The 63,324-nt window shown below is 38.8% G+C and overlaps 13 protein-coding genes and 1 pseudogene across 16 annotated transcripts; 2 read left to right on the forward strand and 12 right to left on the reverse strand.

Moving 5' to 3' along the window:
• Positions 1-4,449: 4,449 nt before the first annotated feature.
• On the reverse strand, positions 4,450-5,242 carry LOC139352321 (transcription initiation factor TFIID subunit 9B-like). Its single transcript, XM_070994422.1, has 2 exons — positions 5,036-5,242; positions 4,450-4,985 (listed from the first exon to the last, which is right to left on the reverse strand). Exons 1-2 carry the CDS (start codon positions 5,175-5,177, stop codon positions 4,549-4,551), a joined length of 579 nt encoding a protein of 192 aa, XP_070850523.1. The 5' UTR covers positions 5,178-5,242; the 3' UTR covers positions 4,450-4,548.
• A 478-nt stretch (positions 5,243-5,720) lies between these two features.
• LOC136117734 (uncharacterized) lies at positions 5,721-7,216 on the reverse strand. The gene is made up of 2 exons (XM_065868702.2): positions 6,503-7,216; positions 5,721-6,440 (listed from the first exon to the last, which is right to left on the reverse strand). Exons 1-2 carry the CDS (start codon positions 7,188-7,190, stop codon positions 6,106-6,108), a joined length of 1,023 nt encoding a protein of 340 aa, XP_065724774.2. The 5' UTR covers positions 7,191-7,216; the 3' UTR covers positions 5,721-6,105.
• A 4,774-nt stretch (positions 7,217-11,990) lies between these two features.
• Positions 11,991-12,824, reverse strand: LOC136117819 (transcription initiation factor TFIID subunit 9B-like). The gene is made up of 2 exons (XM_065868843.2): positions 12,629-12,824; positions 11,991-12,577 (listed from the first exon to the last, which is right to left on the reverse strand). The coding sequence occupies exons 1-2, from the start codon at positions 12,768-12,770 to the stop codon at positions 12,090-12,092; spliced, it is 630 nt and encodes a 209-aa protein (XP_065724915.2). The 5' UTR covers positions 12,771-12,824; the 3' UTR covers positions 11,991-12,089.
• A 1,934-nt stretch (positions 12,825-14,758) lies between these two features.
• On the reverse strand, positions 14,759-23,518 carry LOC108012997 (transcription initiation factor TFIID subunit 9B-like). 3 transcript variants are annotated; one of them, XM_070999005.1, is made up of 2 exons: positions 23,228-23,518; positions 14,759-15,312 (listed from the first exon to the last, which is right to left on the reverse strand). In XM_070999005.1, exons 1-2 carry the CDS (start codon positions 23,367-23,369, stop codon positions 14,828-14,830), a joined length of 627 nt encoding a protein of 208 aa, XP_070855106.1. In that variant the 5' UTR covers positions 23,370-23,518; the 3' UTR covers positions 14,759-14,827. The 3 variants fall into 3 exon arrangements, with proteins under 3 accessions (XP_070855106.1, XP_070855103.1, XP_016934069.4); XM_070999002.1 differs by lacking the exon at positions 23,228-23,518 and adding an exon at positions 15,364-15,641 and having other exon boundaries at positions 14,760-15,312; XM_017078580.4 differs by lacking the exon at positions 14,759-15,312 and adding an exon at positions 22,642-23,177 and having other exon boundaries at positions 23,228-23,492.
• LOC136117692 (uncharacterized) lies at positions 15,708-16,878 on the reverse strand. Its single transcript, XM_065868669.2, has 2 exons — positions 16,351-16,878; positions 15,708-16,288 (listed from the first exon to the last, which is right to left on the reverse strand). Exons 1-2 carry the CDS (start codon positions 16,769-16,771, stop codon positions 15,954-15,956), a joined length of 756 nt encoding a protein of 251 aa, XP_065724741.2. The 5' UTR covers positions 16,772-16,878; the 3' UTR covers positions 15,708-15,953.
• A 252-nt stretch (positions 23,519-23,770) lies between the features above and the next one.
• Positions 23,771-25,234, reverse strand: LOC108011876 (uncharacterized). The gene is made up of 2 exons (XM_017077125.4): positions 24,215-25,234; positions 23,771-24,152 (listed from the first exon to the last, which is right to left on the reverse strand). The coding sequence occupies exons 1-2, from the start codon at positions 25,119-25,121 to the stop codon at positions 23,818-23,820; spliced, it is 1,242 nt and encodes a 413-aa protein (XP_016932614.3). The 5' UTR covers positions 25,122-25,234; the 3' UTR covers positions 23,771-23,817.
• Positions 25,235-25,436: 202 nt separating this feature from the next.
• Positions 25,437-26,839, reverse strand: LOC136117012 (protein AF-9). The gene is made up of 2 exons (XM_070998241.1): positions 26,425-26,839; positions 25,437-25,468 (listed from the first exon to the last, which is right to left on the reverse strand). The coding sequence occupies exons 1-2, from the start codon at positions 26,837-26,839 to the stop codon at positions 25,437-25,439; spliced, it is 447 nt and encodes a 148-aa protein (XP_070854342.1).
• Positions 26,460-28,863, reverse strand: LOC108019297 (uncharacterized; annotated as a pseudogene).
• A 347-nt stretch (positions 28,864-29,210) lies between these two features.
• On the reverse strand, positions 29,211-31,146 carry LOC108010850 (E3 ubiquitin-protein ligase CHIP-like). Its single transcript, XM_017075826.4, has 6 exons — positions 30,810-31,146; positions 30,542-30,740; positions 30,355-30,487; positions 29,787-29,892; positions 29,639-29,695; positions 29,211-29,556 (listed from the first exon to the last, which is right to left on the reverse strand). Exons 1-6 carry the CDS (start codon positions 30,933-30,935, stop codon positions 29,314-29,316), a joined length of 864 nt encoding a protein of 287 aa, XP_016931315.3. The 5' UTR covers positions 30,936-31,146; the 3' UTR covers positions 29,211-29,313.
• Positions 31,147-41,278: 10,132 nt separating this feature from the next.
• On the reverse strand, positions 41,279-43,917 carry LOC139352452 (uncharacterized). Of its 2 annotated transcripts, XM_070994558.1 has the most exons (3): positions 43,822-43,917; positions 41,968-42,257; positions 41,279-41,874 (listed from the first exon to the last, which is right to left on the reverse strand). In XM_070994558.1, the coding sequence occupies exons 2-3, from the start codon at positions 42,254-42,256 to the stop codon at positions 41,516-41,518; spliced, it is 648 nt and encodes a 215-aa protein (XP_070850659.1). In that variant the 5' UTR covers position 42,257; positions 43,822-43,917; the 3' UTR covers positions 41,279-41,515. The 2 variants fall into 2 exon arrangements, with proteins under 2 accessions (XP_070850659.1, XP_070850660.1); XM_070994559.1 differs by lacking the exon at positions 43,822-43,917 and having other exon boundaries at positions 41,968-42,331.
• Positions 43,918-46,149: 2,232 nt separating this feature from the next.
• Positions 46,150-51,670, reverse strand: LOC108021402 (basic salivary proline-rich protein 1). The gene is made up of 3 exons (XM_036820289.3): positions 51,533-51,670; positions 47,407-48,479; positions 46,150-47,324 (listed from the first exon to the last, which is right to left on the reverse strand). Exons 2-3 carry the CDS (start codon positions 48,476-48,478, stop codon positions 46,375-46,377), a joined length of 2,022 nt encoding a protein of 673 aa, XP_036676184.3. The 5' UTR covers position 48,479; positions 51,533-51,670; the 3' UTR covers positions 46,150-46,374.
• A 2,230-nt stretch (positions 51,671-53,900) lies between these two features.
• Positions 53,901-56,232, reverse strand: LOC108006484 (uncharacterized). Its single transcript, XM_017070010.4, has 2 exons — positions 55,760-56,232; positions 53,901-54,570 (listed from the first exon to the last, which is right to left on the reverse strand). The coding sequence occupies exons 1-2, from the start codon at positions 56,172-56,174 to the stop codon at positions 53,951-53,953; spliced, it is 1,035 nt and encodes a 344-aa protein (XP_016925499.3). The 5' UTR covers positions 56,175-56,232; the 3' UTR covers positions 53,901-53,950.
• Positions 56,233-57,765: 1,533 nt separating this feature from the next.
• LOC108019400 (mitochondrial sodium/calcium exchanger protein) lies at positions 57,766-59,819 on the forward strand. The gene is made up of 5 exons (XM_070994423.1): positions 57,766-57,871; positions 57,923-58,140; positions 58,196-58,802; positions 58,862-59,389; positions 59,446-59,819. The coding sequence occupies exons 1-5, from the start codon at positions 57,845-57,847 to the stop codon at positions 59,674-59,676; spliced, it is 1,611 nt and encodes a 536-aa protein (XP_070850524.1). The 5' UTR covers positions 57,766-57,844; the 3' UTR covers positions 59,677-59,819.
• A 2,829-nt stretch (positions 59,820-62,648) lies between these two features.
• LOC108014023 (uncharacterized) lies at positions 62,649-62,815 on the forward strand. The gene is given in 2 exon segments (XM_017080040.4): positions 62,649-62,687; positions 62,690-62,815. Coding segments are annotated over 2 exon segments (165 nt in total).
• Positions 62,816-63,324: the final 509 nt, after the last annotated feature.

Raw genomic sequence — 63,324 nt, forward strand, 5'->3', positions numbered from 1 at the left:
CCCTGGTTAAGAGAGGGGCTCTTAAAATTATTTGTATGTTACCAATTTTTTTTAAAGTGTAAGAAACGTTTTACGCAATTTTTTATTTTCTAACTTGAGTTCTGATAAACCAAATTCAGTCGTCAAAGACTCATTTTACAGGTAATAGAATGCCTTTTAACTTTATTATACACAGCATTGAGTTCCAATCATTAGTTTAGAAACTACATACACTTCGTCAAAGTTGAAAAAGTTGGACAAATGCAAAAACGTTCGCATAAATGGGTTCTATAAAAATACACGCTTAAAAACCGAAATTGGTCTTATTTTTTTTCTTGAAGACTAAACCTAAACGAAGAATATGAGCCATTGATCACGACAATCCGTCGGTAAATAGATTTTTTACAGATTTTTAAACGTATATACCCAAGTTTAGTATTCGGGAGCAGCGGCCGTTAAACATTATTTTAAACTTTCAGAGTTGGGGAACGTATGAATGTGGTCCAAGTAGTTATGCATATCGTCAGTTTCCTTGCTATTTCCTTGCTTAAAATATATGAAAAAGGATTCCTTGAAACTGCAATCGCATACTTTTTAGCTTGACCAGCACTAAAAGCTAGCTCTGTAGATTCTGTGAGTTTAAAGGTTTTAGCTGCTTGGTTTTAAACCAACCGTCCCCAAAACTATCTGTGGTATCTGTGTCACCCCTGAATATAATTAATATTATTTTGTCAGTTGATAGAGACATGACCATTAGCACGTCTGCACGGATTTGCAGATTTGCGGTAGTGTATGCTAAAGCAGGAAGATTTGTTACAATAGTACCCAGCAAAAGCAGGGTAGTAGGAAAAAAATTAGGAAAATATTTCCAAAACTAGAGCTGTGCGCAGCCCCTCTGTTGAGTAAATTAATACAAAAAGTCAAAGAAACTATTGATAATCCAGCCAAAATATACGCATGGAGTGATTCTATTATAACGGCTTTGACTAAAAGTGGTCAAAGCAAAGTCAAATTTATTAAACATAGGACAATTGATATTCTTAGATATACAGAAGTAGAATGGGATCAGAAAATATTCCGGCTCGAATGACCAAAATGAATAGAGCTACCAAAAGTTAGGACGTCTTCATTTGCTGAGTTAGTGTTTCAAACTGATTTCCTTATTCATATTCAATCTTCTTACGTAGCTAACATGAGAATCTTACATTTACGCTTATCTAATGACCCACGCAGACATTCCTGCTTATCTTTGGGTTTTGAAAGTGCCTAGGATATCTAACCCTTTTCAGGTAAACCCATGTTCGGGTTACAGTTTATGACTTCATTGTAAAATACAACAAAACGCGTTGATTTTTGAACAGTTCTAGAGATCTGCACGGTATTATTAATCGGTTCGATTATTTATTGATTATTTATGTAGCATTTACTCGTAGACATGGCTAGTTCGACTCGGCCAGTGAGCCTGATCAAGAACCTATGTGCTTTACAGGATCGCAAACGTTTCCTAATACCATTTACATACTTTCCGACGTACCTAATATATCCTTTTACTCTGCAAGTAACGGGTATAAAAACGATCCTGATATTTTAATTTATTAGCGTTCCCACTAAGACTTTTGGGATACTTTCATCCTGTACATACGGACAAGGCTATAACGACTAGACTAGTGATTCTGATCAAAAATCATATACTTTATAGGGTCGAAAACGTTGCAAACTTCAGAATACCCTCTGCAACGGTATTAAAACGCGTATTGGACATTACAATTTGGTTTTTGAGGAAATACAGAATCTGCACATATATATCTGAAATTGACTTTTTTTTCGATCAGACGATAACCTTTATTTTCTGATAGTTATAAAAATGTCAGAAAATAAAAGTTATTTCATGACACATCATCATCACCATCACTATTTGATGGGTAACGATTACAAAAAAAAGTTATAACTGTTACGGTCCCTGGTATTATAAAATAAGCGATATATATATATATGTATATTAAAAAAAGGACTTAAACTTCGGAAAGTAGAAGTTGAAAAAAAATACATATGTGCACGCAGATCACGATTTAAAAGTACGATCATAAGTACAGGTATATCTTATACGGGTATATATATACCAAAATATTTGCCCATATGCGGTCGTTAGATTTTGTATGTTGAATTGAGACTATTTTAGTCTCACGGTACATTACAACTTTGGCTTGCCGTTCTTGCTCTTTCTTTCTATCAATAAAAAACAACTTTAACATATCTTGATTTATTTACCAAAGCCTATAAAAGTCACCTTAATACTGCACATAAAGATATGTAGCTTTCTTAATGAAATAAGATTTTTTTGAGAAGAGAAACGAAAGAACAGAACCACACTCGCTGGATGGCCGATTGGAAATGCAATACCGAGTACCCATAAGTCTGAGAAATATTTAGACTTATGAGCAAAACAGCCTCCCGAAAATGATATCTTGTGTTGTTAATTTTACGTGTCATACAGTACCCCGTGAAGAAACATTTGGCGTCAACATGTTTATATATTATATATTAGATAAAAGGGTATATTGCATTTGGGGAAAAATATATAACAGGTTGAAGGGAGCGTCTTCGACCCCATATATATTCTTGATCAGCATCAAGTTCGAGTGCGAACGCTGTGATCCCGGAAACTATAAGAGCTATAGGGTTGAGATTTCAGATTTAGATTCCTTGTTTTTGTTCGCAGCGTAAGTTAGTTACGCGAACTGCCATGCCCATTATAACGCCCACAGGTTTGATGCTATAAAAAAATTTTAACTGACATGTATGTACGTCTCGATTGACCTAAAAAAAGTTTGCAAAGCCCACTCTAACACCCATAACGTGCTGCTTGTACATCTTTTTCTCCCTTTTGCTCCCTTTAGCTGAGTTACGGGTATCTGATAGTCGGGGCACTCGACAATAACGTTCTTCTTCGTTGAGTTTTTTAAAGGGTTAGCCTAGTCTTAATTTTCAAGAATCTAATCCCTTTTTTGCTTTTAATAATGGCATCTATAGCAGCGGTCGGAAGCTTCCTATTAAGCCGGCGTATGGAATATTTCTATTGGTTCTCTGACATTTAGAAAATGCCGTGCAACCAAAGGTCGGCACGCACACATCGATTGTCTGACCCGTGCAAAAAACACAAATGAAACTCAAAATGTCATTGCGTACCCACCAGACCCGTGGTCCACACCATAAAGAATTTCATTATTCATTTCATTATTCTATTTTAAGTGTTAAATTAGTAAGACAATAAAATACCACTCAGAATTAATATTGTAAGCTTCATTGTTTCGGTCAAAATTATTACTCACTGTCCGATAGTAGCCGTTCATATATTGATTTAAAAATGGTTGACGTCACACATGACGCAACTAACAGTTTGTATAGTATTATGCATACCTAAAAAATTCGTAAATAGTTTGAAAAAACATTTTAAAAGAAGAACCTTCTTTTATTTGTTTTTTTTTTTGGCCAACTTCGTATTTGGATTAAATAGCACCCCGCTGAAGCAAACGAATTATTTACAGGGACTAAATATTAAATGTTAACCTTTTAGATTCAACAAGGAAGAACGCTATAGTCGAGTGCCCCGACTATCAGATACCCGTTACTCAGCTAAAGGGAGCCAAAGGGAGATATGCGAGCAGCAAGGCGAGATTGTCATTGGCGGCAGACAAATTTAAGCGGTATGGTCCTTAGAGTGGGTAAGTCAATCGATTGGTATTAATCTTGGCACAATTAAATGTATACTGAAAAAAATCCTTAAAAAACTGGGTGCCAAAAACGTATGTGTGCGTTCGAGTGGGCCTCGGATGAAGCAAGCAGCCTAGTAGAATTTTCATGTCAAATTTTAGCTTTCTACCTTATAAACTGTGGGCGCCAAACAGAACTTGGCGTTATGGGCATTTGTGATGCAATCATGGGCTTTTAAATTACTAGTAAACTCTATTTGAGACATTTGAGCTTATTGCTTTTAAAATGTAGTCGACTTAAACCGGTTTCACAAACTTTTACTTTAATTGCTTATGACTTTTTATTGAACAGTCCGATTGAAAATATTTTTGAATTGTATATGAAAATTGACAACAATTGATGAGTATTTACTCTATAACATTTACTATATAACAAAATCTCTAAAAATAAGGGCGCTAGACTGACTTTGGCGTTGTGGGCCTTATGCTGAATCAAAAATTAAGGAATCTCAATCTGAAATCGTAGCTCTCTAGCTCTGATAGTTTCCGAGATCCTAGCGTTTACATGGACATCGACTTATCGACTCGGCTAGTGATCAAGATCAAAAATGAGAAACGCTCCTTCCATTTGTTTAATTTTCCCGAAATACTCACTACCTTTACTCTAGGAGAAAGTGTATACAATCTTACATTCAAGAACTAGGTATACCTATATTTCCTACATACCTATTACCTATAACAACTATGTGATGACTTTCGATTTGTTAATAAATAGGTAGATATATTTATTAACTGAAAAAATATCATATTTTAGGTGTAGAATATGGTTTCGTTCATAGTCTACTCATTCTTGGTAACCCTACTTTGGGATACGTGGTTTTTTAAAGACCGGGGGACCGGCTCCTGGTGGACCAGCAGCGGAAGTAGAAGAACTTGGAACCGAACGAGAGCTAGAGCTGCTAGCACCCGAAAGCGCAGCACCAAGTGCCAAAGGATTGGATGGCCCTCCGGTCTTCGGCTTCGTTTGAGCTTGATCAAAGCCCTTGTCCTTCAGATTGGCCATCTTGCCCACCTGACAGTGGCGCCTTATGGGCAGCGATAGTCCCCGGCTCGTACTCGGCATGGGCGGAGACTCCTGGTTGGGAGCCAGGACCTTCTGCGCCTGCTGGCCGGACTCTCCCTTCAGCTCGTCGGTCCGCTCCAGCTGCGCCATCTCCAGATCCTCGGCACTCACGGTGGAACGGTTCGCCAGCGTGGCGAAGCGTTTGGCCTCCACCAGTTTGTCCCTTGCCAAAGCTGAAGCAAATCACTGAAAATCTTTGCTTTACTTTCGGATTTTAACTCACTGTAAGCCAGGTCTAGGATAACGCCACGTGCCTGCGGTTCTGCCTCCAATCCAAGGTCCTTAACCAGTTTGTCCACGAACTCCAGATCATTAAGGAGGTCCACGTTGCGTTCGCACAGCTTGTAATTCGTTTTCTTGTCCATCGTTAAAGGAATTATTTTTCAAGTGCTTTCAAATGACTTGACAGTTTGCTAGGGCCAACTTGACTAGCCAAAATCTTTTTAGGGTTGCAGGTTAGCTGGTGGGAACTCTGCAGTTATGGTATTTTCCAGGAATAATCCCAAAGAAGGTTTATTTAGTGGATATTAAAACAGTGCAGTAAAGTTAACCAAAACAAAATCAAATATTAAGTGATTTCAAGTTGTTTTGTATTCGGTTGTCAAAAAAGTACTGCGGTATTTTTATTAAATTTTCAATTGTTCATAAAGTAGGTTAAAATAATGTGATTCAAGTCAATTATAATATTTATTCTCTTTAAAAATGGGGTTACAGTAAAAGCAAACTTGGTAATGCCTAGCAGATTAGCTGTTGAATTGCTGGATTGTTGAGAACAACAGAAAATTTCTGCAGCGGGAACGACCCTTAATGGTTCCTGTTGAATTTTCAAATAGCTGTGACCAGTTGTCAAAGTTTTCGGAAATAAGAACATGCAATATGTTATTATATATTATAAGTTAATGAATAAAATTATTAACAAGGCAAGAATAAATAAAGAATACGTTTTCATTTGATTTTAAAGTATGTAATGCTTACTGGTGGTACTAAAATGTTAAAGAGTTTCCATAGCTTTTTAATGAAACAAGGTGACAACCTCAAGGCTGTTGAATAGCTTAGGTTTCTGAAAATAGAGTTTGTCTGGAGCAGCTGATACACAGCTGACCAAAACTCAGCAATTTAACCGTTTGGGGAATATCCAAAATGTTTTCTGCTTCACATATAAGGGTTATGTGGTACCTTGTTTTTTTTTCAGAAATCTGTCCTTTTGTCCTGTTATCTGTACCTAATTAAGGAATATTTTTTCCTATTTTCCGTTTTATTCCACACCTGTCTGCCTGATGGGGATATCTCTTCTCAAAAGGACTCAAGCAGAGTAATGATCACTGAGATGATGCTTACATTTCCAAAGATCTGTTCTGCCATCCTGGAGGGATCACTTCGGTGAGGTAGAGGTATTCTAAGAATGTCCCGGGTTATACAAGCAGGGGCTGAACTTGCAACTGGCAGCCAAAAAGTAGACGCTTCTTGGGTTTCTTCGGTAGTTGACTCCGTTTCGTCCAATCCCAAGGCACTGGTGGTGGGTATGCTGATATTCTTGTCTTCTCCGCCCTTACCTTCGCCAAGCTCTTCTTCTCGGTTATGGGTGGGAGTAAGTGAGTGACCCAATGCTCCTGGAAAGAGGCCAGTGTCTGTAAAAAAGAATGCAAATTAGTAAGGAGATTCCGGCAACAAATGGCTCTTTGAAACTCACCCAATCCCAAGCCAGATCTCTGCGTCGCCTCTGGATAGTGAACAGTTTCGTTCATATCTGTGGAGATATCACGGACCGTGTTTTCAATGCCGGTAAAAAGTTCATCAAAGTCGAAATCACTTGAACTGGAAGTGCCGTCTTTTCCAGGATGTGATTTCCTTCCTTTTCCTATTCTTTTGCGCTTCCTATTTCTTTGCGCTTGTGGGGCTACAGACTTGGAAGCCGAATTATAGGTCAGCAGGCGCTCGTATATGGGGTCTAAGGGCTGGAAATGAGATCCGAATACGAATCGTCTTGAGCCGAAACTGTCCCCTTCTACAGAAAGGCTTTGCGTGGCTCCAGATTTGAAGAACGGATTGTAGGTCGGCGGACGGTCGTAAATGTTGGTGTGAGTACCGCCCAACGGAATTTGGGGCTTCATAGGGATGTTCCATCCAATTGGCAAGTCAGGGACTGACGGCTGCGAATGAGGTCTACCTCGGTAGCTCAGCCCTACAGTATCCAAGTGGAAAGATGGTATCGAGGGCGGCAGTCTAACCGGCGTTCGAGGGAGCGAAGAGGTCTTTCCGCCCCCAAAAATGTTAAACATAATCCTCCACTTGGCATGAACATCCTCCAAGGTGAGAGCCAACACTAGGAGCCCAGTCATTAGTGGGCTGGCTTTGAGTCGTTTCGGGTAAAGCGACATCCTGAGTTCAATCGGGGTTGATGACGCAAAAACGAAGAAATCGGATCAGATGTAAATACCTAGTTGGGAATCCCCAAAGCTTTGGCATAATAAATCTTTTCCCTTTAAGCAAATTCATTTTTATACCCGTTACTCGTAGGGTAAAAGAGTATATACGACTAGTCGAAAAGTATGTAACAGGCAGAAGAAAGGTTGTATTTTTGATCAGGAACACTAGCCGAGTCGATCTAGCCATGTCCATGTATCCGTATTAGCTCTGAGATCTCGAAATCTATAGAAACTACAAGGTTGGGATTTTGCGTGTAGATTCTACAGATTCTTGTTTGATAACGCTAAAGTCTGGCGCCCACATGTTTGAAAATTTTCTTTCAGTGTAAGTTGAAATCGATTTTACTGAACAATACCCATCTAAATGCTGAGAATCGCAATGTTTTTTAAAGTTATAACTAAGTTAAACAAACTTTGGAACGGTGAGCAGTACCGCTACTGACCGCTAGGTGCCATAGCGCTGGCATCGGTGTTGTGTGCTAATAGAAATCCCCTTGAACTTTATTTTATTTGAAACACAGTAACGAATACACCAGTTTACAAAAGAAAATCGACGATATACGCCCTTAAGGCGACCATGGTTTTCCGGTAAGGTACATCTCCCTGATTAAGAAAAGGGCACTTAAAATTTTTTGTGTGTTACCAATTTTTTTAAAGTGTAAAAAACGTTTTTGGCAACTTTTTATTTTCTAACTTGAGTTCTGATAAACCGAATTCAGTCGTTAAAGACTCATTTTACAGGTAATAGAATGCCTTTTAACTTTATTATACACAGCATTGAGTTCCAATCATTAGTTTAGAAGCTACACTTCGTCAAAGTTGAAAAAGTTGGACAAATTCAAAAACGTTGGCATAAATGGGTTCTATAAAAATACACGCTTAAAAACCGAAATTAGTCTTATGTTTTTTCTTGAAGGCTGAACCTTAACGAAGAATATGAGCCATTGATCACGACAATCCGTCGGTAAATAGATTTCTTACAGATTTTTAAACGTATATACCCAAGTTCAGTATTCAGTATAAATGTGATGCTAGTAGTTATGCGTATCGTCAGTTTCCTTGCTATTTCCTTGCTTAAAATATGTGAAAAAGAGTTCCTTGTAACTGCAATCGCATACTTTTTAGCTTGCCCAGCACTAATAGCTACCTCAGTAGATTCCGGAGTTTAAAGGTTTTTGCTGGTTGGTTTTGAAACCAACCGTCCCCAAAACCGTCTGTGGTATCTGTGTCACCCCTGAATATAATTAATATTTTTTTGTCAGTTGATAGAGACATGACCATTAGCACGTCTGCACGGACTTGCAGATTTGCGGTAGTGTATGCTAAAGCAGGAAGATTTGTTACAATAGTACCCAGCAAAAGCAGGGTAAATCCAATCAAAAATAGGAAAATATTTCCAAAACTAGAGCTGTGCGCAGCCCCTCTGTTGAGTAAATTAATACAAAAAGTCAAAGAATCTATTGATAATCCAGCCAAAATATACGCATGAAGTGATTCTATTATAACGGCTTGGACTAAAAGTGGTCAAAGCAAAGTCAAATTTATTAAACATAGCACAATTGATATTCGTAGATATACAGAAGTAGAATGGAATCAGTAAATATTCCGGCTCGAATGACCAAAATGAATAGAGCTACCAGAAGTTAGGACGTCTTCATTTGCTGAGTTACTGTTTCAAACTGATTTCCTTATTCATATTCAATCTTCTTACGTAGCTAACATGAGAATCTTACTTAACGCTTATCTAATGACCCATGCAGATATCCTGCTTTTCTATGGGTTTTGAAAGTGCCTAGGATATCTAACCCTTTTCAGGTAAACCCATGTTGGGGTTAAAATACAACAAAACGCGTTGATTTTTGAATAGCTCTAGAGATCTGCACGGTATTATTAATCGGTTCGATTATTTATTGATTATTTATGTAGCATTTACTCGTAGACATGGCTAGTTCGACTCGGCCAGTGATCCTGATCAAGAACCTATGTACTTTACAGGATCGCATACGCTTCCTTATACCATTTACATACTTTCCGACGTACCTAATATATCCTTTTACTCTGCAAGTAACGGGTATAACAACGTACATACGGACAAGGCTCTAACGACTAGACTAGTGATTCTGATCAAAAAATCATATACTTTATAGGGTCGAAAACGTTGCAAACTTCAGAATACCCTCTGCAACGGTATTAAAACGCGTATTGGACATTACAATTCGGTTTTTGAGGAAATACAGAATCTGCACATATATATCTGAAATTTACTTTTTTTCGATCAGAGGATAACCTTTATTTTCTGATAGTTATAAAAAAGTCAGAAAATAAAAGTTATTTCATGACACATGTAAGTAGTGATGGGTAACGATTACAAAATGATTAAAAAAATAAAATGTTTAACTGTTACGGTCCCCGGTATTATAAAATAATCGATTTAGTTAGTTATTAAAAAAAAAGGACTTTAACTTCGGAGAGTAGAAGTTGACAAAAATATGTGCACGCAGATCACGATTTAAAAGTACGATCATAAGTACGGGTATGTCTTATACAAAATATTTGCCCATATTCGGTCGTAAGATTTTGTATGTTGAATTGGGACTATTTTAGTCTCACGGTACATTAAAACTTTGGCTTGCCGTTCTTGCTCTTTCTTTCTATCAATAAAACACAACTTTAACTTATCTGGATTCAGTTACCAAAGCCTATGAAAAACTCACCTTAATACTGCACAAAAAGATATGTAGCTTTCTTAATGAAATAATATTTTTTTGAGAAGAGAAACGAAAGAACAGAACCACACTCGCTGGATGGCCGATTGGAAGTGCAATACCGAGTACCCGAGTACCGAGTCTGAGAAATATTTAGACTTATGACCAAAACAGCCTCACGAAAATGATAACTTGTGTTTCCCCGCTTTGCTGTTAATTTTACACGTCATACAGTAGAGAATAAGTATTTGGTGTCAACATGTTTATATAATAAATATTAGATAAAAGTGTATATTGCATTTGGGGAAGAGTATGTAACAGGTAGAAGGAGGCGTCTTCGACCCCATATACTCGTACATATATTCTTGATCAGCATCACTAGCCGAGTGCCAACGGTGTGATCCCGGAAACTATAAGAGCTAGAGGGTTGAGATTTCAGATTTAGATTCCTTGTTTTCGTACGTAGCGCACAGTTTTTATGCAAGAAAAAAATGGTAACTGACATAAAAAAAAGTTTGCTACGAACACTATAACGCCCATAACGTGCTAGTGGCCTAGACTTGGTTTTCAAGAATCTAACATCTTTTTTTTAATAATTGCATCTATAGCAGCGGTCGGAAGCTTCCTATTAAGCCGGCGTATGGAATATCTCTATTGGTTCTCTGACATTTCGAAAATGCCGTGCAACCAAAGGTCGGCACGCACAATTCGATTGTCTGACCCGTGCAAAAAACACAAATGAAACTCAAAATGTCATTGCGTACCCACCAGACCCGTGGTCCATACCATAAAGAATTTCATTATTCATTTCATTATTCTATTTTAAGTGTTAAATTAGTAAGACAATAAAATACCACTCAGAATTAATATTGTAAGCTTCATTGTTTCGGTCAAAATTATTACTCACTGTCCGATAGTAGCCGTTCATATATTGATTTAAAAATGGTTGACGTCACACATGACGCAACTAACAGTTTGTATAGTATTATGCATACCTAAAAAATTCGTAAATAGTTTGAAAAAACATTTTAAAAGAAGAACCTTCTTTTATTTGTTGTTTTTTTTGGCCAACTTCGTATTTGGATTAAATAGCACCCCGCTGAAGCAAACGAATTATTTACAGGGACTAAATATTAAATGTTAACCTTTTAGATTCAACAAGGAAGAACGCTATAGTCGAGTGCCCCGACTATCAGATACCCGTTACTCAGCTAAAGGGAGCCAAAGGGAGATATGCGAGCAGCAAGGCGAGATTGTCATTGGCGGCAGACAAATTTAAGCGGTATGGTCCTTAGAGTGGGTAAGTCAATCGATTGGTATTAATCTTGGCACAATTAAATGTATACTGAAAAAAATCCTTAAAAAACTGGGTGCCAAAAACGTATGTGTGCGTTCGAGTGGGCCTCGGATGAAGCAAGCAGCCTAGTAGAATTTTCATGTCAAATTTTAGCTTTCTACCTTATAAACTGTGGGCGCCAAACAGAACTTGGCGTTATGGGCATTTGTGATGCAATCATGGGCTTTTAAATTACTAGTAAACTCTATTTGAGACATTTGAGCTTATTGCTTTTAAAATGTAGTCGACTTAAACCGGTTTCACAAACTTTTACTTTAATTGCTTATGACTTTTTATTGAACAGTCCGATTGAAAATATTTTTGAATTGTATATGAAAATTGACAACAATTGATGAGTATTTACTCTATAACATTTACTATATAACAAAATCTCTAAAAATAAGGGCGCTAGACTGACTTTGGCGTTGTGGGCCTTATGCTGAATCAAAAATTAAGGAATCTCAATCTGAAATCGTAGCTCTCTAGCTCTGATAGTTTTCGAGATCCTAGCGTTTACATGGACATCGACTTATCGACTCGGCTAGTGATCAAGATCAAAAATGAGAAACGCTAATTCCATTTGTTTAATTTTTCGAAATACTCACTACCTTTACTCTAGGAGAAAGTGTATACAATCTTACATTCAAGAACTAGGTATACCTATATTTCCTACATACCTATTACCTATAACAACTATGTGATGACTTTCGATTTGTTAATAAATAGGTAGATATATTTATTAACTGAAAAAATATCATATTTTAGGTGTAGAATATGGTTTCGTTCATAGTCTACTCATTCTTGGTAACCCTACTTTGGGATACGTGGTTTTTTAAAGACCGGGGGACCGGCTCCTGGTGGACCAGCAGCGGAAGTAGAAGAACTTGGAACACTAGAAAGTATTTCAGAGTCCTCGGGAAGGAAAGATGCCACGGGTAAGACCGAACGAGAGCTAGAGCTGCTAGCACCCGAAAGCGCAGCACCAAGTGCCAAAGGTTTGGATGGCCCTCCGGTCTTCGGCTTCGTTTGAGCTTGATCAAAGCCCTTGTCCTTCAGATTGGCCATCTTGCCCACCTGACAGTGGCGCCTGGTGGGCAGCGATAGTCCCCGGCTCGTGCTCGGCATGGGCGGAGACTCCTGGTTGGGAGCCAGGACCTTCTGCGCCTGCTGGCCGGACTCTCCCTTCAGCTCGTCGGTCCGCTCCAGCTGCGCCATCTTCAGATCCTCGGCACTCACGGTGGAACGGTTCGCCAGCGTGGCGAAGCGTTTGGCCTCCACCAGTTTATCCCTTGCCAAAGCTGAAGCAAATCACTGAAAATCTTTGTCTTTACTTTCGGATTTCAACTCACTGTAAGCCATGTCTAGGATAACGCCACGTGCCTGCGGTTCTGCCTCCAATCCAAGGTCCTTAACCAGTTTGTCCACGAACTCCAGATCATTAAGGAGATCCACGTTGCGTTCGCACAGCTTGTAATTCGTTTTCTTGTCCATTGTTAAAGAAATTATTTTTCAAGTGCTTCCAAATGACTTGACAGTTTGCTAGGGCCAACTTGATTAGCCAAAATCTTTTTAGGGTTGCAGGTTAGTTGGTGGAAACTCTGCGTTCATGGTATTTTCTAGGAAATATCCCAAATAAGGTTTATTTAGTGGATATTAAAACAGTAAAAGTAAAGTTAATCAAAACAAAATCAAATATTAAGTGATTTGAAGTTGTTTTTATACTCGGTTGTCAAAAAAGTACTGCGGTATTTTTATTAAATTTTCAATTGTTCATAAAGTAGGTTAAAATAATGCGATTCAAGTCAATTATAATATTTATTTTCTTTAAAAATGGGTTTACAGTAAAAGCAAACTTGGTAATGCCTAGCAGATTAGCTGTTGAATTGCTGGATTGTTGAGAGTTCAACAGAAAATTTCTGCAGCGGGAACGACCCTTAATGATTCCTGTTGAATTTTCAAATAGCTGTGACCAGTTGTCAAATTTTTCGGAAATAAGAACATGCAATATGTTACTATATATTATAAGTTAATGAATAAAATTATTGACAAGGCAAGAATAAATAAAGAATACGTTTTCTTTTGATTTTAAAGTATGTAATGCTTACTGGTGGTACTAAAATGTTAAAGAGTTTCCATAGTTTTTTAATGAAACAAGGTGACAACCTTAAGGCTGTTGAATAGCTCAGGTTTCTGAAAATAGAGTTTGGCTGGAGCAGCTGATACACAGCTGACCAAAACTCAGCAATTTAACCGTTTGGGGAATACCCAAAAGTTTTTCTACTTCACATATAAGGGTTATGTGGTATCTTGTTTTTTTTTCCAGAAATCTGTCCCTTTGTCCTGTTATCTGTCCCTAATTAAAGAATATTTTTTCCTATTTTCCGTTTCCGTTTCTCTTCTCAAAAGGACACAAGCAGAGTAATGATCACTGAGATGATGCTTATATTTCCAAAGAGCTGTTCTGCTATCCTGAAGGGATCATTTGGGTGCGGTAGAGAATTTCTAAAAATGTCACGGGTTCTACGAGCAGGGGCTGAACTTGCAACTGGCAGCCAAAGAGTAGACGCTTCTTGGGTTTCTTCGGTAGTTGTCTCCGTTTCGTCCAATCCCAAGTCACTGGTGGTGGGTATGCTGACAATCTTTTCTTCTCCGCCCTTACCTTCGACAATCTCAACTTCTCGGTTATGGTTGGGAGTAAGTGAGTGACCCAATGCTCCTGGAAAGAGACCAGTGCCTGTAAAAAAGAATGCAAATTAGTAAGGAGATTCTGGCGACAAATGGCCCCTTGAAACTCACCCAATCCCAAGCCAGATCTCTGCGCCGCCTCTGGATAGTGAACAGTTTCGGCGGGCAGTTTTTAGGCACAATAAAATGTACACTGATAAAAATCATTAAAGAACTGGGTGCCAAAAATTTGTGTGTTCGTTCGAGTGCGGGTGGTCCTCGGATGAAGCAAACGGCGTTGAAGAATCTTTGTCAAATTTTAATTCTCTACCTTAAAAAATGTGGGCGCCAGACAGAACTTGGCATTATGGGCATTTGTAATGCAATCATGGGCTTTTAAATTACTAGTAAAGTCCATGTGAAATATTTGACCATATTGCTTTTAATATGTAGTCGCCAGAATTACTTAATCCGGTTTCACAAACTAGCTGGCATTACTTTAATTGCTCATGATTTGTTAATGAACAGACCGATTAAAAATATTTTTGAATGGGTAGATAGATGAATATTGACAATCAAAACTGAACCTAATTTACACTTTTACAAAATCTTTAAAAATGTGGGAGATATCAAGATATGATCAAGAATGTTTATACTTTGTTGGGAGCGAAGTGTATACAAACTTACGTTTCTATAGATTCAAGAATTACTTATACCTACAGGTATATAAGTACATATATATACTACATAACTATTACCTATCACAACCATGAGATGATTTTCGATTTGTTAATAAATAGGTAGGTATATTTATTAACTGAAATAATATCATATTTTAGGTGTAGAATAGCGTTTCGTCCATAGTATACTCATTCTTGGTAAACCTATTTCGGGAGACGTGGCTTTTTGAAGACTGGGGGACCGGCTCCTGGTCGACCAGCCGCGGAAGTAGAACTTGGATTAATGGAAAGTATTTTAGAGCCCTCCGAAAGGAAAGACGTCACGGGTAAGACCGAACGAGAGCTAGAGCTGCTAGCACCCGAAGGGGCATCACCACGTGCCACCGAACTGGATGGCACTCCGGTCTTCGGCTTCGTTTGAGCTTGATCAAAGCCCTTGTCCTTCAGATTGGCCATCTTGCCCACCTGACAGTGGCGCCTTATGGGCAGCGATAGTCCCCGGCTCGTGCTCGGCATGGGAGGAGACGCCTTGCTGGGAGCCAGGACCTTCTGCGCCTGCTGGCCGGACTCTCCCTTCAGCTCGTCGGTCCGCTCCAGCTGCGCCATCTCCAGATCCTCGGCACTCACGGTGGAACGGTTCGCCAGCGTGGCGAAGCGTTTGGCCTCCACCAGTTTGTCCCTTGCCAAAGCTGAAGCAAATCACTGAAAATCTTTGCCTTTACTTTCGGATTTCAACTCACTGTAAGCCATGTCTAGGATAACGCCACGTGCCTGCGGTTCTGCCTCCAATCCAAGGTCCTTAACCAGTTTGTCCACGAACTCCAGATCATTAAGGAGGTCCACGTTGCGTTCGCACAGCTTGTAATTCGTTTTCTTGTCCATCGTTAAAGGAATTATTTTTCAAGTGCTTTCAAATGACTTGACAGTTTGCTAGGGCCAACTTGATTAGCCAAAATCTTTTTAGGGTTGCAGGTTAGCTGGTGGGAACTCTGCGTTCATGGTATTTTCCAGGAAATATCCCAAAGAAGGTTTATTTAGTGGATATTAAAACAGTGCACTAAAGTTAATCAAACCAAAATCAAAGTTTTCGGAAATAAGAACATGTTATATTTTATTATTATTATTTCAGCATTTTAACCGATTGGGGAATACCCAAAATGTTTTCTGCTTCACATATAAGGGTTATGTGGTATCTTGCTTTTTTTAAGATATAGCCAGAAAAACATCATTTTAATTTTCAATTTTCCAGAAATCTGTCCTTAATTAAAGAATATTTTTTCCTATTTTCCGTTTTGTTCTACACCTGTCTGCCTGATGGGGATATCTCTTCTCAAAAGGACACAAGTAGAGTAATGATCACTGAGATGATGCTTACATTCCCAAAGATCTGTTGTGCCATCCTGGAGGGATCATTTCGGTGAGGTAGAGGTTTTCTAAAAATGTCACGGGTTATACGAGCAGGGGCTGAACTTGCAACTGGCAGCCAAAAAGAAGACGCTTCTTGGGTTCCTTCGGTAGTTGTCACAGTTTCATCCAATCCCAAGTCACTGGTGGTGGGTATGCTGACAATCTTTTCTTCTCCGCCCTTACCTTCGACAATCTCAACTTCTCGGTTATGGTTGGGAGTAAGTGAGTGACCCAATGCTCCTGGAAAGAGGCCAGTGCCTGTAAAAAAGAATGCAAATTAGTAAGGAGATTCCGGCAACAAATGGCTCTTTGAAACTCACCCAATCCCAAGCCAGATCTCTGCGTCGCCTCTGGATAGTGAACAGTTTCGTTCATATCTGTGGAGATATCACGGACCGTGTTTTCAATGCCGGTAAAAAGTTCATCAAAGTCGAAATCACTTGAACTGGAAGTGCCGTCTTTTCCAGGATGTGATTTCCTTCCTTTTCCTATTCTTTTGCGCTTCCTATTTCTTTGCGCTTGTGGGGCTACAGACTTGGAAGCCGAATTATAGGTCAGCAGGCGCTCGTATATGGGGTCTAAGGGCTGGAAATGAGATCCGATTACGAATCGTCTTGAGCCGAAACTGTCCCCTTCTACAGAAAGGCTTTGCGTGGCTCCAGATTTGAAGAACGGATTGTAGGTCGGCGGACGGTCGTAAATGTTGGTGTGAGTACCGCCCAACGGAATTTGGGGCTTCATAGGGATGTTCCATCCAATTGGCAAGTCAGGGACTGACGGCTGCGAATGAGGTCTACCTCGGTAGCTCAGCCCTACAGTATCCAAGTGGAAAGATGGTATCGAGGGCGGCAGTCTAACCGGCCCCCAAAAATTTTAAACTTAAACCTCCACTTGGCATGAACATCCTCCAAGGTGAGAGCCAACACTAGGAGCCCAGTCATTAGTATGTTGGCTTTGAGTCGTTTCGGGTAAAGGGACATCCTGAGTTCAATCGGGGTTGATGACGCAAAAACGAAGAAATCGGATCAGATGTAAATACCTAGTTGGGAATCCCCAAAGCTTTGGCATAAGAAATCTTTTCCCTTTAAGCAAATTCATTTTTATACCCGTTACTCGTAGGGTAAAAGAGTATATACGACTAGTCGAAAAGTATGTAACAGGCAGAAGAAAGGTTGTATTTTTGATCAGGAACACTAGCCGAGTCGATCTAGCCATGTCCATGTATCCTTATTAGCTCTGAGATCTCGAAATCTATAAAAACTACAAAGTTGGGATTTTGCGTGTAGATTCTACAGATTCTTGTTTGATAATGCTAAAGTCTGGCGCCCACATGTTTGAAAATTTTCTTTCAGTGTAAGTTGAAATCGATTTTACTGAACAATACCCATCTAAATGCTGAGAATCGCAATGTTTTTTAAAGTTATAACTAAGTTAAACAAACTTTGGAACGGTGAGCAGTACCGCTACTGACCGCTAGGTGCCATAGCGCTGGCATCGGTGTTGTGTGCTAATAGAAATCCCCTTGAACTTTATTTTATTTGAAACACAGTAACGAATACACCAGTTTACAAAAGAAAATCGACGAAATACGCCCTTAAGGCGACCATGGTTTTCCGGTAAGGTACATCTCCCTGATTAAGAAAAGGGCACTTAAAATTTTTTGTGTGTTACCAATTTTTGTAAAGTGTAAAAAACGTTTTTGGCTACTTTTTATTTTCTAACTTGAGTTCTGATAAACCGAATTCAGTCGTTAAAGACTCATTTTACAGGTAATAGAATGCCTTTTAACTTTATTATACGCAGCATTGAGTTCCAATCATTAGTTTAGAAACTACATACACTTCGTCAAAGTTGAAAAAGTTGGACAAATGCAAAAACGTTCGCATAAATGGGTTCTATAAAAATACACGCTTAAAAACCGAAATTGGTCTTATTATACCCGTTACTCGTAGAGTAAAAGGGTATACTAGATTCGTCGGAAAGTATGTAACAGGCAGAAGGAAGCGTTTCCGACCCCACAAAGTATATATATTCTTGATCAGGATCACTAGCCGAGTCGATCTAGCCATGTCCGTCTGTCCGTCTGTCCGTCTGTCTGTCCGTCCGGATGAACGCTGAGATCTCGGAAACTATGGGAGCTAGGCTATTAAGATTTGGCGTGCAGATTCCTGAGCTTCTTACGCAGCGCAAGTTTGTTTCAGCACAGTGCCACGCCCACTCTAACGCCCACAAACCGCCCAAAACTGTGGCTCCTACAGTTTTGATGCTAGAATAAAAATTTTAACTGAAATGTATTGTTCTCATCAATACCTATCGATTGACCCAAAAAAAAGTTTGCCACGCCCACTTTAACGCCCACAAACCGCGAAAACCTGTGACGCCCACAATTTTCATGCTAGATAAAAAATTTTAACTGAAATGTATTGGTCTCGTCGATACCTATCGATTGATCCAAAAAAAAATTTGCCGCGCCCACTCTAACGCCCATAACGCTTAAATCTGTATACCGCCGGTAGGTGGCGCATTTTAATCTCTCTTTGCTGCTTGCATATCTCCATATAGCTGAGTAACGGGTATCTGATAGTCGAGGCACTCGACTATAGCGTTCTTCCTTGTTTTTTTTTCTTGAAGGCTAAACCTAAACGAAGAATATGAGCCATTGATCACGACAATCCGTCGGTAAATAGATTTTTTACAGATTTTTAAACGTATATACCCAAGTTTAGTATTCGGGAGCAGCGGCCGTTAAACATTATTTTAAACTTTCAGAGTTGGGGAACGTATGAATGTGGTGCAAGTAGTTATGCATATCGTCAGTTTCCTTGCTATTTCCTTGCTTAAAATACAATATATGAAAAAGGATTCCTTGAAACTGCAATCGCATACTTTTTAGCTTGACCAGCACTAAAAGCTAGCTCTGTAGATTCTGTGAGTTTAAAGGTTTTAGCTGCTTGGTTTTAAACCAACCGTCCCCAAAACTATCTGTGGTATCTGTGTCACCCCTGAATATAATTAATATTTTTTTGTCAGTTGATAGAGACATGACCATTAGCACGTCTGCACGGATTTGCAGATTTGCGGTAGTGTATGCTAAAGCAGGATGATTTGTTACAATAGTACCCAGCAAAAGCAGGGTAGTAGGAAAAAAAGTAGGAGAATATTTTTCCAAAACTAGAGCTGTGCGCAGCCCCTCTGTTGAGTAAATTAATACAAAAAGTCAAAGAATCTATTGATAATCCAGCCAAAATATACGCATGGAGTGATTCTATTATAACGGCTTGGACTAAAAGTGGTCAAAGCAAAGTCAAATTTATTAAACATAGGACAATTGATATTCGTAGATATACAGAAGTAGAATGGAATCAGAAAATATTCCGGCTCAAATGACCAAAATGAATAGAGCTACCAAAAGTTAGGACGTCTTCATTTGCTGAGTTACTGTTTCAAACTGATTTCCTTATTCATATTCAATCTTCTTACGTAGCTAACATGAGAATCTTACATTTACGCTTATCTAATGACCCACGCAGACATTCCTGCTTATCTTTGGGTTTTGAAAGTGCCTAGGATATCTAACCCTTTTCAGGTAAACCCATGTTCGGGTTACAGTTTATGACTTCATTGTAAAATACAACAAAACGCGTTGATTTTTGAACAGTTCTAGAGATCTGCACGGTATTATTAATCGGTTCGATTATTTATTGATTATTTATGTAGCATTTACTCGTAGACATGGCTAGTTCGACTCGGCCAGTGCGCCTGCTCAAGAACCTATGTGCTTTACAGGATCGCAAACGTTTCCTAATACCATTTACATACTTTCCGACGAACCTAATATATCCTTTTACTCTGCAAGTAACGGGTATAAAAACGATCCTGATATTTTAATTTATTAGCGTTCCCACTAAGACTTTTGGGAAACTTTCATCCTGTACATACGGACAAGGCTATAACGACTAGACTAGTGATTCTGATCAAAAAATCATATACTTTATAGGGTCGAAAACGTTGCAAACTTCAGAATACCCTCTGCAACGGTATTAAAACGCGTATTGGACATTACAATTTGGTTTTTGAGGAAATGCAGAATCTGCACATATATATCTGAAATTGACTTTTTTTTCGATCAGAGGATAACCTTTATTTTCTGATAGTTATAAAAAAGTCAGAAAATAAAAGTTATTTCATGACACATGTAAGTAGTGATGGGTAACGATTACAAAATGATTAAAAAAATAAAATGTTTAACTGTTACGGTCCCCGGTATTATAAAATAATCGATGTAGTTAGTTATTAAAAAAAAGGACTTAAACTTCGGAAAGTAGAAGTTGACAAAAATATGTGCACGCAGATCACGATTTAAAAGTACGATCATAAGTACGGGTATATCTTATACCAAAATATTTGCTCATATGCGGCCGTAAGATTTTGTATGTTGAATTGGGACTATTTTAGTCTCACGGTACATTAAAACTTTGGCTTGCCGTTCTTGCTCTTTCTTTCTATCAATAAAACACAACTTTAACTTATCTGGATTCAGTTACCAAAGCCTATGAAAAACTCACCTTAATACTGCACAAAAAGATATGTAGCTTTCTTAATGAAATAATATTTTTTTGAGAAGAGAAACGAAAGAACAGAACCACACTCGCTGGATGGCCGATTGGAAGTGCAATACCGAGTACCCGAGTACCGAGTCTGAGAAATATTTAGACTTATGACCAAAACAGCCTCACGAAAATGATAACTTGTGTTTCCCCGCTTTGCTGTTAATTTTACACGTCATACAGTAGAGAATAAGTATTTGGTGTCAACATGTTTATATAATAAATATTAGGTAAAAGGGTATATTGCATTTGGGGAAGAGTATGTAACAGGTAGAAGGAAACGTCTTCGACCCCATATACTCGTACATATATTCTTGATCAGCATCACTAGCCGAGTGCCAACGGTGTGATCCCGGAAACTATAAGAGCTAGAGGGTTGAGATTTCAGATTTAGATTCCTTGTTTTCGTACGTAGCGCACAGTTTTTATGCAAGAAAAAAATGGTAACTGACCTAAAAAAAAGTTTGCTACGAACACTATAACGCCCATAACGTGCTAGTGGCCTAGTCTTGGTTTTCAAGAATCTAACATCCTTTTTTTTAAATAATTGCATCTATAGCAGCGCTCGGAAGCTTCCTATTAAGCCGGCGTATGGAATATCTCTATTGGTTCTCTGACATTTAGAAAATGCCGTGCAACCAAAGGTCGGCACGCACACATCGATTGTCTGACCCGTGCAAAAAACACAAATGAAACTCAAAATGTCATTGCGTACCCACCAGACCCGTGGTCCATACCATAAAGAATTTCATTATTCATTTCATTATTCTATTTTAAGTGTTAAATTAGTAAGACAATAAAATACCACTCAGAATTAATATTGTAAGCTTCATTATTTCGGTCAAAATTATTACTCACTGTCCGATAGTAGCCGTTCATATATTGATTTAAAAATGGTTGACGTCACACATGACGCAACTAACAGTTTGTATAGTATTATGCATACCTAAAAAATTCGTAAATAGTTTGAAAAAACATTTTAAAAGAAGAACCTTCTTTTATTTGTTGTTTTTTTTGGCCAACTTCGTATTTGGATTAAATAGCACCCCGCTGAAGCAAACGAATTATTTACAGGGACTAAATATTAAATGTTAACCTTTTAGATTCAACAAGGAAGAACGCTATAGTCGAGTGCCCCGACTATCAGATACCCGTTACTCAGCTAAAGGGAGCCAAAGGGAGATATGCGAGCAGCAAGGCGAGATTGTCATTGGCGGCAGACAAATTTAAGCGGTATGGTCCTTAGAGTGGGTAAGTCAATCGATTGGTATTAATCTTGGCACAATTAAATGTATACTGAAAAAAATCCTTAAAAAACTGGGTGCCAAAAACGTATGTGTGCGTTCGAGTGGGCGTGGTCCTCGGATGAAGCAAGCAGCCTAGTAGAATTTTCATGTCAAATTTTAGCTTTCTACCTTATAAACTGTGGGCGCCAAACAGAACTTGGCGTTATGGGCATTTGTGATGCAATCATGGGCTTTTAAATTACTAGTAAAGTCTATTTGAGACATTTGAGCTTATTGCTTTTAAAATGTAGTCGACTTAAACCGCTTTCACAAACTTTTACTTTAATTGCTTATGACTTTTTATTGAACAGTCCGATTGAAAATATTTTTGATTTGTATATGAAAGTTGACAACAATTGATGAGTATTTACTCTATAACATTTACTCTATAACAAAATCTCTAAAAATAAGGGCGCTAGACTGACTTTGGCGTTGTGGGCCTTATGCTGAATCAAAAATTAAGGAATCTCAATCTGAAATCGTAGCTCTCTAGCTCTGATAGTTTTCGAGATCCTAGCGTTTACATGGACATCGACTTATCGACTCGGCTAGTGATCAAGATCAAAAATGAGAAACGCTAATTCCATTTGTTTAATTTTTCGAAATACTCACTACCTTTACTCTAGGAGAAAGTGTATACAATCTTACATTCAAGAACTAGGTATACCTATATTTCCTACATACCTATTACCTATAACAACTATGTGATGACTTTCGATTTGTTAATAAATAGGTAGATATATTTATTAACTGAAAAAATATCATATTTTAGGTGTAGAATATGGTTTCGTTCATAGTCTACTCATTCTTGGTAACCCTACTTTGGGATACGTGGTTTTTTAAAGACCGGGGGACCGGCTCCTGGTGGACCAGCAGCGGAAGTAGAAGAACTTGGAACCGAACGAGAGCTAGAGCTGCTAGCACCCGATAGCGGAGCACCAAGTGCCAAAGGATTGGATGGCCCTCCGGTCTTCGGCTTCGTTTGAGCTTGATCAAAGCCCTTGTCCTTCAGATTGGCCATCTTGCCCTCCTGACAGTGGCGCCTTATGGGCAGCGATAGTCCCCGGCTCGTACTCGGCATGGGCGGAGACTCCTGGTTGGGAGCCAGGACCTTCTGCGCCTGCTGGTCGGAGTCCCCCTTCGGCTCGTCGGTCCGCTCCAGCTGCGCCATCTTCAGATCCTCGGCACTCACGGTGGAACGGTTCGCCAGCGTGGCGAAGCGTTTGGCCTCCACCAGTTTATCCCTTGCCAAAGCTGAAGCAAATCACTGAAAATCTTTGCTTTACTTTCGGATTTCAACTCACTGTAAGCCAGGTCTAGGATAACGCCACGTGCCTGCGGTTCCGCCTCCAAGCCAAGGTCCTTAACCAGTTTGTCCACGAACTCCAGATCATTAAGGAGGTCCACGTTGCGTTCGCACAGCTTGTAATTCGTTTTCTTGTCCATCGTTAAAGGAATTATTTTTCAAGTGCTTTCAAATGACTTGACAGTTTGCTAGGGCCAACTTGATTAGCCAAAATCTTTTTAGGGTTGCAGGTTAGCTGGTGGGAACTCTGCGTTCATGGTATTTTCCAGGAAATATCCCAAAGAAGGTTTATTTAGTGGATATTAAAACAGTGCACTAAAGTTAATCAAACCAAAATCAAAGTTTTCGGAAATAAGAACATGTTATATTTTATTATTATTATTCCAGCATTTTAACCGATTGGGGAATACCCAAAATGTTTTCTGCTTCACATATAAGGGTTATGTGGTATCTTGCTTTTTTTAAGATATAGCCAGAAAAACATCATTTTAATTTTCAATTTTCCAGAAATCTGTCCTTAATTAAAGAATATTTTTTCCTATTTTCCGTTTTGTTCTACACCTGTCTGCCTGATGGGGATATCTCTTCTCAAAAGGACACAAGTAGAGTAATGATCACTGAGATGATGCTTACATTCCCAAAGATCTGTTGTGCCATCCTGGAGGGATCATTTCGGTGAGGTAGAGGTTTTCTAAAAATGTCACGGGTTATACGAGCAGGGGCTGAACTTGCAACTGGCAGCCAAAAAGAAGACGCTTCTTGGGTTCCTTCGGTAGTTGTCACAGTTTCGTCCAATCCCAAGTCACTGGTGGTGGGTATGCTGACATTCTTGTCTTCTCCGCCCTTACCTTCGCCAAGCTCTACTTTTCGGTTATGGGTGGGAGTAAGTGAGTGACCCAATGCTCCTGGAAAGAGGCCAGTGCCTGTAAAAAAGAATGCAAATTAGTAAGGAGATTCTGGCAACAAATGGCCCCTTGAAACTCACCCAATCCCAAGCCAGATCTCTGCTTCGCCTCTGGATAGTGAACAGCTTCGGCGGGCAGAGTTTCGTTCTTATCTGTGGAGATATCACGGACCGTGTTTTCAATGCCGGTAAAAATTTCATCGAAGTCGAAATCACTTGAACTGGAAGTGCCGCCTTCTCCAGGATGGGATTTCCTTTGCAGGTTCGTATTTCTTTGCGCTTGTGTGGCTACAGATTTCAGCAGGCGCTCGTTTATGGGGTCTAAAGGCTGGGAATGGGATCTGATTACGAAACTTCTTGAGCCGAAACTGTCCCCTTCTCCAGAAAGGCTTTGCGTAGCTCCAGATTTCAAGAACGGATTGTAGGCCGGCGGACGGTCGTAAATGTTGGTTCGAGTTTCGCCAAAAGAAGATATCGAGGAGATATGCGACGGCAGAGTTGCTAGGGGCTTTCTAGGGATCTTCCAACCAATAGGCCAGGCCGGGACTGAAGGCTCCGAATGCGATCCGAGTCCGTAGTCGAAACGACTTGAACTGAAACTGCCCCCTTCTCGAGAAAGGCTTTGTGTTGCTCCAGATTTGAAGAACGGATTATAGGCCGGCATACGATCGTATATGTTGGTGTAAGTACCGCCCAAAGGAACTTGGGGCTTCCATCCAATTGGCAAGTCAGGGACTGACGGCTGCGAATGAGGTCTACCTCGGTAGCTCGGCCCTACAGTATCCAAGTGGAAAGATGGTATCGAGGGCGGCAGTGCAACCGGCGTCAAATGAGAAGTTGATAAGCGAGGGACCGAAGAGGTCTTTCCGCCCCCAAAAATGTTAAACTTAAACCTCCACTTGGCATGAACATCCTCCAAGGTGAGAGTCAACACAAGGAGCCCCGTCATTAGTAGGCTGGCTTTGAGCCGTTTCGGGTAAAGGGACATCCTGAGTTAAATCGGCGTTGATGACGCTTAAATGCTATTTTCGTAATCAACAACTCGCAATCTGCTCCAAAAACGATAAGAAGTAAGAGACTTTTCACAAACACGTTTTGTAGAAATCGGATCAGCTGTAAATCCCTAGTTGGGAATCCCCAAAGCTTTGGCATAAGAAAGCTTTTTCCCTTTAAGCAAATGCATTTCTATACCCGTTACTCGTTGAGTAAAAGGGTATATACGACTAGGCGGAAAGTATGTAACAGGCAGAAGAAAGGTTATACGACTCTTTAAAGAATATACACTTATTTTTGATCAGGATCACTAGCAGAGTCGATCTAGCCATGCTATAAAAGCTACAAAGTTGGGATTTAGCGTGTAGATTCTACAGATTGTATTTAATTTAAAACACAGTAACGGATATCTGATAGTCGAGCCACTCGACTAAAGCGTTTTTCTTGTTTTTATGTATGTACATATATATGTTGCCATTGTATACTATCAGCTGATCTTGCAAGAACGCCGTCGCCAAAAAGCTTCAACACCAAAGATTTTTTCGAATCATAGAATAAGCAACACTGCTTATAAAAAAATGCTTGAAATGTTGTTTTCTTCAAGACATGCTAAGGAAAGGAGATAAGAAAAACAAAATTCCACAATTTCTTTTTTCTTAGAATTTGTATGACGTAATCTTTTGAATTCGCACAGTACCAGATAATAAAGAACCTACCTAATCAGGGGTGTCACCGAAGTTTATGCCAACCAAATTTCACACGAAATGCAAATCAAGGTGTTAAAAAATAAATTGACGAAATCAAGAAATGAAAATAATGTTCCTAAAATCTGACAAAATATACTCAAACCTCTATAGCTTCGGTGAGTTTGAAGGTTTTAGCTGGTTGGGTTTTAAACCGACCGTTCCCAAAAACCTTCGGCGGTTTCTGTGTCACCCCTGAATATAACTAATATGTTTTTGTCAGCATAAGTTGATGAGTTGATAGAGACATGACCGAATTCTTTTTCGCATTTTTTACCATGAGTAGGTTTTAAGCCCGGTTTATTGGTTTAGCATGCGAAGAAGAAAGCTCCTCGTAGTGAGCAAGTATAGATTGTGATTGATTATAAAACATTGATGTCATATACATAAGTATAATAAATATATACATAAGTTAAATAAAATTTTTGGCCTTTTTTAAATAAGTTAAGTATGTGAGTCCTTTGCCTTAAGTTTTAAAAGTAAACATTTTTGCATATATTATTATATTAAATGCGAGCATAAAAACGAAAATTGCTATGCTTTCATGGTTTATACTGTGTTTATTGGTGGCTGCATTGTAAAAGTAAAGGTAATCATCTGTGGAGTCATAATAAGTTTCCTCGGTTTCGGATCTAGAGGTGAAGCTACTTCCGCTGTTGAAGTAGGGGTAACGAAGTTTTGATTCGCGGGACGGCTTGTCCGATGATTTGGAGGCTGGACGTCCTTTGGGACTGCCAAAGCTTGACGACGAACTCGAAAAGGAGGGAGACTTATAGGAAGAGCGCGATGAGGACCATCCGCCGGAACTGGATTTGGAACTGGAACTTAAGCTAGAACTGGAACTTGAGCGGGAGCTACTACTACTTCGGCTGCTGCTACTGTATTTTCCGATGGCGTCCTCGGTAATTAGCGTCAAGAGGATCAAAACCACCACCACGAGCCAATTGAGCCTCCTTTGAAAACGGGTCATTCTGAAATGAACACGAAGTGAGGTTACTCCATGTCATATATAACTATTTATGTATCTTTTTATGTTCTTAATAGCTTTATTTGTAAAAAATTAACTTAACGAGAGGAGTAGGTTGAAAAGTCTTTCGACATGGTTTCTGCTAGACCGCTTGAAATTAATTTATTTCTTAAAATCCAGAGATAAGTGAAACTCGTAGGTCCTAGTCAAGATTTACTAACAAATGTATATTCGAAATGCGAAATACACTTATGATAATTAAATATTACAATAAAATTTAATCTTTTTTCAAATATATCAGAGTTTAATTGGCTTTTGAACATTTTCGTTCTTTCCTTCTGTAGAATCTTCAAGATATTTAAATATGGCTGGCTGAGTGAAAATATATGTGGCTTCAAATATTTCAGTATTTGTTAATGGAGCAAAGATATATAATTACCTGTAAGTTAGTTGTATGGGTCTGGAACTTGTTGAACTTTTTTTCCAGATAATTTTATTTACTTGTACACTGTAGGCTTACTTATAAAAATTAAGCTACAGGGAGGGATGACAGCCATAGCTGCTGAGGCTTTCGGCTGATTATAACTTCATCTATTTCATTCTGAACCGTGCCCATGAAGTTATTCGGATTACAAATTAATTTGAAATACGGTAACGGCTGATGACCTCCCTCTCTATATATTTGCCTGATTTGTTTTAACATGTAGGTATCGGAGGCTGCTCCTTCGTCCTTGCGGTCCAATTTATCACTTTTAGTTGGACGCTTTTCCTCCACCTGAAAAACGAATAATATAAGTAAGCAAGTAAATCAAAAAATTAATAATATATATTTTTCTGCCCTGAGCAGGAGATAACAATTATTTTGCCTAATTTAACTATTGTCGTTAAATGGTCAACGACATTTGGGTATATCACAAAAGAGCCTTTTTGTTAAGTCATCTACAAAAATTAAAAAAGTTAAAAGCCTATAGATATTTTTTCTAAACATCCTTTTTGTGTGTACTCCTATAGCGTCTTTATACGATTTTTATATAGATATGGTATATAACCATCTCATGTTAATAATTATCAAATTTGACTCTTCTATCACTATATTGCCTGCAGGATATTGTCAGAAGAGATTGGACAATCGGGTTTCGACGTGATCTGACTACGCATAGCAAAGGGTCGAGACGGGGTGGCATAGAATTCTCTGCGAACCAAATTCGGTTGGGATTAAACCGATCAAGAAATTTAAATGCAAAAATTTCTAATAAACGGCATGCAAACGGTGATTCGCCGGGTAAACGATTATATATTGATCAATACATACTTTACAGGGTCGGACAAAGATACTTACTTGAGATTTTTGTTTGCGCTGAGCCCGCTGTTTGGGAACGACTTCCTTTGGAGCAACATCTATGAAGGGAAGCATACTATCATTCGAGAAGAGCGGTCTCCCAAATTGAACAGCCAGTGCGCAGACAGCGTCCCAATCCTCTTCTTGTTCTTTGAAAACCAATTCATTCTGTTGGATGTTTGAACACTATAGTGAAGCACCAATAACCCGTAGGGAGTACTTACGATCGCCGTGATCACCATCCTGTCAGTAAAAATAGTGTTGTACTGTATAGCTTTGCCCACAACTTCGTGATTGCGTCTTAACAATTCAGTGTCCAGAACAAGTTGCGTGGAGTTTGTACGCGGGTCTTTGACCCTTGTTTATATCGTTCGCTGTTCGAATGATTTCTTCGATTGCCGCGATGGATTGGTCAAATGTCTTGCTTTCAATCTGTTGCTCTGCATTAAAATAAATGTATGGTGTTATATTAAAGCCATTATAACGCAATGCTCTGGCACTTACCTATCTCAATGTTCTTCTCAATCAGGTTTTGCAAACACAAGATCCGAACATCTTGAGCTGAGCCCTCCGCTGAAGTTTGCGACTGGCTTTCAGACGAACTCATGGTTTACAAAATAAATATTTCCCAAATCCAAGTCAAATCAAAACCAATTAGGAATTTCCTTTGAAAATGATTTCTGTAATCAAATGTCTATCGATATTTAGCTACTGTCAAGATATTGGCGGCTCTTGCATTTGAAACGATACAATTGAATCCGGTGTATCGAAACAAAAACATTTTACAATCTTTGATTACAACAAAGATATATCGCCTGCACACAATTTGCATCTTTCGCATTTTGCATCAGCTGTTTTTTTGATCCGCTGATTTTAATGTCTTTTTTCCACTTATATTAAAAAAAAACATGTTTAAAATATATACCGCAACTGTTTTTGTAAAAACATATGTAAATGTTTTTTTTAAGAAATGTGTTAGTATTGAAAAACATCTTGGTCTTGATTTACCCTCTCATTTGTATAATACTACCTAAATCAGTTGCAGATCCACATTTATTATCACTATTCTGGTTTTTAGACAATGTGAACTGGGCTCTAACATCTAATCAATTACAATGTTTATTCCATAATACATAACTCAATAATCTAAAGACCATTCGTTCTCTGCAATAAAAGAGTCAACCACTTCCTTCATCGAAAAATTTGGTATTAGTTGATCCTGAGTGAGCTTCACACGTGTAAAAGGATCAAAATGTCCAACCCGCTGTAAATGCTTTTCTATATATTTGCGTTCATAGGTAATTCCAGACGGAGTTATCACAGGGTCCCTTAATATTTCAAAACTAATTTTGCCAAATAGAAAATCGGGAACGTCGCGCTTCTGTAAATTTAAGATACAATTTAAGTATGCCTAATCCTGTAATATTTAATAAAAATCTTGGATGATTTTTTATGCTACTCACCCTTCGGCGTTCACCAACTTTTGAAAACATGTTGTTTAGTTCTTTTATATGGTCGTCCTAAATAAAGTAAATAAATCCAATATTAATTTGAGCATTTGAAATAATAGTAGGTAAGGTCCGCTTTGAAAATTACGGAAAATAAACTTACACACTCTTTTTCAATCTCCTGTTGTTTGTCTTTTAGCTGTTCTTCGTGTGCCCTTTCATTAAGTTTTAAATTTGCCAAACGGCTTTTCATGTCTCCTTTAATTAACCTGAAAAATATTTTAAATTACTTTTCTAAAGAAAACACCATTATTACAACTCTATCTATCTTTTCCATGTTCAAACAATTTGCATATACATATGCCCTGAGACGTATAGATTAACGAGCATCATTAAACAATACATTTCTGTATATATGTATGCTTTTTTGTAAAAATATCACGTGGCTACTCTGGGGAAATTTCGTTCTCACTTTTATGCCGGACGATTGTTAATTCAAGTTTTTTTGTGGAATCATTTAAGGATCGTCTCAAAAATGGTATTACAAATTCACAATATTGCAACATAAGAATTGTTACTTTTTTGGAATGATTCCTAGGATTACTATCGGAGGTAGCACAGAAATCGAACACCGATTCTTATGTACATCCCAATATGATGGGACTTCTGTGGCACGCCTCTATATATTCCTTTTTTGCAATGTCAACTAATAAGGGTAAAGGGTATCTTACCGATTCAAATAGCTTTGCAATTCAATTTCCTGCTGTATTCGCTTCTCCTCCAAGACGTTCCAACGAGCTAGTCGCAATTGCAAGGTAATATCATCCCCAAAGTTTTTCTTTTGTTCCTTGGAGAGATCGTAAGCTAGAATTTGAATATAGTTAGAGCATGGGCCAATCGTGTTTGCAGGGATCTAACCCCGTTGCAGGTGCTTTATGGCCTCGTCAAAGCTGTCGATTTCCATGAGTCCTTGGCCCAGGAATAAGTGTCCTTTTAGCAGGTTCCCATCGATGTCCAGGGCGCGACGACAATCCTGGCAGCACAGTTCCCATCGCTTCAGTTTCAGGTTGCAGAGCGCTCGATTCGTGAAGTAGGTGGCGTTTGTGGGGTTTTTTATCTGTATACGGTAGCATAAACATAGCACTGTAAACATTGCAATAATACAATAAGTATGTATGATACTCACGATGGCCTTTGAGTAGCAGTTTATTGCGTCGTCATATTTTCGGGCTGCAAACAGGCCATTGCCCTGCTCCTTCAGCTGCAGGTCCGATAAATTGGAACATATGGAACACATGTGCTTGGTCGTCATTCTGACAATTGTTGCGGCTGGTCCAGAATTTTATTTTCTTCGAAGCCCCGATGAAAAGTGAGTTTCCAACAACACAGAAGCACTAACAAATTTGATTTCTTTTCTAGTAGTAGGTAACTGGTACAAGAAATCAACTAAACATAAAAATATTTTCAGCTGCGTTAATCGATGTGTTTTCCAGGGTTGTCGAAGCTCCCGAACCCAAACCAAAGCTCCAGAATCATCGATTGTATATTGGTAATCGAATATTTTTCATACTATCGTTGGCACATTTTAAACTTGTCATCTGTACAAGTAAAAAATGAAAAAACAAAATTAAATATGTCTAAATATTAAATCATGCCTAGTATTTTAAAGAGGTTACAAATTAGACAGGTCGACCAAATCCAGACCCTTGGCTACAAATGTTGAAATGATTTTACCTGTAGGTTACGGCCCGAAGCTTTACAAACTTTCCTTTTTACGGCTTAATAGAGCCCAAACCATTCGTGGCCCAGAAACATAATAGACCTGGACCTTTGACTAAATTACTTTATTTGTATTTGAGCTTTAAGTGTTAACTGGCTTTTTTATTAACTTTAAACATTTGATACAATAAAATTCAAATCAATCAAATAAGATATATTTTTAAAATTGCTCACCCAGTTGAAAAAACTAGAATATTATAATGCGTATTGATGATAATAACTTAATCAATTGTTTAAATATAATGTTTTTTTCTTATAGCTTTGAATTATCTGACGTAAAACAAAGTCTAGTGCAAAAGAACAAACTAACTTGAAAAAGATAACTACAATATTTGTTACCTATGGCTTACAAGTATAAATCGAAATCTATGCGGTTGCTGGTATAGAAATTGGTGTTTTCGCCGCACTTGCGGACATAGACTCCGGTTTTGAAGTAGTTTTCTTGTGACCATTTCAACATTTTCTCAGTGGTAAAAGGGTCCTGGATTTCAGTCTCATTTTGCGACCATTTGAACTCCCAGGTCACCTCCGAGGTAGTCATCGTTGGTTTTGCAGTTGGGTCCGAGGTTTTCGACCTCTCCAACTCTTTTGTTTCGAAATCATCAGCGTACATGTCTATATCATCGGCTGCTTTTGGCTTGCTAGTGCCTGGCAAGTCAGCGATCTTGGACTTGATGCTTTCATAGGTCTCTTGATATATGTCAATGTTGCCCGTCTTCGAAAGGATCTCATTGGCCAGCTCGGTGAGTTGAGATATTTCCTGAGTCTTTGTGTCAACAATGCCGGCATTCTTCTGCTTAATTCTTTGTAGAGTTGTTAGAACGGGACCCTCTTTCATGAACTCGAGCATTTTCATCAGATTCATGGACAAGTATAAGGCCTTTCCCGCAGGTTCGATCTTATCATCATCCGAGGAGTTGGAATTCTGATCATCTTTTGCAGGGTCGAAACCGTTGTTCTGCTTGCCAATCTGCACCAGATAATTATTTAATAGGATCAGCGCCAAGCTACGTCTAACTATATCAATGTAAATATTTTAATATTTAATTTTCCTTTTGCGTTTCAGCCGTTTTGTTTATGTTTCGTTAATTAATCTCGAGCAACTAAACGGCATTAAAAATTGGGTCGCGTTTTCGGTTTTCTCTGGAGCGGTTCGAGATGAGCAGAGCAGCAATCGCGGGATAGCATTCAACATTACACTAAAATAAGACTATCATACATTGCCAGATGGTCTTCATAATTACCTCAAGTTTCGAATTTATAGTTTTGGTTCAGATAATTCATATATAAAATGAGTAAAGGTCGAGATCTAAGAAATTGTATTAGATTTTATTTTTTTGTTTTAATATTAGTAAATCAAATTTATAAGGGAAAATAATATAAATGTCAAGCAGTGAGAAAAAGATGGTGCAGAATTGAGTAGACTTTCACATTTTATTTGGATCCATAAAAATCAGATTGCGATAAGGATAAAAACTTTAAATGTAAAAAGTACATATACACACTTAGTCACTGGGCACAGTAGGCCAGAAAGAAAGTGATCATAATGGATATCAGATTAAAGTGTTCAGATATCGGCTTTGAAAATTGGGAGGCTGTTGAATGAATCTGCATCGGTTGTGCTGCAAAGCAGGCCTTTTGGTCCACCTCGATCACCTTGGTTGAATTCTTCGGATCTGGTTGCGGTACTTTTACGGTTACACAAACACGGTCACCAGCGGTGTTGGCAGACTTCTGAGTAGCCTCAGGTTTTATTGATTTGCTACCTTCATTACTTATCACCGTATTGGACGCTGCCACTTTCCTGGTGTCGACGTCACGGCTTTTATCATTTAAGTGCTTTATCACACTGGCGCCAGAGTTACTTAAGAAGTCAGTCACCTCTGTAACACGATGTTCATTTTAGTAAAGTAATGGTGATTGTTAGGTATATTCGTATATTCGTTATTCCAAGGAATGATACATTTTTTGTAAGCTTACTCGAGGAAACGGTCGGCTTTTTAGGTTTCTGTAGATAGGGAAAAGTTCCGACTGGTCTAGCTCCTCCAGCGGGCACGAAGGTGGCGCTTGGCGGGAGTCCCACAGGGTTGCGGGGTCCTTGGTAAGGTGAGGATCCTGCTTGAATTTGTCTCGCCTGCTGTAGGTAGGTGGCTTCCACTGGAAAGTTCTTAGATTTGATAGTGGAAATTGCAACATCTGCTGGACGTGCTGGTCCCCGCAAATTGATGTTGTGTAGTGCTGGATAAAAAGGATTGTAGGGGGGGTCTTTGGGGCTCCGGTGGGACATTCCAACCGTATGTTGAAGCAGGGCCTGAAGGAGCCGCATTGTGCGCCTGGAAACTGCGCAACTTGCTCGGCTGCGAGTAGTATCCGCCTCCATTGCTCAGCTTATTATTATGTGAACCTGAACGGGTACCTGAACTACTGCTACTTCTGATGCCACTGAGTTTCCAATTGGCATGCACATCCTCAGTGGTTAGTATCAATATAAAGATGACCACCACCAATAAACCTTCAATAAATCCCTTCGTATAAGCAGACATTCTGAAATGGATATAATGCATTACTTCTCAAAATCAAATTAGTTTTAATTTTCTAATCAATTAAATCATGATCTAATCTATGAAGTAGAGGACAGATTTTGGTGACACAAGGTGATGGTTTGGATATAGATTGTACTTAATAGTTGTATTAGACGTTGAAAATGAGCAACAACTTGAAAATCTGCTAATATTGTCTCATTGAAACGTATATCACTGTGGACAGCTGTCCACGTAGTGACGAAGCGCACCAGGAGAGTAATAATAAATTCATATTAGTCCGGTTGTATTCTCACATAAAAAACGCTACGAATGACACCTCATCGAATAAGCCACGTCCGACTGTTCGTATGAACGCTTTGATCTCGGAAACTATAAAAGCTGCAATACTGGGATTAAGCTTACAGATTTTAAAGATCCTGCGCAGCGCAAGTTTGTTTCGTCAGTGTGCCACTCTCAAATTAACGCACACAAACTTAAAAAAATCGTAAATCGCGGATATCTCGGAAACTATCAAAGATAGAGAATTGGGATTTCAGACTTACACCGTAATTTTGTACGCAGCGCAAGTTTGTTAAGCGAATATGCCACGCCCACTTTAACGTCCACAAACCGACCAAAAAAGTTTTAACTGAATTGTATTTGACTCGTCAATACCTATCGATTGCCCAAAAAAAAGTTTGCCACGCCCACTCTAACGCCCATAACGCTTCAATCTGTCTGCCGCCCAAATAACCACATATTGAGATCGCGGGTAGCTGGCACATTACAATCTCGCTTTGCTGCTTGAATTCTCCATCCCCCTTGGTCCCTTTAGCTGAGTAACGGATTTCTGATAGTCGATTTTGGTTAATCTTGATTATGTTACTAAAACTTCAGTACCAAAGCGTACGATAAACTCACCTTAATAAATATTTGTTCAAAGAGTTTATGGAATAAAGAGTTTATGGAAAAGAAACGAAAAACACAACCAGTCTCACTAGGCTCCCGATTTGGAGTGGAATTTCGAAACTCTAGAAGAATTTAAGGAATATATAAGCTGATAAGCAAACAGCTGTGCAATAGCGAGCTTTCCCGCCTTTACTGACCAGTAAAAAATATAATGAACGAGAGGATTATAGAAGTTTAGATATCAAACAGAACCTCGAGAAGAAGTTTATGGAAGAGGAACGAAAAACACATCCAGACTCACTAGACGCTCGATTTAAAGTGGAATTTCGAAACTCTAGAAGTACATCCAGAAAATTAATTGACATAAATGCTCTAAAATGGCTTAGAATTTAGGTAAAATTGGCCTAAGCATGGAGGTAAGTCCATGTAAGTCACTAATGGCCTAAAAAGTATACAATTTTGGTCATTTGATGCCTAAAAATAGTAATTTTAGTACAAAAATAATTTGTTGGACATTTTGACACGAAATAAAAACATATGGACATGGCTCAGGGGGATAAGTATTGCGTCTAGTCACTTTTTGTTCTCGGAGTTCAAAATTCGAGTCCTGCCCAAAACACAACTTGTTTTATTTAGCGTGCATCCGAACCGGGGTCCTCTCGTATCAGAGGTTGACGCCATACCTATTAGGCCATTGCACCATGTAGCGCATGAGCGAGTAAGTTCAAGTTATAAGTAACGCATCGGACTCTCGCGCGGAAGACCCCGAATCGATGTCCACCGCGGACAAAATAAATACGTTTATTTTAAGTGAGTTCACTGTGGACGGCAGTTCACGTAGTGACGAAGCGCACCAGGAGAGTGTGCGAAGGCGACTTTTATATATACACGAAGAAATGAAAATCTACTGTGATCGTTACGACTGATACATCAATCGAAAGGTATCTCAAAAACTAAAAGGATTGCATACCAAGACATTAAAATAATCAATTGGTTTGGGAGAAAGTGGTGAAAGTGTAATAGTGAAAAATAAGAACATTTTTCCGTTGGGACCGTTGGAGATAAATGCACAAGTTCATTAGTCTAGTTGTATTCTCACTTAAAATTCGCGTCGAATATTGAATTTGAGCGTGCCGAATGTATATAGATTAGAAAGTGTGTTTATTTAGTAGATCGTATAATACATTTTTGTCACAAAAGTTGATATCAGAACATTTATTTGATGAAGGTTCGTTCGTCACTAGATTTTTACCCTGTTAAGAGGTGTTTTGCTTGATACAATAAAGTTAGGGAGATAAATTAAAACAAATAAATTGTATTAATATCATAAGTAAACATTTAACTTTTTTTTTAAATACCCAATTTGTAGGGCAGAAATGGCTTAAAATGTTCAATTTTGTAATAATACGACTCAGTTTATTTTCCTTGAAATTGTACCTTTAATAATGGATTAAATAATGTCGAGCAATACAATTATTATTTGGTTAAATCCAACATTAATATATAATAGACATATTAAGTTTAAAAGGCTTTTAGCTGTCAAATATTTTTAGGTAAATTGCAATAATTTACCCTTCAAAGGGTGTTACAATTTCAGTCAGATGTTTGCAATCTAGTGAAGGAGACGTTTCCGACCCCATAAAGTATATATATTCTTGATCAGCATCACTAGACGAGTCGATGCTACTTGTACATCCCCCTTTTGATCCCTTTAGCTGAAGAGCTTAGTCGAGGAACTCGATTATAGCGTTCTTCCTCGTCGATTTTTTAAAAGGGTTGGCCTAGTCTTGGGTTTCAAGAATCTAACACTTTTTTATACCCTTGCAGAGGGTATATTGATTTCAGTCAGAAGTTTGCAACGCAGTGAAGGAGTCGTGTCCGACCTCATAAAGTATATAAATTCTTGATCAGCATAACTAGACGAGTCGATCTAGCCATGTCCGTCTGTCCGTCCGTTTCTACGCAAACTAGTCTCTCAATTTTAAAGAAATCGGGCTTAAACTTTCCCAAAGGTATTATATTTTTTGCCGGTAGTATAGAAGTCGGAACCAGCCCGACCGGACAACTATATCTTATAGCTCCCATAGGAATAATCGGAAAAAAAATTTTTTTAAATGATATGTTTGGTGTTCCTTAACATATAACCTCCTAAGCCTGGAAATAACATTTTTTAATTAGTTTTGAATTTTGAATTAAATTTTATCAAAATCTTAAGACTATATCATATAGCTGCCATAGGAACGATCGGAAAATTGGTGTGAAAATAATATGAAACAAATAATAGCTTTGGTGTTTTTTAACATATAACCTTCTACGCTTGGAAATAACATTTTTTAACTAGTTCTGAATTTTGAATTTAATTTTATTAAAATCGGACGACTATATCATATAGCTGCCATAGGAACAATCGGAAAATTGGTGGGAAAATAATATGAAACAAATTATAGCTTCGGTGTTTTTTAACAAATAACATCCTACGCTTGGAAATAACATTTTTTAATTAATTCTGAATTTTGAATTTAAATTTATCATAATCGGTCAACTATATCATATAACTGCCATAGGAACGATTGGAAAATTGGTGGGAATATAACATGAAACAAATAATAGCTTCGGTGATTTTTGACATATATACTATCGGGAATGCCATTTTTTTATTTTTAAATTTAATAAATATAACTGCAAGGGTATACAAGCTTCGGCTTGCCGATGTTAACATTCTCTCTTCTCTTGACAAACAAATAATAAAGACAAAAGGGAACATGCAAGGAAGCGAGCGGTTTTTCTTGTCTCTTGCATTTCTCGTCAGTTGCATTTTTAGTTCTGAAAAGTGAAGTTCGTGCCACGTGTTTTGAAAAAGTTTGTTGCTTTCTGCCACCAATTTTACATCAATATTTTCACAGGTAAGTAAAGTGTAGATAATTTAGTTCAATATGAACACAATAAAATAACACAGTACATGTACACTGAACATTCAAACTAAAAACATATTAAACAAATAAAATAATAACTATTTGTATGTAAATTGTACATACAAAATAAACATATTGTATATTTGTAATGTATATACACATATTTCAAAATATATAATATTCAATTTGCTTTATATTTTTCAGAATCGCAAAAAATGAATGGGCACACCAAGGACTGAACTGCGTAAATGACAAAAGTACATAAACAAGAGGAAGCACCGTACAGAAGGGGAGTTACTCCGATTAAAAATTAGATGCGTTTTTGAATATTGAAATGAAAATAAATATGAAATTGAAATCCAGTTTTATGTATTCCTGGGGAAAACTTCCAGATATTTGGTTTTTGAATTCTTCTAGGTGCATTCCTGGGTACATGTTACAGGTGCATTAAAAAAGAGTACACCCAGAATGTGTTTAGTATGTTGCTCCCAGGTGCATTAAAAAAGAGTACACCCAGAATTTGTTTAGTTTGTTACTTCCAGGTGCAAAAAGCATGCAACGGGTGCATTCTTTTTTGTCCCGCACCCGTGTAAAAAGAATGGACAGACTCATCACTTCCGGAACACTTTTTTGATGCCATTTCATAATGAAAGAACGCATGCTGGAATGCTGTCATTTACGACTGGGAAGGATCGACACACACACATAGATTGTCTGCCCCGCGCAAATAACACAAATGAAACTCAAAATGTCATTGCGTACCGACTAGATTAGTGGTCCATAACCCATACAGAATATAATGAATTTCATTATTCATTTCAATATTCTATTTTTAGTATTAAATTAGTAAGCCAATAAAATACCATTCAGAATTGATATTGTTAGCTTCATTATTTCGTTTTAAAACATTACTCATTATCCGAAAGTAGCCGTTCTCATAATTATACATAAAAATGGTTGACGACACACATGACGCAACCAACAGTTTATATAGTATTAGGCATCACTAAAAAATTCGTAAAAAGTTTTAAGAGAGTTTTAATAAGAAGAACCTTCTTTTGTTTGTTGTATTTGTTTGGTCAAATTCGTATTTGGCTTAAATAGTACACCGCTCAAACAAATATTGACGAGACAAATACATATCAGTTAAAATTTATTTTACCATGTGAACTTGGGCGCTACTGTTTTGGGCGGTGGGCGTGGCAAACTATTTTTGGGTCAATCGATTGGTATTGACGAGAACAATACATTTCAGGTAAAACTTGTATTCTAGCACTTTGCTAGCTAACTGTGGGAGCCACAGTTTTGGGAGGTTTGTGGGCGTTAAAGTGGGCGTGGCACCCTGCCGATACAAACTTGCGCTGCGCAGGAATCTCTAGAATCTGCATGCCTAATCCCAGTATTGCAGCTTTTACAGTTTTCGAGATCAACGCGATCATACGGAAAGACGGACAGACTGACAGACGGATTAGATCGACTCGGCTAGTGATCCTGATCAAGAATATATATACTTTATTAGGTCGGAAACGCTTCCTTCTACCTGTTACATACCTTCCGACGAATCTAGTATACCCTTTTACTCTACGAGTAACGGGTATAAGAATATGGGCGCTAGGCAGACTTTGCTTTATGGGCGTATATGGGTCTTTCCCCAAATACGAGATCGATACGATACGAATTACTCCACAATTACCCTTTACTCATTATAATCCCAGTAACTAGGAAATAATTTTAAGCAACCAAGTGAATACGTTGTGTAAAATTTTTTTATAAAAGGACAGTATCAGAGTCACCACAATGGTTATAAGTCTTAAAAGTGCAGGCATCGACTTTGCTAGTTGGGACCCAGGTGATCTGACCTACCTGAATTGCCTTGGTAGGATTTTTTGGATATGGTTGAACTATACACATGGGCACACAAATAATGTCACCAAAGGAAACGACTGAGCTCATTGGGGTAAGCTGGAGTTCCAAAAGCAGAAGCGGTAACTGGTGGCACTGCCAGCGAGAAAGATGCCGTTGCTTGGCTTCTCCAGTATTCATCTCCTTAGTGTCTGATTACGGGTCAATTCAGATCCGGAAGCTCCCTTGTTGTTAAAGATGATGCGACCATGGACGACACCATGGTTATGCTGTCACGTCAGCTATAAGTTCAGTGTCCGGAAAACATAATACAAATTGAAGATAATGGGGCGTGTTCGAAATTGCAGTTCCCAACATGATGTTTTGATCCGAATTCAACTTACCAATCTTCTCGCCTGAGGATTACTTATTTGGCCTCCGTGAATAGTAAACAGCTCCGGCGGGTAGAGTCCCTCCAGCGTCCAGGAATGTGGCGTTTGGGTGGAGATTGCTTCGTGGTGACAGTGATGGTGGTGGCTTAGGGCTTCTGCAGGCCAGCCTAATGCTAAATGGCTTCGGCCGAGTGGTATGTGGCACCGGCTGGCAATTGGATGGAGAAGGAGAACTTTTTCAGATACTATATACACAACTGGAACGGGAACTGGGATTGCCAGCTACTGCTAGCCGAGATGGGCTCTGCAGATTCAAAGGTCCTTGGGGCTTGATAGGCATATTTCAGTTAATTCGCGGGGTGGGGGATAAGGGGCCGCACATTATTATTATTCGCATGGGGGTCAAAAGCAGAGTGGTGCGATGGAACCGAAGGGGTTAACGATAAGTAGAAGTGCTAACAGGTCCTTCTGCTGCACTTCCACTACACCAAGAAAAGTGTAGAACGAATAAAAAAAAATAAACCAAATCCTTCTTGAAAACGAAAGTTATTATTACAAGACAACCAGAAAAACCTTATGTTGAAATGTAAAAAAATTCAAAGTAAACTAAAACGGTATAGAACGCTATAGTGGAGAGGCTTGGCTGTCAGATACCCGTTACTTAGCTAAAGGAAGCGTTTCCGACCATAGGGTCAGAATAACTGCCTATCTGTCCGTTGGACGCTGTGAACTTTAAAACTATTAGAGATAGAATGTTGGGATTAAGCATGCAGATTCTTGGGCTTCCTGCGCAGCACAAGTTTGTTTTATCGGAGTGCCACGTCCACTAGTAGCGTGTTTATGTGGTGTGCAATCTCTGAAACGGCGAATTTTCTGCACGCATATCTCAATGTACCTCGCACTTCGTCTAGCTGAAAAACGAGTATCTGATAGTCGAGGCCTTCGACTATAGCGTTTTCTTTTATTTGTGTAAAAGTTACTGAAATTTAACTTTGAGGTATTCCAAATATTCATTTTTTAATATTAGTATAATGAGTATTTTTCTGGAAGAGTATCGCAAAATATTAAAGTATTTAGCAAGTATTTAAGTTTATAAGCAAAACATTTTGATTTATCGGGTCTTTCCGTTTTGTCGTCATGTTAAAAATAGAATTGAATGAGTTGAATTTTAAAATTAAGACTCAAAATGTCAACATAAGCTAGACATACACTAAATGTTGGTTAAGTCGTTTTTAATAGAACTTTCAGATTTCAGTATTAAAACTGCGTTCACACTCCAAAACCCTAAAAATGTTGCACATCTTTATTGTGAGCTTTATTATAACACTCAAAATTCGGTTTTCGATACTAGCCGAGAGTAGTGACTCTACCAACAGTATCGATTATAATATTCATCACCAAAAATGTGATGATAAAAAGATAAAATTTTAACAACGATTTAATATTTTTTGCTGCAATATTGAAACCCTTTTATATACGTTACTAGTCGAGTGTTGAATTCGATGCCAAGGAATCGGGTTTTGTGGTGATCGATTTTCAGTGGACCCAGTAGGCCACAAAGAATGTGACCATAATGGATATTAGGCAAAAGTGTCCAAGTATCGGCTTTGACAGTTGGGAGCCTGCTGAACGGATCGTCTTTTTTTTCATCGGTAGCGCCACCACTTTAGTGGGGTCCTTAGGATTTGGTTGTAGTTTTTTCATGGTTACAGAAATACGATCACCAGCAGGATGCTCCGTGACCCTGCCGGGTCTCAAAATAGCGTCACTTGCTCCTCCAGCAGATATGACTGGTCCGTTAATAAAAACATTGACTTTCTCACCGTCGTCACGGCTTTCATCTTTTAAATGATTAATTGCACCGGCGACAATTTGACCCATGACGGCACCCACGCCTGCAAGAAAACGAAATTCCATGTATTAAAGAAAGAGAAATTTCTTGCCACTCATAATTTCACTATTTTAAAGAGAGGTAAGTTGCGTTTTACCCGAGGCTATGGTGGATATTTTAAGTGCCTGTGGACCAGCTCCTGGAGCGATCCGGGGTTTGGCTCCTTTCGGTATTTCTCCGGTGATTGGTCCGTTCGAATTTGGTCCGTAAGAAGGAGGAGCCGAGTGGCTCGAAGGTTTAAAAGGTGCGTGGATCGAAGGCTTTGGAGCCCTGGGGCGGCTGCCCCTAAAATGGAACTCGGCATCCACGTCCTTAGTGGATAGGGCCAATATTAAGAACACCACCACCATTAAGCCGCCAATAAGTCCAATCTTGCATAGAGACATTCTGAAATAGATCCAACGTTTTATTTCACCCAATCATCCAAGTTTTAGTTTAATTTTTAGATCAGCAATCGGCACTCATACCATGAAATGTGGTTTTTCATTTGTGTGCGTAATTTGATGGGATTAGTCGTGTGTGTGCCGACCGCTACCCTATAGAGCCTCCGATTGGCCAAAATACTAAATATGAGAATCATCTAGATCTTCATATTGCTGCCATAGGAACGATCAGGTCAGACTATTTACCTATCGTTCATAGGACAGCTATACCATATAGTGTATAAGCGAATATGATCAGAAAACAACGAAGCAGAAGCTGAATATAGTGTCCCGATCCGGATCGTCCGAATTCTATACTACCTTTGAAGACTTTTGGGAAAGTTTCATGCCGATAGGTTTAAGGCAAGGTAGGGCAAGTAAAATTAAAATTAAAAACTACATTACATAAGTGCATTATGTTCTTAAAAAAAAAAAAATTAATAGCAATTGTTTTTGTCTTAAGACATTTTATCTGAATTTAAGAACCTTCAGTCTTGATTCATTTTTATGACCCAACTTTCTTAATTTAAGAACACTTTACTTAGTTTTAGACCTTTTTTTCTGTGTAGACAACAATAAAAAAACATATTTGACATCATCAGGGGTGTCAGAGAAATCTCTTCAAACAAACTTTCCCCTAAAAGTAAAACTCGGTGTCGTAGAATCCGGCTCTAAAATAAGTAGACGAATTAAAACCAACCAAATAGTAGGTTTTGACAAAAATGTTCCTAAAATCCTAGAGACCGAATTTACTCCGAAACTATAGATCCAGGGATACCGACGGTTTTGGTTGGTTGGTTTTAAAACCAATAGTCCCCTAAACCGTCGATGGATTCTGTGGGACCCCTGAGTATTTTTATTATGTTATACCGGTTCTGCAAAGGAAAAACTGTGTGCGCTGCAACGAAAGAAATTCGCAAAGTTTCGTTCGGAAGATTTTAACATCAAGGATCAAACGCTTTTTTAACACGTATTTCAAGAAAAATCAACTGTCGTTCGCGTCATTTAAAAAAATTTGCATCTAAAATCGGTCACGTACTTATGCACTTATTATAACTATTAATTACAAGAACAGCACAAAATATTTTAACAGCTTAAAGTTTAAACTAACAAACACTTAGTACCACCATTATTTAAACGTACTACAAAATGTTATTGAAACGATTTAACACTGTTTTTTTGCCCTGTCAAAAACCTGATTTTAAAGCCGTTTCAGTAAGTACATTTTTTCGCAGGATAAAAGATATTGAATTAACACTTGGCAAATCATAATTGAATATATCTTAATAATTTATTGATTTTGAAAGCCAATTTATTTTTAATAAATCTTATTTATGTTGATGATCCTTAAGATATTTCACTTTGTTTCGCTCCTAATATGTTATATTTTAATTCGTAAAATCTGCAACGGCCTTAAAACCCCTGCTTACCGTTTCTGTCGTTTCTTTATATCAACAAAAAAACGACTATAACTCATTTTGATTTAGATACCAAAGCTTTTTAAAAATCAAGGCCTACAAGAAACTCACTTGAATAGCGCCTGGAAATAAATTTAGTTTCCGTAATAAAAAGAGTTTTTTAGACGATTAACGAAAGAACACAACCACACTCGCTGGACAGCCGATTGAAAGTGCTATTTCGAGAATTCATGTCTTTGAGAAATATTTATCATTATAAAAAAACAGCTAACGGAAATAAAGTGCTTTCCCGCTTTGCTGTCGATTTAAAAATAAAATTGAACAGGAAGAAACGCTATAGTCGAGTGCTGCGACTATCAGAAGCCAGTGACTGTGTTTCATATTAAAAAATAAATTAACATTTTAAGGCATTTCTATTAGCGAGTCACACACCAAACATGTTCTCGCCACTGCGCCAAGCGGACGGTAGCGGTACTACAGACCATGTCAAGGCCACGGTACCTAGCGGACGGTAGCGGCACTACTATCCATGTCGAAGCCTGTTTTAATTAGTTAGTCATAACTTTTAAAATTACAGTGCGATTGGTACAATTCTCAGCACTTAGATAGGTAATATTCAGAAAATCAATTTAAATTTTTACTTTACAAAAAAATTTAAAAATGCGGGTGCTATAGAGGTTTTTATGTTATGGGCGTTTGTGGACGTTTGAGTATGCGTGGTGCACTGCTGAAATAAACATGCGCAAGAAGCTTTATAGTCTACATGACAAGTCCCAAGTCTTTAGCTTTTAAAGATTCCGAGGTATCAGCGTTCATACAGACGAACAGGCAGAAGGACATGGCTAGAGTATCTTGTAGTCGAGTAGTTTAGTAGTTTAATTTAAAGTGTATGTTGCAGCAAACTATTGTGACTGAGTGGACAGTCACCCAAGGAAGTGTCAATCGGTAAACATTATTTTTTCTCTTTAGCTCGATTCGTTGTTCTAGTTAATGAGTCATAGGCAACAATAATAATATATTTATGAAAACATGAGAAAGTGGGCTACACTCTCAAAGTAAATGCGACGGAAACCCTTTTAGTTTTATTTTAAAATGCTGGTCAATAAAAAAATAAAAATGTTATAAAGTGTGAAATGGACTGATTCGTGTGTGCATAAACATCGTTGTATGCAATCGAGAAAACACGAAACTTGACTATGAATTCAACCTCAAATGGTGACAAATAAACTCTATATAATTATTTGAGTTTTCAGATAGATTGAAATACATAACGACGCCTAACTTTTAAGAAGTTGTTTTTTAATCAGTGTCAATGGAAATTAGTTTTCAAGTTTTATGTTGACGGTAGAAAATATGTTATACTGGTTTGCACACACATTTTCCTTAATACTAGCTAGTTTACATGCGAATGGAAGAAAATAATCGGTTTAAAAATCGGACACATCTTTTTTTACCGGTACGGCATCTCTGTCAGTTAAGATTGAATAAATGCATGAACTCAGTCATTTTAGGCTTTTAAGAAATCTGAAACCCATAGCATGAACATAGTATATAGCGTTCTCTCTTGTTTTAACGAGAGTACACATACACACTCATTATCCCTATAACCCATATAGATTTTAGAAGTTGCCATTGTGATCTGCATTCACGAAATAGCAAAACTGCAAGCAGAGTTTGAATTATCACATACACGACTGCTGGTAGGAAGGTGGATTCAACATCTACAGCCACCTAAAAGTATTGTATATTGTAGTATTGTAAGTCAGGAGTATTGTATATTGTGTATTGTAATATAAAAGAATAATTTATGTATTGTAAATTAAATTATATCATTATCCAGAATTTGGTTGTGGGGGATACAAAAAATTTTAGAGTAAGAATCAATAATTTGGATTTGTAGATAGGTTAAAACTACTATCTGGATATAACATATCATATTTATTAATGATATGATGAAGAATTAATTAACGAAGGCCTGGGAATGATCATGATTAAATCATCTATGTGTTGTACGGATGTTAATCAAATAACGCTTCTATACTAAAATCAATAAGACTTTGATCTTGAAAACAAGTAGAGCTTCGTCTTGGAAAGAGAGAGATATTTTTTTGAATTAATGAACGATTTATACTTGAACACGATAACGTTTATGCTTGTATATGAGAACTATTCTCCCGAAAAGGACTTTTTCTCAGAAAGTTTCCGAAAATTGTTTTTTCTCAGTGTAGGTATCTTTGTGGAAAAGTCCATATCAAGATCGCTTAGCTGTACTTTTTAATTATATATAGAAAAAAAGATATTAAAAATATTAGTATATAAAAACATGGATAGGAAAAATTTTAATTTTTCGAATTTAAACTCAGTTTGATTGTGCTTACAATAATAATCACCCTTTACCCCCTTGCTTTCCTTTTTTTGTTAATCTGAATTTATTACTGCTTTTAGTTGTTTGGTACATTTATTGACTGCTTACGTTGAAGTCTAACAGAACTAGGAGTATATTTCAAAAATTCGATTGTTTTTTACAAAATATATAAAGAGAACCGTCTATATAAATCAATTAGAATCTCGCGTCGCCAGAATGGCAATAAATTAGATAAAGCTCTCCTTTCGCCAATGAGACTTCGTTCCAGAGAATGAGAAGGGTTGTGTGCAGATGGGTACTTAGTGGATACAGTAGGCCACAATCAGGGTAACCACCGTCGAGATGAGGCTAAAGTGACCAAAGGTTCGCTGCGCCATACTGTGAGCATCCCTGAGACCAGATTCTGCCGAAAGTCGAGCCTGTGTCAGACCAGGCATCTTCATGATATCCGGCTGACCTCCGGGGATAATGGGAGCCAACGGCACAGATCCCTCGGGAATGGTGACAGGTGTTGTGGCCTCGATGGGAGCCAGTTGAACGGCTCCGGGCGCGGAAACGGGACCGGGAACAGGTCCTTCAACGACCGGTGCGGTTCCATTGGCTGGAGGAGCAGTTTCCGGTGGTGGTGCCGGATAGCAGGCAATCTGGTCCAGCTCTATCGTCTTGGTGGGATCGTTGGGATCCGGTCCAGGCACTTTAACGGGTACACAAATGATGTTACCCGCAGGTGGTGCATTCGGATCAGCGGGTGCTCCGGGTGCAGGTGGAACTGGTGCGTTGGGGTCCGCCGGATTCGGGGCAACTGGAGCTCCAGGGGCAACGGGAGTCCCAGGAGCAACGGGAGTTCCAGAGGCAGGAGCAGGAGCCGATGGATCAGCGGGTGTTGGCGGCAAAGGACTTAATGGCGCCAAGGGGACAGCGCCTGGAGCTGGTGGAGCAGGTGGAACAGGAAGAGCCTGGGAGACTGAAGCAGGAGGAGCTGCGTATACAGGTGGCACTGGCGGCGAAGGATAGCCAGCGGCTTGGGTTCCTCCAGTATTTATTACCGTAGTGCCGGATCCCACATCACTGGTGGTCACAGATCCCGGTGGTCCATTGTTGATAATAATGATCTTGTCGTCGCCACCCTGGCTGACTCCTCCACCTCCACCACCGCCGGAATAGGAGTGATCCACCACACGGGTATGGGTGGGAGTGAGGGCATGACCCAGGATAGCACCACCCAAAGCTCCGGCAATAAGACCAGTGCCTGTAAGAAAGGAGATACCAGTTATTAAGGTTGTCCGTTATTCGCACATCACAATGAGTGTAAAACTCCTTTTATAACTCACCCAATCCCAAGCCTGAGGAGGACTTTTGCGGTGCCTGTGGATAGTAAACGGCTCCTGCGGGCAGAGCTCCTCCGGCGGGCAGGAAGGTGGCGCCTGGTGGGAGACCTGCGGCGACGGGCGGTCCTTGTGGATAATAGGTGGCTCCGTGGGGCACTTGTCCGGCTGGGTGATAAGAGGCTCCAGCCGGATAGCCGCCGGAGGGATGGTAAGTGGCACCTGCCGGAATCTGGCCAGTTGGGTAGTAAGTCGCACCATGGGGCACCTGACCCGCTGGGTGGTACGAGGCTCCAGCCGGCAAGTGACCCGCCGGATGATAAGTGGCTCCTGCTGGAATTTGTCCCGCTGGGTGGTAGGTGGCTCCCGCTGGCAATTGCTGGCGGGGATAGCTCGACTGCACGTTGTGGGCATTGGTGGCCGTGATGGGCTGGTATCCACCGGAGGAGCCATATCCGCCCGTGGAGTTACTTCGGCCCCTGTATCCAGTACTGGAGTGCGCTCCGCCGTAGTAGTGGGATCCACTTGAACTGGAACCGGGACTGGCAACTCCTGCTGGACGCGATGGGCTCTGCAGATTCGGGTTGCTGTGCGTCTGGGTGGCCGCCGAGTAGCTGGGTGGTGCTGGCTTGTATGACGGATTGTAGGCCGGCGGACGCTCGTGAATGTTGGTGTGAGCTCCGCCCGCGGGATTCGCGGCGGAGTAAGCCGGCGGAGGCCCTTGGGGCTTCGCAGGGACATTCCAGCCGATGGGCGAGGCTGGGGCTGAAGGGGCAGCACTGTGCGTTTGAGAGCTGCTCACCCTGCTCGGCTGGGAATGGGATCCACCTCCGTAGCTCAGCTTCACATTATCCGCGTGGGGAGCGGGAGCCGGGTGGGATGAGAAGGAGTGCGAAGGAGCCGGGTGGGATGAGTAGGAGTGCGAAGAGGTCCTTCTGTTGGAACTGGAACTGGAACTAGAGCGACTTCTGCTGCCACTGGACTTCCACTTGGCATGCACATCCTCAGTGGTTAGGGCCAATATGAGAAGAACCACCACCAACAGGCTGCCTCTGAGCCGCGTCGGGAAAAGGGTCATGCTGAAATGGGTTCAAAGCTCAATTAGTTACTTTAATAGCAAGTGGGATTATATGTAAATTGGTTTTTACGAAATATAATATTCAAGTTTTTGAGGTAAAACAGCATGACAATCATGATTTCATTATTAAGTTGACATAATACTCTTCCATTTTAAGTTCTTGCTTTATTTTTACACAGCTAGAAATGCTTTTCCAGGGTATTTAATCATCGAGGCTGCAAACAAGCTTACTGGTTTATTTATATATCATTCCCTACTGCACCCTGATTTCAGTCCCCATTGTCAGTCATCATCAGCCAGCGTGGCTTTATTTTTATGTTTGTGTAAAAAAACAATTGATTCAATTTGCGCTAATAATAAAACAAAATTATGGCAGGGAAAGTGGTACTTAGTTTCCTGCTTTTTTTGGGTTGCTGACTAGGCCAATGATTAAGATTCCATATTTGTTTGCAGTGCTGGCACCTTTCCTATCCACGTAAAGTATTAAACAGTGAAGGAATGTCACGCCCTGATTGCCTAATTTTCAGGAGGCTCAGAACGGCCTGCCTCCTTTATTTGCCCAAATTAGAAGCGCGTTATGCGTGTCTTGGGTGGTCGCTTAATGATAATTAACTTGCTGATTTGGGCGGCTTGTCGCGTGGCTACACTCCATTGACTTTTGCCTTCAGCTCCCAAACACACCCAGTCTGGATCCCAGAACTATAAACACAAGCTTTTAAAGGTCAGGTCTTGGGGTTACAAGGCCAACGGAAGTCTTCTTTATTGCGCCAGAAGGCGAAAAAAATTTTGAAAAAATAAGGAGCTAATTAAAACTGGCGCGAAGTGCTGAAATTAAAGACATTCGTAAGAACAATGCCATTTGATTAAAAAAAAATTATATATTTTGTTTAGATTTGTTTTTGGAAAAACCCCAGTGACGTAATTTGAGATAACAATTTTTTATTTGATGAAATACAATATTAATGACGTAAATACGTTTATATTTAATGAATAAAATGAATGAATAAGAGGTTTTTTCCGAAGAAAAAAATAATCACTAGTTGTAAGATTCATTTTTAGAAGACTAAAATAAGGCTATTTTATTCTGAAAATTTGTTTACAAGTTGTCTTTAATTCAGCCAAACATAAACGAATCAAAAGTCATTTAGTTTTGTTTCGCTATCGCATATTTGTCCAAAACAAAACAAAAAAAATTTATTATTCAAGAGAAACAAATAATTTGATAAGATGGAACAAAACTGTTAGGCCCAGCTCAAAAAAGCGCTTTTTAAAGTTCCTAAAAATAAACAAAAAAGTATGCTAATCTAAAAAAATAAATTTAAAACTTATAATCTTAGTTTTGTTTGTTAATGGGTTTTGTTGAGTGTAAGAAGAAGATATTTGCGCAGGAACCAACAATCAACTAAGTGCGATTACAACTGAAACTTTAAAAGACCTTGTACAAGTTTTCTGAACGTTGAAATTGAGATTATTTATTAACACCACAGTTTCATCGATATTTTCCAGTTAAATCTTGTATAAATAAACTTCAGATTCATTGAAACAAACAGCTTTAATTGAAATTCTGGGAAGATGTTTGCTTGGAACTTAGACACAAGCGAACTTAAAAACTGCAAGCGATGCAGAAAACATGATAAACTCGTTTGTGACTCATGAAACCACTGAACTGGAGCGCATGCGCAGCTATGACGTCAATGGGGAAATGGAAATTGTTTTACACGCTTACCTCATGTTTGTTTACCCACAGTCTCTCGATTCCAGTGAAATACATGAGTTCAAGCTGATACCTCATAATAATCACTGGGAGACTTGGTCTAGAAATCGCATGCTTATCGCTGGTGTCAGATGTCAAAGCATTTAAAAGATTAGCATAGGTTCAAAGACAACATTTCAGGAATATACTCGTCAACAATTAGGGGAAACTTAGTAATCATCACTATGAAGACAACAAACCCAAAATTACTCATTAAGAGATTCGGTCCAGAAATCGGATGCTTATCGCAGTGCTTTTGTCTGATGTCAAAAGGATTTCAAGGCAAATAAATATTTCAATTGAAATGCGTTTTTCAATAATTTATGAATCACTTTTTTGGTGCGCCTTGGAGAGAGCTTTATTTGGCCAAGTCTTACATAATATATGGAAGAAATGAGAAGACCCATAGACAAAAGATATAAAAATAAAAGTTAATTGGGCGTCAAGAGCCGGTTACTTATGTGTTTTTTTGAGTGGGTGACTTTCAAAAACAGTTTTGGCACGAAATGTTATGTGATATTTGGACAGCTGGTATCTAACCTATATCATTTTATGTATAATCGTATTTGCCCATAGATCTAATAAGATGTGGCAGCTGTTTTTTAAGATTGAGTGTTTTGGATTGTTTGTAATTTGGTGTGTATGGTGTTCAGACTATGAGCTTAGTTTGAATGACTAATCTAGTTTTCTGTATTTTCCAGTGTATACACATTGTTTGCCTTACATCAATTATATTCTCTTTTGTCATACCTCAATGCACCTATGCATAAATTTAATCTTGCCCTGTCACATTTTTTGTCAACTGCACACATTCGTTCAGCGTCATAGAAATATTGAATTTTCTATTTTTAAACCAACCTGTTGAGTAGTAAATGAAAATATAATCTGGATATATCAGAACTTGATAAATAAATAAGTGTACATAAGCACATATCTGCTGATATATTCACCCGTTCACAAATTTTTCAAATATTTTAAAAACGGGGAGTAAGGAACTTTCAATTAATTTTGATTAGGAATGGCCTCTTAATATGTCTGGCTCGTGTTATATTTGATCGCAATTCCCAATATAAATTGTTTTCTTTTTGTTTTGAAGTGACCTTCAAGTCGGGCAAGCATTGCAAAAAAGTTATAAACAAAACGAATCAACCGCATTAAGTGCTTAAAATAATGAACTTGTTCTTCCAACCTTACACAAATGAACCACTAACAGCTTTGTGTACTTAAATATTAATTCTGCACGTGTCACTTCACCTTAGTATTCAAGTCTAATAAATTAATACATTTGTTTTGATATTTACTTTGTTTTTCTGTGTATTCCGCTCGCAGTTTCTGCCGCGTGCGATTTTCGCTTTTGTTTCGTGCAAAGTTTCTCGAACAACTGAACTGAGGTACCAAATCGGTCGCGTTTTGCTTTTTTCTCCGGAGCAATTTGCGGCGAGCAAAGCAGCGACTGAGCAGCGACCGCGGGAGCGAAGTGGTCATCACACTGACAAAAACTGGTCCTACCCTTCAACATTGTCATTTTATTTTCATACCTAAAACCACCTGCTGTCGAAATGTCGAGTTGGCTAAGGTTCAAGTTCGTACCAATAATTATTTTGTTTATTATTATTATTATTTTTTTTTTTTTTTAACTTGTGCGTTCAGAGAACATTGCTTTTCTGATGTCTTAACAGGCAAACATCGATGTTTCTGCACCTCTTTTTAGCAACCTGAATATTTAGTTCTCAAATTTTTGTTTTGGGAAAAATAACAATATTTTTAAGTGAACGAATTTTTTTAAAAATACGTAGGTCTGAACAAAAGTTAATTTGATGCCAAAAAACTAATGATTAACATATAGCATGCCCATTGTTTTCAGTGTACTTGCCCATTGGCTAACCAACATTTTCTCTTAATGTGTGACACTGCTGACGGTTCATATATTATATATTATCTTTCGAACGCTTCGTTTTAATATTTTTTTAGCTTTTTTAATGTGCATCTCGAAAGGGAAATTCTGGTATTGTCATCCCCTTTTTATCTGCTGTTTTAAAATCATTTGCGCTGGAAATAGGGGCGATTATGACAAAGACTAGGGGAGATAAGAAAGCACGCAATTAAAAATTAGAATTAGGCAATTATTTATTACAAATGTAAATCATTTCAATTCTAAAACGCAAAAACACATCAGAAGACAGAAATGGTATGTGATGACTAAGCACTACCCTAAAGAGTAAACATATTTTGTTTACCGGTTTTTAAAAAGTATACAGTTTGTAGTTTTGATAATAAGTATTATAAACGTGCGTGAATGATATCATAAAAACCAGCGACCTCAACCTATGAATGACAAAAACGTCCGTCGTACTCTCTTCCCATTTGCCCACCCTCTCATTTAGGTTACTTTATAGCTCGACTTGTTTGTTGTAGCTTCTGCGTCGGTTTTTTCTGCAGGTGTTAGTGGATTTAATGAGCGCCAAGTGAGCTTCATTGCTCTTGTTGGATCATCGCACCGTCACACATACAAACGGCGTTTGTTTGGATGCTTTGAACTCGTGTGGCTTTGTTTTTGGATTGGATTATACCCATTACTACGATGATGATGCGGGCATATTGTGTTTATAAAGAGCTCGTTCAGTGGATAAGATATTCAGATATTTCTGACTTGATCTGTTTCATTTGATATAAGTTAGAAGTTTTCCATCATTCGTGGACTTAATCATTTCACTATTAAGTGATTTCTTAATACTTGCTATTTTGAGACCTCCTGTTCTTGAGTCGTTCAAAAGCAACCCAAACTGATTTTGTAAGAATAATTTTTGCACAATTTGTATTTGTTTGAAATGTAATTTTAGTATTCATTAAATGGTGTAAACTCGAAACAAAGTAAACTTTAACCAAATATTATATTATCTCTTATATTTCACAGACAAAGACAGTTGTTTAACAAAAAAAATCGAAAAGGCAAACAATTTTGTAACAAAAATCAAATTTGACGCACTTTTGATAAAATCGGAGAGCTATATATTGTAGCTGGCATAAATATTAAACTATGACTGTATCCAGATTTCCTTAATAACACAAGTTAACAGCCAAACTAAGCCCAAGCTGTTACTGCCAGTTTCTGTTAGTTTTATTCCTGAATCACAAATGTCAGACCAAATTGTTAAAATTGTATCGTGTTTTATGTTTTATTTTGTATAAAGTGTAAAATTAAATTAATCAACCAATAACCTTGATTATCTACATTTTAATGGTATTTTTTCATCATGTTATTATTTTTAAACGTTGGTGCGCAAACGAAATGGAGTCTCTGACGTGGGTTTTATTTTTTGTGTCTTCAGATTTCAATCCTTATTGCGTGCGTATGGCTTTTTATTAAAGTGTTTTATTAAAAGGTTTTCTTAGTATGAAGGTCCGTTGCTTAATTATGAAGGTTCAGAACCACGCGATGGAAATGAAAATGAACCAACACTAATCGAAAATAATAATAGGTACTAAATAAAACCCGTTTCGTGACGAACCTTCCTTAGCATACTACACAGGAATTCTTTTTGATATGTTTTGTTTAGCTACTTTTAAGAGTAGACAAACTAACATTTAAAATCTCGGTATCAATAAAGAGATTATAAATATAGTCACCGTAAGGTTTCATTCAATGGGATAAAAAGTCGAAGTTGGAAATAAGTTATTAATGTTTATTTAGCTTTACTTAGTTTCTAACGTAGGATTACTCAAATGGTGTCCATTTCGACTTTGGTGGCTCTTGCAGCTACAAAGTTGGCCACCTCGATGGGAACACCAGCATTGCTGACCTCGTCAAATCCGCCGCCTTGCGAACCATCCTCTGCACCACCAACAATATCGCCGGCAACAATGGGCGGCTCAGTGGTTACGGTGGGTTGGAAATCGTCCGGATTGTGTGGCGGAGCTGGAAAGCAAACCACCCGCTCCACTTCCCGCATCGCCTCTGAGTTTTCGGGATCCGTTTCGTTGAGCGTGATGGGGAAGCAAATAATGCCACCATCTGGATAGGGTTGAGGAGTCGCCTCGAATTCCGGGGATTCCTCACTAGACACAGGGTCACTCTCCCCCTCGCCCTGCCCCTCCTCATCCTCCTCAGTTAGGGGGTTTTCGGGAGGAACTACGGCGGAGGCTTCCCCTGAAATAGTGGTTTCATTCTGCAAAACCCCCTCCTGCTGACCATTGTTCACGATGATGATCTGGCGACCATCTCCCTGGGACGGCGTCTGTCCCTCCTCCCGATTTCTGTGGTATGTGTGGTGTCGGTGGCCAAACATCAGGTTGTTCATCATGTGACCCGCCAGCATTCCGGTCAGGAAGTCTCCCGTTCCTGCATGGTTGACAAAGTACGAGAAAATGTAAAAATTATCGAACTAGTTCGGTTTATAGCGACACTGTATTTTATCTGATGGGTTAAAGTCTGTCACTGGCAGCCTGGAATTATTTCCGTTACTCGTAGAGTAAAACTTTACATTATATTCGGGGAAAAGCATGTGACACGTAGAAGGAAGCGTTTCCGACCCCATGAATTATATATATTCTTGATCAGGATCACTAGCCGAGTCGATCTAGCCATGTCCGTCTGTCCGTCTGTCCCTCTGTACGTCTGTCCGTGTGATCTCGTAAACTATATGACCTAGAGATATCAGATTTAGATTCCTTAGCTTCGTACGCAGCGCAAGTTTGTCACGCGAATTTGCCACGCCTACCGTAAGGTCCACAAGCCTCCGAAAACTGTTTTAACTTTAAACATTTTAACTGATATATATATTGGTATATATTGAAATCGGGTGTATGTGGCGCCTTACAATCTTGCTTCGCTTCCCTTCACCTGAGTAACGTTCTACCTTGATTTTTTCTTTAATTAAATAGGATACTATATAAAACGTCTCATGTGACATCCCTTATACTCGTTAGGTATTCCCTTATTAGTGAGTAACTAATCTCGATAGCAAGGAAAATTTACATAACTTTCTAGTTACTTTTTCTAGTAATTGTCTGGAAAAGCATATTCCACAAAGGAAATCTCGAAGTAATTATTCTTCTTAAATTGTGGTTTTTCGTAACATCTTCAATGCCCTGTATTAATGATGGATATTACTTATTGGACTAAAATAGATAGGAGGTACAAGAACCTGGGAGTAACTAAAAAATTTGGTTCAAATCTCAAATCTCGACAGCGAGAAAAAATTACCTAACTTTCCAGTTACTTTTTCTAGTAATTGTCTGGAAAAGCGAATCCCACAAAGGAAAACTCGAAGTAATTATTCTTCTTTAATTGTGGTTTTTAGTAACATCTTCAATGCACTGTATTAATGATGGATATTACATATTGAACTAAAATAGTTAAGAGGTACAAGAACCTGGGAGGTCCAAAAAAATTAGAAAAATTTTTGTAGGTCGTCTCTATGCTCTTTATAAATATACAATTTTGTAATTTGGTAAGCTTCACACAATTTTGAATAAATTTGCATTCGTTCCTAATGTCATAAAATTATGGCCGTCTATCATATATTTACCCGTTCCCCGGTTCATTCCCACGGGTGGTTGGGCGTAGTACACCGCTCCCGCTGGCAAGGCTTGAGGACTGGAGTAGTATGTCCCACCTACTTGGCCAGGATACGACCCGTAGCCGTAGCCCGGTGGCATCTGCTGGCGCGGATAGCTGGGGATCTGCTGCTTGGACGGCATCATCGGCTTTGGAGGTGCGGGCGGGGGTGGGGGTTTCGGCACCGTCATGGCCGTGTGAACTGGCGAACCGCTGACCACCCGCCGCCCACCGCCCGACGACGAGGGCTTCTTGTACTTGCGCCATCCGCCGAAGAGTCCGCCGAACGACCCACCGCCACGCCCCCTTCCGCCACGAGCCTCAATGGGCTGAAACACGGACGCTGCGATAAGCAGCAGGCTAAGTGCCAAGTACCAGGATCTCATCTTGATAGCGACGATTCTTAAATGATCCCAACTGATCGAGTGGTGCGGATGAACTGGAGGCAGGCGGCACAAATACGACGTGTTTATCCGAGGAAAGTGCAAATGCGTGGGACGGTGCGCTTCACTTCGAGGAAAGGGTATATAGCCTTACAGGAATCAACAAGTTTTTTGTATTTTCAAGTTCGTACTTATTTTATTGTTTATTTTTGTGGCACAATGTAAAGTAAGATATATAAAATTTCTAACTCTTGCTGTAAGAAAATGAAGGCCAACAAAAGGTTTCTTCTTCTGAAGACTTTTAACATTACAATTATTTTTTCAAAGAACTGGTAACTTAGCGCTCATTGGTTAAAAGCAGCTAAGGTATACTTTGGGATTTCTCCATCTGCGCAATTCGAAATAATATAGAATAGATAATTTTAGTTGAATAATTTTATCATATAAATAATCTTATAACACTTGGAGAATTAAACATAGTTCCTACAGATTTTAATTTTAAATTTCTTTTAGTAACAACCAACTATTGAAGTTGTAGATATTGTAGAAACCAAATGGAAAAATGCTCTCAAATATTGTGTTTTGATAACCTATAACATACAAAGACAGAAAAGGTGCACAATAGAACATTATTTTTCTATTCGCCGGGCTATAATAAGAACAAGACAAGTTTTAAATTCGTATTGAGCTGAATTTAGTCGGAATTCTTATGTAAATGGAATTCTGCCAGAACTAGGCGATAATTGGTCCACTGACATCCTTTCTGAATCTTGAGATATCTGTTATACCCAATCTTGTTATAACTTTTATCAGCAATTTAATGAGCTTAGAAACATAAAAAAATACGTGAATACGTGATAATGATTTTATGAAGATGTCCAAAATAACATATTTGGACTTCTTCTGAAATCCTCACATCTCGGTAGGGTGTTTGCATAACTCCTCTATCCAGTCGCATCCATACTGACGTCGCACTCGTCTATCAGAATTCTGACAACACTTGCCCGTGGGCCTGTTCCCCTATCACAGAAAATTGAATGAGTGTCGCCGTGTAATAATTCAATTGCCGCTAATTGAGACGAGCTCGAAAAGTTCTCGGATTTTCTCTTGCAGCCCAAAAAAGCAAAATATCATGTTCTCGAGCGACGTTGAGGCCTGCTGTTGAGGCGACGGCAATTTGCCAAATGTGTCGCATCAACTTTCATTACGGCTGAATTCGAATCTTTTGCTGCTGGGGACTGGACAGTCACAAAAGATGAACAACAACTATGGAGTGATAAGCGGCGTACTTGGAGCTCGTCACGTTGACGATGATGACGACGATCGCTCATGAACCTTATGTTGACCCATTTCGAAGGCAGTGCATTTGCATCTGCACCTTGAAGACCAAACGCCATTGGAATCCATCATGTTGTAAATATTTCGGTAAAAACTAAGCAGCATCTTTGTTGGAAATGTGATAAAAATGCTTACATATTTACCATCCAAAATGATAAAATAAACAAAAATGGTAGTCATAGAAGTCGATTAAGTGCAAATATTACAAAACGTATGTTAACTAGTAACCATTCTAAGATATAAGAAAAAAAAAAAAAAAAACTTAGCTACCTTAGGCAGCGCCTTCAAATAAAATATGATTTTACAGAAGTAAACTATTATATGATTAGTTAATTATGGAATTTATAGACCTCTCAACTGTGGCAAGTAGTCAAGAACTTGGAAATAATTGATAATTTAAAAATTGTTTCCAGACTCGCTGTTCACTGCCGCAGAAATTGTTTCGAAATGCTAATCAGACTTGTGCTCTTGCAAGGAGTACCCATAGTTGTGGATCGTTTGTGTTTCTTATAAACTACCTAGATGTATTCTTTTGCCAATTTAAATTACCCACGATATCAATTTATGGCGTGATAAGTGCATTTTTATTGATGGTGCACTTTAGTCTGCTGTTTATGCTGACGAAATACTTGTGGGTATTATTATATAAGACTTTTTATTTTTCATTTATTCTTGGTCTCCTGCAGCTTTGTGCCGAATTTAGTAACGCTCATTGAATTCGCACCCATGACAATGTTTGGCATCACTTTTCTTATCTTCGGGCCAAGTATTTTTGTATCTTATTACAACAGCGCCTGGATGATATGTGATCCTCAGAGAGGTAGCCTGAGTCCTTTGCAGTTTGCAAAAATGGTGGGAGATATATTAAGATATTTTGTGATCGGACTTATGGTTCTGAGTATGCAAGGATATCGGGCTGAAGGAGTCACCCTTTGGTCCTGCATGACCTTTATATTGACCGGAATGGGCTACCTGTATATAGTAACCAAAAAATCTTATCAAATCAAGCTAATGGATACGGACCTGAATCTTGTTAAATTCCGGGTAACTGTGTTCTTGTACACCTTTTCGTTAGTTTTGTTGCTGATCGTGGTCGTGTCGCATGCTACTTTTCAACGAAGTTTAGTAAAAGGTACCTCAAAACCAGAAAACTATTTGGATATGGATAGCGGCGATGAGATTCTGGGCAAATACCAGAAGCAAAAAGTTTTTACCAGACGCCAACTTTGGCTAAAAATGGTTAATGGATATGATAATATGAAGGATTCGCATGTGGTCTATAAAGTTTTAATGGTGGGTAATTGCAATAGCAGTCAGACGTATGATTTAAATGATCTACAATTTCATTACAGGTGCCCATCTTTTTTGCTGTATCTAATTTTTTCCCGGTCATATCCAAAGACCGCTTCCTCATTGGCTGGAACAAGTACATAAACTGCCTCTGTCTGATTGTTCTGCCACTTATATGCCTTCCACATGGCTTTAAAGCTGTGAGCTGGCTAATAATGCTGCTGGTTTGCTGGGCTCTCAGCATTCTGGCCTTCATCTCCACTCACTCTCTAAGGCGACCCGATAATGTGTGGATTTTTGCCTTCCTAGGATTGATCATCAGCTCGGTGGCCATGAATTTGCTAAGTCGGGAGATAGAGAATGTAACCTGGCAGTATATCAGCATCCAGTTTGATGTGAAGCCGGATGTGACGGCTCTGATGTACTTTGGATTGGGTGAGATGTTCAGTGAGGCGGTAGTCGTGAGGTGCCTGCAGCAGCGGAAGATGTGGGATGCCACCTTCGGAGTCGTGATGAGCATAGTCACCTATGCGATATTTCTGGCATTTCCCCTTCTGTTCTACCAGGGATGTTTCAATTCCAGTTCCAGCGTGGGTTGAAAAATATTCTCTTTGTTTTAGAAAATCTTATAGTTCTACTTCCACAGATTATAACAACAGCTTCAACGGAGACTGGCATTCATTTCATTTTTCTCATCGTCTCCACAAGCTTGCTTCACATTTCCATGAGTGGCTATGAATTTCGCATATCTCTTTTCTACTACCTCTTAGTATTGACGGTTATTTATGTAACCCTTCAGTGGATGATTCACTACGATTGGATGCTTTCACTGGCCACTCTTCATAAAGTAAAGCTTATAAACAAAGGTTTTATTTAATTTTTGTTTGGGCTAAAATCCATCTGCCTAAAAGTATGCTAATAAACGCGTTATTTCACAATTTAATCACCTCAACAGAACACCACACACGAAAAATCAATATATGTTTAATGAAGCAATTTAACCAAAGATTTCACATCAAATTATGTTTACCTACTTGTCTTCCCTTAATAGAAAGTCAAAGTTTGATATTAAGACATATTCTGGACAACTTTCTTAGCTTTGGGCCGACATAATCGCCATAAATTATCATGGCCTATTGATTGCTGCCGGCCATTTAAACTTAGGGCTGATGACGATGCTCTGACCAGAAACACGCACTTACTCCATTTACAACGTTTAGGCCTTTTGAAAGTCATTTATAACGGAATGTTGAATCGGTCTCGCAGCCAAGGAGCCCCGGAAAGTGCCTCGTATGTCATCTATAAGAGCTGAAATTAGTTCCAGGAGAGGGGACCGGGCCAAACTTGTAAAATATTTACGAGCTCAAGTGAGCGTTGGGGAAAACAATCAGAATCGGGACTCCAAAGTCCGGTTATGAGTGTGTGGGCGAGTGAGGAGCATAAAAAGTAACTACTTTGTGGCTTATGTGTGAAGTGCGGAGTGGCCGAAAATATTGTTTGTCTATGTGTGGGTGTCGAGCGGAAACTAAAACAAAAGCACAGCCAGCTTCTGGGCATATTCGAAGGTGTCGGAGTGTGCGTTCTTACGGGTATGAGTATGTTGTGATTGTGTAATAAAAAATATCCAGCTGACATTTTGTGTCAAGCACCTTTTTCATTTTGGCACTTCAGTATACTCGTCGACTTGGTCATGAGTCGTCCAGCTGGGCCAAAAGCTGAAAGGGACTGGGGAAAAGCCGAAGAAACCCGGGTGGTTCACCTACCCAACCTGGGACTTCAAAGGAACCACATGTTTTGATTTGGGTGCCTTATATCCGGTAAAAATTAAATATTAAAATAATTTTATGTGTCCAAGAATAAGAGGGAATTTTCCCCAAGAGCTTAACCTTTAATGTTTATAAACTTCTTTTTCAAACATTCAAGACTGTTTTTTTTAACAATCATTTGTATTTTTATTAGCTATAACTATAGGTGAAGTTTATTATTGATTTAATTTTTTTAATATTTAAGATCAAATATATCAAGATTGTCCCTGTTATAATCAAACGGGGGCTTATACTTTTGATCGTATATTTAGGTGTCTAAAAGTATACAACAATATATTTTAAGCTCAGAAGAACAATAAACTCATTCAGAAAGTCGAACTTTACTCCGTACTTTTAGACACCCAAAATAACATTCAAACTTTGAAAACCCCCTATATTGGTTTATTTACTTTGGAAAACGAAAGGACGACATAAATCACCAGGTATCTGTTAGTCGGAGAACCCACTTTTATTTTTTCTTGGTGCTGTGAAAGATTGGGGTGATGCTGGCCCGGTTCGCTAGCTGCTTGAGTGATGACAAATTACATTTGTCAGATTTATGACCAATTATGAGCGTGTTATATATCACCCTGGTGAGGGGATGGCACTGGCAGTGGGCATGGCCAAATGGCAGCGAGAGCCACCTTAATGGCAAGCGCAATGAATAAGTCGCCGTCGTTTGTTTGCGGTCTGGAGCACATCCACATTCCACCGCCACATCGGTGGAAACCCATATAAGTCGGTCTAGGTTTGGTAATGCCAGCACGTTCTTAATGCCCTGGTACAATATCGCATTTCGCACATTTTCTCGCGCCCATTTCGCGTCCCCAAATCCCCAACTCATCAAAAATTGTGCCGTATTTTTTCCCGTTTTGAGAAATGCTTTCGGATTTCTAAGGAGAAATGCGCGAAGCCCTTCGAGGAACACAACATATCGCGTGTCTTTATTTTCACACTTTCGGCTTGTATTATTTATGATTTTAATGCGTTGCAAATGGCCAGAAATCGCTTTTATTACACGCGCAGTTAAACTTCAATTACGGTCGCTAATCATAATGCATATGTCTAAGAGCTTACAGCGAGGGCAGATATTCATTTAGTGATAATATAAAATATGAACTAAAAAATTATTACAGGAGTTCAGTTAAGTTTTGGCAATGCTTCTATGCACTATTATTATTATTAATAGTTAGTTTTTTCATTGATTCTGTTAGACTTTCTTTATAAAAACATAATTATCAAAGGGGCAATGTTTTCCCTCTTTACTTTATAATTATCAAAGCAGTGTATTTTTCGGCCATTTGCAAAATGGATTTCCTAAGTATTTATAGCATTTAGAATTCCTCAATCGACTCTCCTTATAAATCATTCCCAAAATTTGTTGTGACAAAACACAGAAATCGCGCGAAATATGCAAAAAAACGAGAAAACTCCCATAAAATAAGCGCCTAAGTGCGCAAATTAAAATCGAAAACCATAAATTATACAAAAATAAAAACAACTGGGGAAAACCGGTGGGTGGTGGGCGTTGAGTGGTTGGTGCTGTGAGTGTGTGTGCCAGCAGTTGTAAACAAAAACAACGGAGGAAAAGCATTTTATGCTTCACTTTACAATTCAATCAGTTTCAATTTCCACCTGCCGAAAACATTTCCGTTTTACAGTTTATTTCGGCTGGCGATGCCAAATGCGGCCGGCTGTTTGTAATTTTTTAATTTCGACTTGAATTTCAAAATTCAATTAGTTTTTGCCACGCACACCCCCACAAGCCCGCACACAGATACAGACACAGATAGAGGCACGGATACAAATACACGGATTCAGACAGGAAGGAAGAAAGGCATAAAGCAGTCAGCCCACAGATCCTGTGAAATCGGGGGAGCTGGGTGGTGCTCACCGCAGATGTCCGCCTGCGTCTGCTCTGGCATTGTTGGTTTCACTTTTTAGATTTATGCTTTTAGATTTTAATGAAAAGCCACATTTATGTAGATGCCTCCACCCTCCCTGAAGCGAAAAGATATAGACAACATGGGAGGAGACGCCGGGGATGGACGAAGCCTGGGAGAGATGCAAATTTTGTGGTCCTCCGTGGCTGTCGGGGGCGTGGGGGCTGCCCAATTTAAGCTCCATAACTCAGACCGCAGCGTGAAAGAAATTAGTTCAGCCGAGGGAGCTGCTGCTCTTTCTTATCGAACGTGAGAATCAGAGATTTGATTTGTTACTTGCCAAAAAAAATGGGGAAGACTGCCTGCTAAAGTCAAGAACAATATTCAATTTAAATTAGGTATAGCTACATAAAGCGGAAGGAAATGTATTACAACACCTTAAAATGTTTGTACAATCTATGTACAATCAAAGTAATAAGTATCAAAAATGTTTAGCTAAATAAATGAAACAAACTTACCATTTGCGTTGCTTGATTAATAATTGATTGAACTCGATATTATTATTCTGGGATTTTTTATAAACAACACATACGAGAAACGAATTATTTCGTTGCAACTCATGCAATAAAACTAAAAAAAACTAAAAAATGTAGAAATGTGGAAAATATGTTGTTGTAAAGATAATTCCTTTTCAATTTGATGTTCACGTTTTAATGGGGCTCCTTGGCGAACTCGAGTTAGTGAAGTGCCCTACATGACTATCAACAACATAACTTGGCTTTTGAACGATTTCATTACCGGGATTCACTCATTAAGCCTATATAGACTATTGATTCG

This window comes from Drosophila suzukii, chromosome 2L (genome assembly GCF_043229965.1).
Source record: "Drosophila suzukii chromosome 2L, CBGP_Dsuzu_IsoJpt1.0, whole genome shotgun sequence".
In the NCBI taxonomy this organism is placed as follows: Eukaryota; Metazoa; Arthropoda; class Insecta; order Diptera; family Drosophilidae; genus Drosophila; species Drosophila suzukii.

Excerpts from the sequence above, each read along its gene's own strand:
- LOC108011876 (XM_017077125.4), bottom strand. The coding sequence starts at position 25,121 with ATGTCCCTTTACCCGAAACGGCTCAAAGCCAGCCTACTAATGACGGGG. Across the intron at positions 24,153-24,214 it reads GAGATCTGGCTTGGGATTGG|GCACTGGCCTCTTTCCAGGA; the intron begins GTGAGTTTCAAG and ends TCTTTTTTACAG.
- LOC136117734 (XM_065868702.2), bottom strand. The coding sequence starts at position 7,190 with ATGTCGCTTTACCCGAAACGACTCAAAGCCAGCCCACTAATGACTGGG. Across the intron at positions 6,441-6,502 it reads GAGATCTGGCTTGGGATTGG|ACACTGGCCTCTTTCCAGGA; the intron begins GTGAGTTTCAAA and ends TCTTTTTTACAG.
- LOC108012997 (XM_070999005.1), bottom strand. The coding sequence starts at position 23,369 with ATGGACAAGAAAACGAATTACAAGCTGTGCGAACGCAACGTGGACCTC. Across the intron at positions 15,313-23,227 it reads TATCCTAGACCTGGCTTACA|CTTTGGCAAGGGACAAACTG; the intron begins GTGAGTTGAAAT and ends GATTTGCTTCAG.
- LOC108019400 (XM_070994423.1), top strand. The coding sequence starts at position 57,845 with ATGGAATTTATAGACCTCTCAACTGTG. Across the intron at positions 57,872-57,922 it reads TTATAGACCTCTCAACTGTG|ACTCGCTGTTCACTGCCGCA; the intron begins GCAAGTAGTCAA and ends AATTGTTTCCAG. Across the intron at positions 58,141-58,195 it reads TTTATGCTGACGAAATACTT|CTTTGTGCCGAATTTAGTAA; the intron begins GTGGGTATTATT and ends GGTCTCCTGCAG.
- LOC139352452 (XM_070994558.1), bottom strand. The coding sequence starts at position 42,256 with ATGTCTCTATGCAAGATTGGACTTATTGGCGGCTTAATGGTGGTGGTG. Across the intron at positions 41,875-41,967 it reads AATATCCACCATAGCCTCGG|GCGTGGGTGCCGTCATGGGT; the intron begins GTAAAACGCAAC and ends GTTTTCTTGCAG.
- LOC136117819 (XM_065868843.2), bottom strand. The coding sequence starts at position 12,770 with ATGGACAAGAAAACGAATTACAAGCTGTGCGAACGCAACGTGGATCTC. Across the intron at positions 12,578-12,628 it reads TATCCTAGACATGGCTTACA|CTTTGGCAAGGGATAAACTG; the intron begins GTGAGTTGAAAT and ends GATTTGCTTCAG.
- LOC108010850 (XM_017075826.4), bottom strand. The coding sequence starts at position 30,935 with ATGACGACCAAGCACATGTGTTCCATATGTTCCAATTTATCGGACCTG. Across the intron at positions 30,741-30,809 it reads ACTGCTACTCAAAGGCCATC|ATAAAAAACCCCACAAACGC; the intron begins GTGAGTATCATA and ends TACCGTATACAG. Across the intron at positions 29,696-29,786 it reads AGGAGATTGAAAAAGAGTGT|GACGACCATATAAAAGAACT; the intron begins GTAAGTTTATTT and ends TACTTTATTTAG.
- LOC136117012 (XM_070998241.1), bottom strand. The coding sequence starts at position 26,839 with ATGACCCGTTTTCAAAGGAGGCTCAATTGGCTCGTGGTGGTGGTTTTG. Across the intron at positions 25,469-26,424 it reads TGCAGCCACCAATAAACACA|CTTTTATAGCATGGCTAGAT; the intron begins GTATAAACCATG and ends CCAACTTTGTAG.
- LOC108006484 (XM_017070010.4), bottom strand. The coding sequence starts at position 56,174 with ATGAGATCCTGGTACTTGGCACTTAGCCTGCTGCTTATCGCAGCGTCC. Across the intron at positions 54,571-55,759 it reads GGGAATGAACCGGGGAACGG|GAACGGGAGACTTCCTGACC; the intron begins GTAAATATATGA and ends TCAACCATGCAG.
- LOC139352321 (XM_070994422.1), bottom strand. The coding sequence starts at position 5,177 with ATGGACAAGAAAACGAATTACAAGCTGTGCGAACGCAACGTGGACCTC. Across the intron at positions 4,986-5,035 it reads TATCCTAGACCTGGCTTACA|CTTTGGCAAGGGACAAACTG; the intron begins GTGAGTTAAAAT and ends GATTTGCTTCAG.
- LOC136117692 (XM_065868669.2), bottom strand. The coding sequence starts at position 16,771 with ATGAAGCCCCAAATTCCGTTGGGCGGTACTCACACCAACATTTACGAC. Across the intron at positions 16,289-16,350 it reads GAGATCTGGCTTGGGATTGG|GCACTGGCCTCTTTCCAGGA; the intron begins GTGAGTTTCAAA and ends TCTTTTTTACAG.
- LOC108021402 (XM_036820289.3), bottom strand. The coding sequence starts at position 48,478 with ATGACCCTTTTCCCGACGCGGCTCAGAGGCAGCCTGTTGGTGGTGGTT. Across the intron at positions 47,325-47,406 it reads CTCCTCAGGCTTGGGATTGG|GCACTGGTCTTATTGCCGGA; the intron begins GTGAGTTATAAA and ends CCTTTCTTACAG.